Source organism: Dermacentor silvarum, chromosome 3, assembly GCF_013339745.2.
Source record: "Dermacentor silvarum isolate Dsil-2018 chromosome 3, BIME_Dsil_1.4, whole genome shotgun sequence".
NCBI classification, from domain to species: Eukaryota; Metazoa; Arthropoda; class Arachnida; order Ixodida; family Ixodidae; genus Dermacentor; species Dermacentor silvarum.
Window position 1 is genome coordinate 98,683,721 of NC_051156.1, and position 72,089 is coordinate 98,755,809.

Below are 72,089 nucleotides of genomic sequence, written 5' to 3' on the forward strand. Positions count from 1 at the left end.
CAGTGACAGCACATTAGGAAGGAACAAAGACAGGACAGGCGCTACTTGCAACTGTTTAATGTGGTCAAAGGTGGTTGAATATATAGCCATGGGGAGAGGGGGGACGAAAAAGGCGGAACACTGATTGTATGGATGCGCACGCGTGAGAACACTGAAGATATGCATGAAGGAAATGGCGAATCTAAAACTTATCTAAAAACACACTTCATTTGTGTATATATTCAGAGACGGGGAGCTGACACATGTTTCCCCTCTCTTCCTAATCTGGTTGGCCTCCAACAATTCACGTGCCACAGAGTCTTTACTTTTAAACAAGATTGTAGTATCTTGAAGCCTTGCTTCACATGCTTGTTTATTTTCATTGCCGCAGGCCTTGAAATGAAGAGGCAGGTTTGAGCCATAACCATATTTCAATGAAAGCTTATGCTCCCGCAGGCGATCATTAATACATCGGCCAGTTTGGCAGACGTACTCTTTCCCACACTTCAGTGGTATACGGTATACAACTCCTTCCTCACACTTCACAAAAGGATTCGTATGTTTAATGGAACACCCTGCTTTCTTAGAGTTATCAGAACCAATCAGGCGGCACAAAGTAGCAAGTTTTTGGGGTGCAGAAAAAACCACAGGAATTTTGTATTTCACGGCGACGTGTGTAAGATTGTGCGCCACTTTGTGAGAATACGGAATCACCACTGGTTTGGCTTTCTTTCGAATGTTTGACCTTCTTCAGTGCTTCTTTTTCTTTCTTTTTTCACCTTTTTCAATAACGCCTCCGAAACTGCGCTTAAAACCGGACAAGGGAAGCCAGCCTTCCTCAATTTCAAAATCTGTTCGTCAAAGCTTCCTTGTGCCTTATGACAGCACAATTTTTAAGGGCGGATTCGAGGCACATAGTGGCAATCGCACGTTTAACAGTCTTGGAGTGTGTAGACTCATACGGCACCAATTCCTTGTGGGCACGGGGTCGATACATCCAGCAGGAACCTTCGTCAGTAGGGGTTATGTCAAGATCTAAAAACTGCAAGCTGTTATCCTTGGCTAGTTCAAAAGTAAAATCTAAACAGCACGGCAAAGGCTTAAACAGCACGGCAAAGGCTTAGAATTACACAATAAGATGAACACAGACATGGAAGTGCAATTTGAAGTCATAGAAAGCCATACACAAATGTCTTAGTTAGTTAGTTAGTTAGATTGGGTTTATTGGCGCAAAAGCGACTTAGGCTTTGCTGCGCCAGTCACAGGGTGTTAGTGATAGTCAGTGATAGAAAAGAGTAAAACATGCGTTATTTAAAGTCTGTTCAAAGAGCCTACTTCGTCCAAAAAATTCGCTACATCTGTAAAAGGGACAAGGGGATCGTCTCCCAGAATGAGAATGGGGTGTAGTGGTATATGTGAATCGTATAGATCGTGGAAATGTTTTTGTCTTTGTCTTTCAGTATGTGGGCATGTAATTAGAATGTGTAGTACCGTAAGTGGTTCTTGACATTTATCACATACCGGTTGTGCTTCATTGTGAGTAGATAATTGTGCGTGAGGTGTGTGTGCCCTATTCGGAGTCTGGTTAAATTACCTCCATGAAGCGTTCTTGGTGATAGCAGGTTTTCCATTCACCTAGCACTGGTTTGATAATGTGTAATTTGTTATTAGTGTTCATGTTCCAATGACATTGCCATTTGTTATTTAGTGCTCTGCAAATAGCTTGAAGCCCGTCCTTCAAAGGTAGCTTTATTTTAGATACAGCTTTGTGTTTCGCATTGGCAGCACATATATCCGCCTTTTCATTCCCGGAATCCCAATGTGACTTGGGACCCAGCAGAGACGAATTGAGTGGTTTTGATTTATGCGTGACAGTGTGTGTAATATGTCGCCGATGAGCGGTTCTTGATCTGATTTTGAGTTGAGGGCTTTAAGACTACTTAGGGAATCGGTGTAGATGACTGCTTTCTTGTGTTTTCTATTTACAACTTCTTGCACTGCCATCCACAAGGCATAACATTCGGCTGTAAAAATAGAAACGAATAGCGGCAGTCGAACAGTCTGTTCCCATGTTCCCGATATGGCACTGCTTCCTACATAATCATGTGTCTTTGAACCGTCTGTGTAAAACTCGTTGTAAGTACTGTATGTTTCTTGTATTGTGCGGAACTCTTGTATTATGTGCTCCTGTGGGGTATCCCGCTTCTTAAGGTGTGTTAGTGAAAAATCTAGAAATCGTGTAAAGTCGCACCAGGGGGGTAATCTCGATGGCTTATCTGGAACACGAAGTGCCTCTTTGGGATGTCACACTCCTGACATTTTTCTTCAAATCGAAGTATCAGAGGTTTGATGGTATGTGGTTTATTAGTATAGTGTATTCTTGTGGTACAGTATGTGACAATATCATAGCATATATGCTGTGGTGATGATCGAACTCTGAGAACGTAGGTTAGCATGAGTTGTGTTCTTCTTTGTTCGAGCGATGGCTCGTTAGTTTCTGCATATAGACTAGGAACAGGGGAAGTTCTATAGGCACCAGTTGCTAAGCGTAGTCCTAGATTATGTACTGTATCTAGTCGCCTGAGGTAGGACGGTCTGGCTGACCCATAGACTACACAACCGTAGTCTATTTTGCTGCGTACCAAAGATCTGTATATATGGAGGAGGCATTTCCGGTCAGAGCCCCAGCGTTTGCGTGATAAGACTTTAAGTATGTTCAGTGCATTGTTGGCTTTTATTTTCAAACTGTTTATGTGCGCTATAAAGTTTAGCTTCTTATCAAACATAACGCCTAGAAATTTGTGTTCCTTTTTAACTGGTAGCACAGATTGTTGCATTTTCAGGACAGGGTCTGGATATAAGCCCCTTTTTTGGGAAAAGACCACAGCGACAGTTTTTTCAGTGGAGAAACGGAAGCCGTTCTCGGTTGCCCATTGTGTTAGTTTATTTAGTGTGATTTGAATTTGTCGTTCGCAGGTTACCATGTTTGATCCTCGGCACGCAATTTGAAGATCATCGACGTATAATGAATGCATGAGAGAAGATGGAATTATTCTATTTACGGAGTTCATTTTCACCACGAACAGAGTTGTGCTTAGTATACATCCCTGCGGCACACCATTTTCCTGGAGGAATATTCGTGACAACGCTGTTCCTAGACGGACTTGAAATGTTCGGTCAGACAGAAAGTCCGCTAGACACTGGAGCATTTTCCGTGGATCCCTAGATCCGCCAGATCTCTTAATATGCCAAATCTCCAAGTGGTGTCGTATGCTTTTTCCAGGTCAAAGAAAACTGTAAGGCAGTGCTGTTTATGTAGAAAAGCATTCCGTATTTCTTGTTCTAGTCGGACAAGGTGATCGGTTGTTGAGCAGTTCTTTTTATAACCGCACTGGTGAATGTCTAGTATATTTTGTGTTTCAAGAATGAATGTCAGCCTTGTGTTTACGATGCTTTCGTAGGATTTTGCTAAGCAGCTTGTGAGAGCAATGGGTCGGTAGCTGCTGGGAGATGTAGGCGGTTTTCCGGCTTTCAGGAAAGGTACTATGATTGCGTTTTTCCACGATTTTGGTATTCTGCCTGTATCCCAAATTTTGTTGAAAAATTCTAGTAGAGCTTTTACGGATGCAAGTGAAAGGTGGGAAAGCATTGAATAATGAATGCGGTCGTGGCCAACTGCTGTTTTCTTGCCAGCAGAAAGTACCCTGTTCAATTCTTGAAGTGTTAGGGGATCATTGTAGGGTTCATTTGATGTCCGTGTAATAGGCAATCTCTGTTTCTCTGCAGACTGTTTGTGTTTTAGAAATGTGTCGGAGTAGTTCGCTGAGCTCGAAACATTATAAAAGTGTTCCCCTAGTATGTCAGCTTGTTCGTGTAGTGTCGTCTGTATGCCTGGGGTTGTGAGTAGAGGTACTGTATACGACGAATAGTCTCCCCTGAATTTCCTGAGCTGATCCCACAACTTTTTCGATGTGATTGAACTATTAATTGAGGTGACATATGCTTGCCATGATGACTTTTCCGCTAGCCTCCGGACATATCGCGCTTTTGCTTTAGCCTGTCTGAAGTTTATAAGGTTGCTATAGGTGGGGTACCTTCTCAGGATACCCCAAGCCTTATTTTGCTGTTTCTTTGCTTGTGTGCACTCTGGTGTCCACCAGGGGTTTAGTTTATTTCGCACAATGTTTGATGATTGAGGTATTGCCTTTTCTGCCGCTGCTATTAGGAGTGCTGTGAGATTTTCATTCATTTCATCGATGCTAAGTTCTGGTGAAAGGACTTCTTCTAGTTTTGCGTTCTCCATAAATAATGGCCAGTCTGCATGCTGTAACTTCCAGCGACGTGGCTTAGAGTTTATGATGGGTAATCTGGATGATAGTTTGATGACTGCCGGCAAATGATCACTTCCATATGAAGAGTCCAGGACTTCCCACTTAAAATCACTAAAACCACATGGTGAGCAGAAGGCTAAATCGAGACAACTAAAGTTCCGTGAGGTAGGCGAGAAATAGGTTGGTGCACCTGAGTTTAAAAGACAAATGTTATTTGATAAAATGAAATCTTCAATAAGTTGTCCTCTTTGGTCAGTTTTAGCGCTGCCCCAAAGGGTACAGTGGGCATTAAAATCACCTACTAAAACAAAAGGCTCTGGCAACTGGTCTGTTAAATTTTCCAGGTCTCGAGTTGTGAAATGGGTGTGTGGTGGAATGTAGAGGGAACAGATGGTGACAGTTTTATAGGATAGAACCGTGACGGCTACAGCCTCGAAAGAGGTATTTAATTGAACGTTTCGGGTAGGAGTGCCACCTTGCACGACTATAGCAACTCCTCCTGACAAACGGCTAGCCTGTTCGCGGTCTCTTCGGACGACAGTAAAACCTTTGAGCAATTGACTATTTTTAGGCCCTAAATTTGTTTCCTGTAGGCAAAATGCGACTGGCGAGAACTTATTTGTTATGTCTTTAATGTCACCTAAGTTGTGAATCAGTCCTCTACAATTCCAGTGCACGATAAAAGCCATAGTGGCGATATTTAGGATGTTAATTTATGCATATGAACTTAAAAGTTGTAGGTGACATGTGTTGAAGGGACTGTACTAATGCAAGAGCGGTAACCGTTCAGGTTACCGGTCCCTTTTTTGGTGCAGTTACTAAGAGCTTGTCTTTCTTAGCACGCTCCAGAGAGCGCTGATCTTTTGGCGTCAATGACGCTGGAGTTTTTGTGTCGATCTCCATAGCCTTTTTGGAAGCGCTGGATGACCGAGAACCAGGCGCTGAGACGCGCGTGTCAGGCCTTGGAGTTCGATTTAGCCTAGGGCCCTGCGAAACCGTGTTCTGCAGGCCCGTCTTTGATGATGATGGAGCAGCACTGGCTGCTGCTACCAAGGGGGCGGGTGGAGTTACTACTGGGTCACTGACTGTGATCCCTGTAGAACCCTGAGACCACTGTGGCGCTGCCCCCTGCCGCGCCGCACTGGCATAGGTTGTTTGAGGTAAGTGCGATAGCTTTTTTCTTGCTTCGTAGAAGGAAATCTTCTCTTTCACTGTGAGCGCAATTATCTCCTTTTCTTTCTTCCAGCATGGGCACGATCGTGAATACGCTGGATGATCTCCCTTGCAGTTTGTACAGTGTGGAGGAGCATTGCAGTTGTCTGACTGGTGATCATTGGCACTACACTTTGCACATGTCGATTTACCTCTGCATGATTGTGAAGCATGTCCGAACCTCTGACACTTGAAACAACGCCTCGGGTTTGGGATATACGGTCTCACGTTGATTTTCACATACCCTGCCTCGAGTGAACTAGGCACAATACTGGTACCAAAGGTAAGTATTACATGCTTGGTGGGGATTGGTTCGTCGTTTCTTCGGAGGGTTATTCTTTGAACCTTGATTACATTCTGTTCTTGGAACCCTTCAAGGAGTTCTTCATCACTGAGATTTATGAAATCGTCTTCTGATATCACGCCCCTGCTTGTGTTTAGAGAGCGGTGTGCTGAGATTGTCACTTTGACATCACCGATATTGGTGAGATCAGTTAGCTTTTCCACTTGGTCTTTGGTTTTGAGTTCGAGGAGGAGGTCCCCACTTGACATCTTTGAGGCTTTGTATTGTTTTCCAATTTTTTCAACGAGGCATTTCGCCACGAAGAATGGTGATAGTTTTCTTACTGAGGTGGTTCCTTCACTGTGCATTACGTGGTAACGTGGGAATGTTTCTGAGTTGCTTCGGAAAGTGAAATCAAAAGTTACTTCGGTGCGCCCTCTTTTGTTAGGGCGATCTGTAAGGGGGGGGAATGCATTTGCCATGACATTCTTGGAATATTCGGCGGCGATGTTAGCCACCCACCACCGAGCCCAACAAGGGGACGCTACGAGGTTAGAAAAATACCTGTAGACGCCAGCTATGCAACGCCGCTATAACCTAATATACATACCCAAGATTGGGTAGATACACACGGTTAACCCTTGCTGCCTGGAAAAACGAGAAGTAAATGAAGTGAGTAGAAGACAGGATAGATTGAAAGTGAGAGAAAAAGACGAAGATTGAAGAGGAGGATAGGAAAAGGCAACTACCGATTCCCCCCGGGTGGGTCAGTCCGGGGGTGCCGTCTACGTGAAGCCGAGGCCAAAGAGGTGTGTTGCCTCCGCCAGGGGGCCATAAAGGTCCAAACACCCGGCTTCGGCTCAACCTCCAGGATCCCCTTTTCCCCGGACACGGCTAAGCCGCGCACGGTTAGACGCGGGAGGGGCCAACCCTCGTGTGCTCGGGTCCGTGGTGTCGCAACACACCAAACGCCTGCTGACGCAGACGCCCCTGCGGGGACAAATGTCTTCATGCACAAATATGCACTACATTGTGTCCACTGCAGAGCTCACTTCTTTTGCAAAAAGATGCAATGCTCTTGTAAGGCCTTCAACAAGCCTTAAGTATAAACCGCATGCACGCGATCTTGCACGCGACAGCGACAAGTGACGTGACGGAGATGGCTGTCGCATTCGCTCGTCGCCTACAAGTCGTACCACACGCGAGCGATGACTTTGAGCGCTGTTTCCCCGGTGTTACTGGTATGAGGGCAGCAAATACGCGCCGTAACTGGTGTGACGCATGCTCTATTAGTTTAACTTGATATGTTTTACTGTAAAGAGCACCATAAATATTTCTTAAGGTCTTGCACTAGGTTCTTATCTTTGTGCGTATCAAAATTGAGTCATTCGCTTGTTCCGTGCGACAATCGGTTGTACTTGACTGATGTACATCCTGTTCTGGCTTCGCGCTATTGGCTAGTCGCTCATAGAAAGTCGTTCCGGCGACGAGTTGTAGATTACCAGAACCAAGCGATCAAGCGACAAGAACGAGTGATCAGTTTGCGCGACGGCTTGTTCCGTCGCTCGTCGCGCACAAAATCGCTCGCATGCGGTTTGGGCTTGGGTAAAAAATACTAGCATGTAGCGCCATTTTTTTATATAAAGCACAGCCACATGACACAAATCAGTAACAACATATAAATCTAAAATCTTGTCAACTTTCAGTTGCCATACCTTTGGTGCTCTTGCCCTTTTCTAAGGACAGATTTCTGAGCATTTTCGACGTGTGCAGCACCATTTCTTCAGTTTCTGCATTGCATTTAACAAGGCATTACAAAGCTGACACTGCCGACAGGCAGCAATGTTAGGTGATAAACATTCAAGTGTCATAATAACAAATCAGGCCAGAATATCAGTTCCTCTGGTCTCCCCCTGGCATTACTCTCGTTTCATCCTTTCATGAATGCAAAGCATTTGCAAGCGTGGCTCCCACGTCCACTACACGAAGATACCCGTTCATGCAGTAGACAGGTTCTCATGTGGCATATGTTTTTCCATCAGACTAAATATGAAGCCGCTTAACATTTGCGCCCAAAATTATGTGTCCAAAACCAAAATTCTGCTGCTAACTGCCAAAAGCACACATTTGCGCCGATGGCCCCTCCTGCGAAGCAGTGTCTACCTTGAGCGTCCGCGGCAGTGCGTGCTGCACCCCCTCCCCATTTCATAAAGCCGACCCTTCCAGACATATCGCAGACTGCCCGAGACTCTAATCAAAGGAGAGATACGTCTCGAGCAGCCAGGCCTAAACCCCAATGTCACGCTACGAGATTGCGCCGGACATTTACTTACTGCACAATGAGCGGGACAAAGCACATGCCGGTGAAGATTAAATCGTTCGAAATGTTAGTCGTATAAACATTTAAGGTGTGCTTATTAACGAATGAGTAGAACTTACCAGCCATGTGCAGCACTCTGTCGCATCGCCGTTCCACCACACGTCGTAGAGGACAATTGGATCGAAATCCACGACATTCTCTGGGTTAAAGTTTTGCACTGCGGTGTGCCTGACAACCGCAGTGGTCATGTCCACTTCATATTCAACGAATACAAGCATCTCGAGCTTAACACAGTGCAACGCAGTCGTTCTCGCTTAGATAACAGCTGTGGCTATGGCCGTGGATTCTATGGATGCGGATTGGCATGCGACTTCGACCCCCCCCCCCCCCCCCCACTGCATCACCCAAACCAAACCAAAACAGAAAAGAAAAATACTACTAAAGCAATGCCGTACAACAGTAGTGGGTGGAAGCATGGAGGAAGATAAAAACACTTTTTTTTGTTCAAGTTGTTTCCTTCCTCCATGGGTGGAAGGTACAAAGTTATACAGTTGTACAGATAAGAAATGTTGAGAACTGCATCAGGCTTAAGCATTCTTAAAATGACATCCCAACTCATGAGAGTAATTATGAATTCGACATCGATCGTTTGTGTGTTTTGTATACGTGGTCAATGAACACGATTGTTGGCGTTCATTCATTTTGCCCACCGCGTCATGTAGAGTGGCATGATCAGATTTCTCTGAGCGCAATAAAAAAATTTTCAGCGCACGCAAACTCGCACAACACAGACACAGATGCACATGCGCGCGGGCCGCGATTTTGTAGTGATTCCGTCTCCGATGATATTCCTTTTTGCACTTTTCGCGCTTTGTCAAGGGTCAGAGCGACGCCCCGCCCGCGTTATCAAAGCGATCAGGGCCGCGATTTTGTATCAAGGCATTATGACTTATTCTACTCTATTCTTATCATCCACCGCTCACGGCCGGCTGATCCCGTTGATAATGCGAGCGGACCGTCGCTCCGACCACTGAAAAATGTGGTTGATCCCTCTTATATAGGAATCGGTATAGAACACGAAAGTGAAACGTGTCTTCACAGAAGTAGTGTAATGTTTATTGCACATTGATATATAATGTCTATTGGTGTTTTGTGGCTAAAGCGCCCTTAGGCGTTGATGCACCCACGCTGACGCCTGGTGGCACGTCTCCTCCATCACGACTACCAACGTCGATGACCATGAGCAACCGTCGTGCATATGGAAGCTGCACTACGCTGCACACGCTAGCACAACGCGAAAGACGAAGCACGTAACTGACACACTAATACAACGCGCAAGACAAAGCACGTAACTGAATCGTCACCGAGTCAAATCAGCGCGTACAGCGCGTCGTAATTGCAGCCTCCGCGATCAACTTCAGAAACATTTTCAGAGCTAATTGCGGAGGCCACGCTCCGCTGTGCTGAGTACGGTGAACGCCACTACCAACGCCACCTAGCAACGCCACCTAGGTGGCGTTGGTAGTGCTTCTTGATGCCAGCGTCCCTTCGAATGCTGGCATCGAGGCGTCGTAGTGGTGAGACCACCGAAGCGTTCACTGTCGGTGCGCGTTAGTGTCATAATGCAGTACTTCTCTTTTCTGCTCGTAGGCGGCGGCACCGCCCCGAACAAGAGCGCGGGTACACGGAGGAGTGTTAGATATATAAGGCGCGTCTGTGTAGCTCTCTGCAAATGCGTTTGTGGCGCAATGGGTTAAACGCTCGGCGATCTATCGTCGCGGACCGAGAGGTCGTGGGTTCGATTCCCAAATTTTGCATGTTTGTGGAACTTTTTCTTCTGGTTTCTTTCTTTGTATTATGTTCTATGACGTATTTCCGTGACGGAAATACGTCAGTGAAGTCTTGGTGGACCCCGGCATAAAACACTTTCGTGTTAAAAAGCACGATAAGCGCGTAAAGACATTATTACATTAAAGGCATCGCTACCAAATACCGGCCTAGCCGGCCATGAGCGGTGGATGATAAGAGGGGCATATGATCGAGCGGAAGGCATCGCTACAAAATCGTGGCCCAGCAGTAATCAAAGAGAGTTTTGGAAGTGAGCGTTTGCGTTGTAACTTCTCTGCCTGGGCATGCACGTTAGGTTCATCGCTCTGTCATGCATTGTCAAGCAGCTGACCGCGTCTATTAGCCTGGATAATATATATATATATATATATATATATATATATACGAAGGCCAAGAGCGCGCGGCCAATGCGGCTTACAGAAAAAAAACATGCTTTTCATGCCACAGCAATGCAGCACACGCATAGTTAACGTAGGAGCTGATCAATTACATATATGCACATGGATATTATTATGCAAAATGACACCGCCGAAACAAGGAACCCTTAAACAGCTTGTTTCTGTTTAGAAACGGTGATCATGCATACAAACTAATTAACAAAAGACTGCACATTTCTGCCCAAGCAATAAATGAAGAGGAATTACAAGCTTAATTGTAATTGCACCGAAGCTGCATGTGACACATTGGGCGCTGAAATACAGATCATAAGCACAAGGTTTCTCAACAACCAGAATCACAACCGAAGCAGAGCATTATAGCGGGGATTAAGTGGCCGCGGTGGGGCAGAACTCAGCATAGCAAGTTAGTGGTGGCTGGATATTTCTTTAATAGTTTTTTATTTACTAGTTGTAACAATTAACGTACCATTATTTCTTATTATATTGGAGTGCAGTTGCCGCGACACCACACGCATCAAGAACACGGAAGCGGCAATGGGGACACCAAAACCACAATCCAGACTGGTCCATGGGTTGGGGCTCGCCGAGGCCCCTACTCATGGACCTACTTGCTTCCAACTTTGATCCCCCCGCTGCCCCTTGGGTGCCCTAGAGATGCTGTGCTGCCTGCTTTATATAATGTCAAGTGTTCTCCTAAGGCCTCTATTTGCCATTTACATATATGCCCTCTTAGAGCAGTACTTGTAAAAAAATCCAGTCTATTGTTGCGACGAAAAGAGCACCCCGCAACGAAAAAAGCTGCCCACGACTTCTGCAACGCCACTCAGATCCTTGCCGAGTAAATATAGCATAGGTACGACATGGTTTACTTAACGTGTAGATTGTGCGTGCCACTTCTAGGAATGTGCGCCACACGAAATTATGGTAGCATTGCCACTAAATATGCAATGACATCGATCATGGTTGACTCTATGGTAGGATCAGTTCACATGGCACAAAAATTCATGTAGCCATTTTCTTGTCTGGCATGTGTGTGTGCTTCTTAATTAATGAGCAGGCATGAGTAAAATTAAGATATAGTATCTTTCTCTATTGCAATATCCGAAAACCATCTTCTCCGCTGTTGTGTTTCTCTAGCTTGTTTATATCGCATCTTGTGCTAGCAAAATAAAACTTGCGAAGAAACAGAAACACAAAGCACATTTTCCCTTTCGCCATCCCATAAGCAAAAACATTTAATCAATCAATAAATCAATCAATGGTATATGCATGCATTCCTTGTTTCTTGATATGTATGCCTCTGCACTCCATGTCAGTTTTCTAAATCCTTTATTTATAAGGTTATTTAAAATGAACAACTTATCAGTTCGTCATTTTTCTGAATGCTTTCACGGCTTTCCGCAACTTTACAAGCTTTCACGGCAACCGATGTACAATAACATCCTTGCTTATGAGGCATTTGGCTGTAATCACGCCAAACAAATAAATTAGAACATTTTTTTCGCATTTTTAGTGACATAATAACCTTTATAATCTAACCCGTTATAATTTGACATTGGCCTAGCATTGTGTGATGTCGTCAGTAATACCGTGATTCTGATCACTAACGTGAGGCGAAGCGAAGCTTACTAAAGCTTACTAAAAGCTTGCAGTTGACGTGATCGTGACTAGGTATTGCTTACACCTTTATATTAATATAGTCCGTATAGTCACATTGGACTGCCCCGCAGTGTTCGCCCCAGTGAAAAATTTTGGCTTCGAACGTCGCAATGTCCAAAATCAGAGGAAGCATTATAGGCAGTACCTGCAGCCGGACTCGAACGTTCAAGTGCCACAGCAAACTCGAGAGTACATGCTGAAAAGACCAAGGTCATCCACTGCTGCAAGTCAGGTACGTGTCATTATTGTAAGTTTCAGTATTTCATACTGCGAATAACAAAAAGCAGCTACAAGTCTTACTGCGTGAGGTGCAAACTATGACGTGTCCAAGCCGCCAGTGTGCTTCCTGAGCCAAGAAACGCATAGTCTTGAGTGCTGCCTCGCGCATCGATGTGTCACGACGCGGAGAAAGCGGGAATTGTTTCGTGCTAGCACTCGATCGTGACGCGCACGTTTCTTCGGAGTGCAGTTACAACCAACGTTGCTTGCAACCAAGGATCACGAGGGTTGCAATGTGGGCTTTTTGGTAACGCATCTTGGAGGGTTTATGGTAGCGCGATTTATTTTGGAAGGACGTGCCATAAAATTAATTGAATCATTCACGTGTAACAGCAACGATCTTAGCCTGGAACAATGCAACGTACAGGATCTACCATTGTAAGAGGGAACAATCGAGCACGTGACCAATGCTCCATGAGGTGCCATCTGCTGGTGCCTGGCACCTGCTTGGTGCAGAAAGCCACTGGCGCTCTGTGCTCCGTGTGTCGTCTGCTACTACCAAGCACTGGGCGATGTAATTGCAGACAATGCATGGAGCGTACTGCCTCAGCCGCACTCTGTGCCTGTGCCGAGCGGGTGCCAGCAGATGGCACTTTACAGAACAACAGCCACACGCGTGCATGTTCCCTCTAATAGTGTTACCTAAGCTGACCTACGTCCTTGTGTCAACGCTGCTTCTATGTACAAGGCAGGGTATTTGCAAAAGGACACAGCCGGAGGTGGCTAATGGCAGAATAATAGCAGACTCCCTAGGGAGTGCATTTTATCAGGGTCCTGTTCATTACCCGAGATAGAGTTGGTAAACCTGCACCTTCCTGCACCATTATGAAGTTAGCATGTGGCACATACACTGTCGCACCCATAATTCAATTCAATATATATAGAGCAACACAGTCCTTTTTTGCGCTACATATTAATCAGTGAACTGGCTTTACGCAAGAGTGGTAATCTCACCGTTGCCTTCCTATGCCCTATGTATGTTTCTTGTGAATGTGACACTTGTTTTGTAGTTGGTATCCCTAGAAGATAAAATTTCTTATTGGTTTGCTCTTTCAGATGAACCTGGAAAACCTGAACAGCCCTTGAACGAATGTCAGTAGTGTTTAATCGAGCGAGAATGAAGCTGATAATCTTAGGCACATCAACTCCAATTTTGCTTCAGAAATGTATGCTTGTGCAAGCACGAGTGCACATGTCAGCGACGTAGAAGACACTAACCAAGCTGCAAGTGAAATAGGCACTGCGTATGAATGTACAGTGAACTTCAGTTGCGATGAATTCAGTTCTTTCTTTGAGTTGAGTGATGATGGTTCGGAAGTGGATGGATGAAGGGCACAAGGGTGATGCAGACAGTGAACCAGAGAATGGTGCTGAAGAAAGTGAGCATGCAGTACATGTACTTCACAAAGCTCTCGGAGGAGTACCTTCCAAACCAGAAAACAACAAGGGCACAGGCTATGCTGCTCATACTGGCATATGTTGTTATTTCAGGTCTTACATGGGCACAACTACAAGGACTTCTCATTTTAATAAATGCTCTGTTTGGGGAGAAAGTTGTGCCATGCACTACATATGATATGAGGAGGCTGTGGAAAAACAGAAAAGCACTGAGGATCCATCTATACTGCCAGCCCTGTCATCAATATCTGGGAAGATACAATGATGCCAAAGACGAAGACACCATCAATTGTGCTTCTTGCAGCAGTGAGAAGCTGCAACATTTAATTATTACTGCAAGTTTTTTTCTGATATTCAATATTAAGCAGCAGCTTCTGGTACTGCTAAAACAGGTTGGCAGTACCTTGCTTTCTAATTTGCAGAAGATTGCATCTGCTCCTCATGTGTCAAGTGTTTTTGCTGACATCACGAATGGCATTCTCTACCGCAGTGTTAGAAAGCAGAGGAACATAACATGGAGCGACATCACTTTGACCATGAACACAGATGGAGCACCTGTGTTTGATACGAGCAAAAACTCCATATGGCCAATTCAAGTGATGATTAATGAACTTCCAGTTTTAACTCTGTGGCAAAATGTGCTAGCTTCAGGTGTGTTGTATTCAAATGCTCTCCCTGAAGCAATTTGTCGAAGAGATCAACAGCGTTGGAAAGCTAGTGTGGTCACACACTGGAAGAACTGTTCAGTCAGCAGTGCACGTTGTTGTCTGTTGTGTTGACTCCCCAGCAAGAGCAGCTATCCTAAACAGGAAGCAGTATAATGGGTACTTTGGATGCAGCTGGTGCTTGGAGCAAGGTATGCTTATAGATGGTAAGTGAGCTCAGTTAAAGAGCATTTTGCCATTAATTGTAATGGCTATTGTCAAGTCTATGAGAGAAGGAATGTGGGCTCTTTGCTTATGCATCCTGGTATTATTTGAATGTGATGTGCACACACTAAAGCACAGGCTGTCAAAAAAGCTTTATGTCTCATGTTTCTCTGATTCGTGTTTTAGTGTATGTGCTGCAGATTTGAAGAATACCAAATAACTTGTCAAACCTATTCACTGGATTTTACATACACAGGAAAGTTTGTAGTCATTAACAATTAAAGCTATCCACTTACTGCTTTTTGTTTTAATTGTTTGGTGCATCAGAAGTTTTGGTTGACCATGCCTGATGTATTTTTATGTTGACTGCATACTTTCCACACTATTTCATGATGCAATTATGTCATCACTTTCAGTGGCCTGCCATTTAATTGTTTTAACATTTGTTGCAAATCTGACAAAACATGTAATACCTTAATGATATCGTGTTTGGCATTGGCAGACAGCAGCCTATGATCATAGTTAAGTGGTCTGCCTGGATGTAACGACACAGATTTGTGCAGAAAGTGCCCCTAGCTAGCAGCTGATACTGTATAAGCAGCGCAGAATTAGCTTTTGCACTTTCCAGTTTGGCCAACTGCTGTATTTCCGAATCTAGGAAACAGCAATACAAAGCTGAAAACCAGGAAAACTATTTGAAGCACTATTAATTATGGCAGTTTAGCTCACGCGCATCACTTTTTAGTGCAATTTTTTCTATCGCTGAAAAACTTGCAAGAAAAGTTTCTGCTGTACGGTGGGAAGGGAAAAAATGGAAACAGTGATTTTAGTGTCGCCATGAGGTGAGTGATGTTGATAAAGACATGTGAATTAAGGATACAGTACACACAGCTGCATTGCACTAACTTGTTTTTCATTCTTCTTGGAATTTGACAGTTTGCATTTCTTTTACCATTCAGATGTGTCGTTTCTAAGTAGCATTTGGCCCAAGGCACAGAAGCTGACCTCTTAGTTGCTCGTGTAACAGAAACTGCATGGCAATGCCGCTATAGACCTTGCGTGCACCATATTGGCTCATATGTGTCGGCATGTGCCGACACATATGAACAACCAAAAGAACGTTGTTCTTTTGGTCTGGTTCCGATAAAGACGTTGACTTCTGGCTGTCTCTGTTGTCTCGCCCGCAATCAATATTATAGGACTGTACCCGTCACAAAGCTGAAATAACCTGACTAGGACTGTCCAAGACGTGCGGTATTCGTGAGCCATGCGAAATAGCCTTAACAACACCACTTGCACTGGAGTGATTGTGTTTGTTGAAAATTGAAATTATTTTAATCAATGCTCACGAGCCACTCGAAACATTACAGTGCACTGATGTTGACATTGTAATTCGCACCTCAGTTAAGTGTAGTTCAGGATGTCGTGCAACTGTAAGTTTCAAAGAAACTTGTCAGAATCACAAATGGAAAAAAATAGCAAGCGTTCACTTCCTTGCATAAAAATGCATAATGTAGTTAAATCAATCATATTTTACTTCAACAGTAGCTATACTTCTAGAAAATCTGGCAAAATAGGCTGTGATAAAATGCTGCTCATGTTGGTTGTTTTGTGGCATATATGCGCAAGAAAAAAATGTGTCCTTCGTTTCTAGCTGGTATCTGAAATTTCTCTTTCGCTGCCCTTTTTGTCGCGGTAAAAGATGAACCCTAGGAATGTTAGGAATATTTTGCATTGCTCATGCAAACTGCAGGTCTTGGACAGTCCTAGGCAGGTTCTTTCTCTTTGCAGTGGGTGCAGTCTTGCAACATGGTGCCTTTTCCCCACTTGTGCTGTGCTGTCGAGAGATGCCATCAATTTTGCATGAGGGCCATTTGTGAAATGTTTGACTACTGGAAGTGTTTTAAAACCTTGCATATTTTCACTGCAGTGTCCATCTGAACATTCTAAATGCAGATATCATCCTGATGTTTAGTACAATTGATGCTTTGGCTGCAGACACAATGAAGTACCCTTTCAACAGCCAGAATGCACCTGACAGGACACACAGTGGTGGGCTCAAAGGAATGGTTCAAACAGCTCAGCTTAAGGAACCTGTTTGTGGCATCAAGGGACCATCAACTCTTATCAAGTTGCAAGGCCTTGATCTTGTTTGAGGGCTGCCACCTGACTATATGCATTGTGTTTGGGAAGGCATGACAAAGAAAGTGATTGAATTGTGGCTATCATGTACTGGTTCTTCGTGGTACATAGGCAGGCACTTGAAGTTTAATTGTGGATGTAAGATTACGTTCAGTAAGGCCACCCATAATTTTGTCAAGGTGGGGACGGCCCTTGTCAGATCGGTCATATTGGAAGGCTGCTGAATGGCGCTCTCGGCTTTTATTGTAGTATTGTCTGTCATGATGCATACTTCCTCGAGCATACGTGGCGCATTTTGTGCTACTTACACAAGCAGTCTTTTTTTGTTGAAAGATATTGTCACAGAATCTCAAATCTGTGCCGCTGAAAACTTGCTCTTAGCATTTGTTCAGCAGACTGCAAAGCTGTACGGAGAAAGTGCAATGACATTTAACATGCATTAGTTGTTGCATCTTTCAAAGTGCGCACAGATGTTTTATCCCTCTTTGTGGTACCTCAACATTTCCATTTGAAGATGGCATTGGTAAGGCACTCCAGCTTGAAACAACTTCCAAGCATGTGCCTGTTCAAATTGCTGAACGGTGCATCATGCACCAGGCCCACCGGACTGCTTCAGCACAAGTGGAACTTTCGCCTTGTCTGTTGTCTGCAAAGAAAGAGCTGGAGCACACGTTTAAGAGGTGCTTTCAAACATGTGCTCTTGGACAAGCACGACCAATTCATGATATTCCACAAAATGTGAAAAGGCTTTTCGTATCATGATTTGGTACCCTCCCACAAATGTGCAAGTATTTGAGGTGCCAGGTTGGCCCGATTGTCTTCACAGTTCTGAGTACTCTGTTCCAAGAAAAACGTGCTCTTCCTATGTAAAAATGTCCGATGGCATGTACTGTTATATCTCAGCCATTTATGTTGTTTCGGGTACTATGTATTTCACTGCCAGGAGCTGCTCACTGCACCCGGTGCATTTGATGTGCCGCCGTCATCCGCCTCCTATCTGAGAACCACTTCTTGTATTGTGTTGGCGATATAACATTGCAGTGTGTTTTCTTAAATGTTGGCAACGTATCATATTTGTGTGAGTTACTTAATAAGGTGGAAAAGAACTAATCGGAATTTGAATGTTTATTTCATATTTCAAGATTGCAGGTACAATTGACTCTGGAAAGTGAGTTATAGAGTCAATATTAAGGTAGAGTAGTTGTATTTATGAATTCTGAATTGTGTCATCCGTCAAACTGTAGCAGGCTGCTATAATTTAACCGTATGTACTTTCTTCAAAATATAGGCTTGTAACTGAAAAATTATGATCCATCTTTCTGGGGCAACTGCTTTATGTCTAAGCGAAGTGCATGGCTATCACCAAAAGTGTTGCGGTGGACTGAAGCTCAAATTAATTCATCCAGTCATAAAGACTAATGCATCAGTTGATCTAATTCTGTTGGTGAGCGCATGAGAGGTGCTCAAGTCAAGCTTGGACTTTTTATTTTTTAGGATTATGAAACATGTTTACATGCATGGAAGTGATCTCATTTTTCGAGGTAATCCCTTTTCATTTTGGCAGTACAAGGATGCCAGCAGCGTAGAAAAATTTCTTTTATGTTGCAGCCATGCATGGACAGCCTACTGTATTTCATTATCCTAGTGGCCCAAAGAAATGAGTCTTGGAGTGAAGTTGGGCTTTTATAGCAGATGCGGCAGCACCTCTCATCCAAGATTATTTGTAAAGTGCCCATTGTGTGGTGCACTGTATGTGCACACATATTTTCCTGGATGAAGAGAACCCCCATGGTATTTAAGCAGGGCCATTTCTTCCTAAGTGCATTGTCTACACGTTGGATAACCTCACAGCTGTACTTGCTCACTACTCGTGTACTTGCTCAGCTAGTCTCACTACTAGGGAGGAAATCAAAATGATGTTACATCTATCCACTCAAAAACCCATGACCATGAGTTCACCTGCCGATCGAGTTGCTCTAAACTTCTTGTGTTGGGAAGCTTCCATATGTGTTCATTGTTTAGGCAAGTGTAACTTTTATAAATGATTCACCCACATCTTGTCATAGGTGATGACCTGGCAAATAAACCTGTCACAAAACCTTTCCTGTCACAACATTCTTCAAGCTTTAGGCTAGCTTGCAGTCTACTGTGCCAATCGAAGACTGCCAGTTGTCTTGAAATCCAGTATTCACTGACATTTCGGAACATCAGGTGTTTGTGAATGATAGTATTCAGTGTCCCTTAAGAGAGATACATCTGTTCCACAGTTGAAGCATCAGTTGGTGGTTTTCAAGGATTTGACACTTCACAGATCCTCACGGGATTCTTGGAACTTGACTCGGGCTGGGGTCGCTTCCCGTTTCTGCTGCACTGGTGAAGCTTCCTCCAACTGAGGAGCGGTGGTGCATTGCTTGTACACACTTCCCTCCCTTCTCGGATGGAGTCGCCGTAGTGATTTCGAGGGCGTCATTTTCCCACTGTGGTCATGACGCTGCAGTCGTGTTCCGCTCTGTATCCACAATTGCAGGGTAAGGGACAGTACCGATGTCTAGCTCAGTCACTGGTGTTCCAGCTTCCTGAGAGGCTCCAGTGTGCCTGAGCGGCTTCCAATGACGTGGGGTTATCTGCTCGTATCCAAAATGTACATGGGAGTGGCACGCTGCTCATGGTTAGCGTACAGCTGTTATCCTATATCGCTCAATCTTCTATGTTGTGTCTCAAAGTGCTGGGCTTGATGTGATCGCAATGTTGTCGTACTAACCTGTTAGGACCTTTAATGAGCCGCAATCTGTGCCCTAGCTTTCTCAAAACTGTTCCCTCTGTCCAGATAGGGTTCTCTCCGAAGTTTCAAAAGAAAACTGCTTGTCCGACGGTGAGTGCTCTCTACACTGTGTCCCTGTGGCAGTTTGTATAGGTTTTGTTCTTGCTTTGGGGTGAATGTGCAGCTGGCGTTTGACCGCAGTGTGAAAGGAACGGTGTGAAAGGGTTAAGTGGCCTTAGCTCTTGCATTGTGTCTACTGGTTGTTCTACTCATTGGTTGCTAACTACGTGCCACTTGTGCTCTCAGCCTTGGCAAAGACAGCATAGCTTTGTTGCATTGGTGGACAAAAGCAGCTGCTTGACAGAAAATTCAAGATGCCTTTTGTCAGTTTTGTTGCTGTTGTTGTATGAAAGGTTAATAGGTCATGACTGGATGCTGTGTAAATGAGAGTGAGGGAGATTAAAAAATAAATATTAAGAAAATAGTACTGCTTCATTTTTGTAACATGCATTTGTGAGCATCGACTTGCTTAGAACATACATGGCAGAAAACCAAGAGGGTTGACTCCTATTAGAAGCGTTTGTAGTGTTAGAAAGGGGACTGTAGCAGCGATCCAAATTCACTTCTGTTAGTCAGTTATTTTAATGTTCGCTTCCTGTATACTACACATTTTTTTTGGTTTGTTTTTTCATGGTGCCGTCAACCGTATCTTGCACACTAGCACAAAGGGAACTTTTATTGCAAGTATGTATGGTTGTAATACTAAGTCATGCAAGTCTTAGCACTGTGATTCACTTGGTGGCTATTGTGCACAGTGCTAGGAAGTGACATTGTCATTTTACAAGCACTTTTTTCCTATGCATTTGCTTTTGTGCAATGTGGTCAAACTTTTTCATGTCTGTAATGAACGAGGAACATGCATGGCATAAATCTATGCTGTTCCAGCAGCAAACATTTGGGCAGTGTTGTGTGAGGCTTTCTACAGCTGCTTCTACGTGTTGCAGTCTTGTACATTGAGACCCTGGTGTAATTAACCTATGATACAACAATAAAGTGATTGATTTATTATATGATAAAAAATGAAATTAAATTTGTATTCATTCTTACAAGACTGAAATATCCATACACAAAAAAGATATGTGTAAAATAGCTTGAATGCGCTGCCACCGTACACGCAGACTGGGCACGAGAGCTACGCACGAAGTCAAAATTAAGCATAATACAATCTCCCTGCGGTGATCGACTTGCACCGAACGAAACATTGATACGCTTCCGATAACATCGAGCGCGCATACGATCAGCTGTTTTAGCTGAGCGCTTGCTGTCCGCCCCGCTCAGACCGGCATATGCTAGCAAATGCCACACAACCGCTTAGCGGGGACAAATAATGCCGGAGCCATGCAGAAGAGAGGGCTTCCTTGGCAACTCATCGCGACGTCTTTCCTACTTCATTGATGGCTCACCATACCAATCTACTTGCATCGATCTTTCATGAAGATACACTTTATCGAATACCTGTGGTTTGGTGTCGCCTCGTGCCTTCATAAATGCGTGCATTAGCTAACATGCGTCGACGCCGCGACGCATTTCGCAGTGCCCATATAATCGCGGGCGCCATATTGGGGCTCCGTCGTTAGTGTCGATCTGCTAGTCAATCGTGCACACAGCATTGCTGTCGGTGTTGTAAGGCAGCAAACAGGCTTGCTGTCGTTGCAAACAGCATTGCTGTCGATGTCGGAAGGCAGCAAACAGGAATGCTGTCCTTGCAAACAGCATTGCTGCCGGTGTCGGAAGGCAGCAAACAGGCATGCTGTCGTTGCAAACAGCATTGCTGTCGGTGTCGGAAGTCAGCAAACAGGCATGCTGTCGTTGCAAACAGCATTGCTGTCGGTGTCGGAAGGCTGCAAACAGACATGCTGTCGTTGCAAACAGCATTGCTGTCGGTGTCGGAAGGCAGCAAACAGGAATTCTGTCGTTGCAAACAAGAATCTTGTCGTTGCCGACAAGAATGCTGTCGTTCCGACAAGAACGCTTTGACGGATTTTTTGACTGGGTTTGTATGGCTCAATTGCGCATGTGTGGTAAACTCCTCATATGAACGCCTCTGACGGAAAGAAACGTTTATTTAAAGTTTGCGCTTGTCCGTGTCGATACCCTCTCGTACTTGCCTGTCTTTTGTGCATAATGTTTCTTTCGCTTTGCTTTTCTGCGTACTTTTTTTTTAATTGCGATAAAGACTTGCCGTTTAGGCATAATTCTTGATGTGTATATGTGTATTATATGTGTGCTGTGAGGCCTGTGTTGTGTATGAATTGAAGCAGTGTTTTGTGGAATCTGTTATCATGTATCCAGCGGTCATAGCTGGTTGTCACACTGTAGCGGAGGCCGGCTTGCAGTAGGAGACGCGAGCGTTCCGATTGTAAACCAGTACATGTCCATATTAGATGGTATGCATCTGCTTCCATCACAGGGACGGAGCAGTATGGACACGTAGCACCAAGTGGTAAATGCGACCAGTTCCACCTTGAGATCACAGCCGGTGTAAGGGCCACCCCGGCCCGAAGCCTCCTAAGCACAACTTCCTCCGCCCTAGTAAGGTGAAGGGGGAGGGAGCAGACACACGGGGGGATAAGAGCGCGTGTGTCCTGCCGGAGAAAATTTTTACGGGCTCGGAGCGAGTTAAGGGGTTGAGGTGGGAGGGGAATAGATGGAAGATCTGGATTAGGAGGGCAGTGTGCCTGCTGGTCAGCAGCAATGTTGTGAGGGTTCGCTGCATGGCCTTGAATCCAGTGTACCTTGACGGAGGTAGCTGTTTTTCTATTCATCGTGTGTATTGTCTCGCAGATTTCCATCGCCTTGTCAACTTTCTTCAGTTCCTGAATAGCCGCTAAAGAATCAGTGAAGATATCTAGTTGTTTGATGGTAGGCAGCTTAGATGTCGCATCTTGCACAGCGTCGTGGATGGCTTGAAGTTCCATTACTAGAGCGCTGGCTTCCGTAGATAAATAGCGCTGGTGGCCGCTGATGAAATTATGCGTTGTACTGAGGAATGATGTCCTCCCGCCGTCTGGGAGAATAGCAGCATCCGTATAGACTTTGCAGGTGTCAGCGCATGATGCATCGATGATATTGTGGTCGTCAATAATACCTGTTGTATCGCTGCGTCGTAACTTCGTTGGCTTATTAGTTGTGATGCTGGTGAATTCCCAGGGAGGCATTGGATAGGGCTGATTGTCAATACGAGAGCCGCGTTGAAAATGAGCATGTAACGCAGCGACAGCCGGAACAAGTTGCTTTTTTATTTCACGTGCTTTTTCACGTTGCGAAATTAGCTCTGCAATTGTGTTGAGCTGGGCATGTTCCTGTAACGTTGGTATCGGAGTGATGCGTGGTAGTGCTGTTATTGTGCGCATAGCATCGCGATTAATCGTTTCTAACTGTGCCAACTGTGCCAAAGTTAGCCGTTGAAATTGTGCCTGATATAAAATTCGTGGCTGCAAGACTGCACGTACCAGCCGTCGAGCTACGTCAGTACGAGCTCCAGCTGCTTTTGCTGCAATGCGACGAATAAGGTGAAGTGTTTTTGTCGAAGTCTGTCTGATTTTACGGAGCCAGTGTGCACCACCGCCGGAATGGTGAATATCGGGACCCAGTATGCGGACCTCCGAAGCCTCAGGGATTGTCACTGCGCCGAGTTTAAATGTAAAGGGGCGCTGCGTGATTCTTGTGCGTCCTTTCTTGTTGGCCACCACAACATAGCTTGATTTTTGGGCGGAAATGTCCAACCCTGCTTTCCGAGCGTAGTTGTGCAGAACATCAAGGGCTTCTTGAAGCTGTTGAGTTTGTCGAGATACATCTTCATGTGCGGACCACAAAGTGACGTCATCCGCATAGATTAAAAACTTCACGTCTGGAATCTGGTGTAGTTGCCAGGCTAGAGGTATTAGAGCAATGTTGAAGAGAAGAGGAGCTAAAACCGAACCTTGTGGGACTCCTCTGTTCGATGTGAAGTATCCTTCTTGTCTCCCATCTACTCTAATCGCAAATGTGCGATTCTGAAGAAATGAGTAGATAAATCTTAGGACCCGCGGTGGAAGTCCCAGGTCGATGAGGTTGGCAATAATGATTTCATGGTCTATATTGTCATAAGCTTTCGTTATGTCAGTTGCTACTACCGTGCGCACAGCGTGGCTGTGCGGTGAAATCTGTAAAACATCGTCTGATAAGATAGAAAGACCGTCTTCAGTTCCCAAGTAAGAACGGAAGCCAATTTGAGCAGGATGATATTTATCATGGCGTTCAAGCCACCAGGAAACACGTGTGGCCAGCATCTTTTCAGCGAGCTTGCAGACAGTTGAGGTTAGCGAAATTGGGCGTAAAGACTGCAGGTTATTTGGAGACTTTCCTGGTTTCGGGATCGGGACAACAATTGAATGCTTCCAGTCAGGTGGAACGTTTCCAGTCTCCCAGACTTTATTAATAGCCTGAAGAAGTGCGTCGAGAGCTGCTCCTTCCATGTTCTTGAAAACCTCATAAGGAATACCATCGGGTCCAGGTGTTGTGCGTTTCTTCGAAGATTCAATCGCCGCTATTAGTTCGGCCATGCTGAAAGGGCTGGATATTTCGGATTCATCAGACTCATCAATTTCAGGGCAGTTTACAGGTGACGCGTGATCGTACTTCGGGAAAAACGCTCTAGCAGCGTGTTCTGCAAATTCATGTGGCGAACTTTGCATCGCTAACCTAACGCTCGCTGCAGGGTCAGGTTGCTTATGACCGCGTTCCATTGACCGGAACGTACGCCAAAGTGCTCTGTTTCCAATGCCTGATCCAAGATTCTCGCACCACTCATACCATCGTCGTCGAGAAAGTTGCTTTTCGTGCCGACGCGCCTTCGCCGCTATATGGTTAGCACGTGCACGGCTACCTGGTACATCGGGATTCCTCGACGCATACACTTCTGCCTGACGTCGCTTTGCCCAAAGTTGCAAAAGAGCGAGGTCCGGATGAGGTTGTTCTTCGTCAACTGTGGTTACAGTGGTGTTACTTCGGAGCAGTTCTTGCAAAGCGGGAAGAATTTCTGAGGGCTCTGAGGGTACTTTATCAATCGATGATTCCCGAAACTTATCCCAATGCGTGACGGTTACAAGCCGTCGAATTTTCTTTATGCACGTTCTACGCAAACCAATCATTATTGGCATATGATCACTGCCCCAGGTATCTGGTTCCACCCGCCACTGCGGCATTCCAGGGCCCAACCACCACGTGAGGTCTGGAGCGTGTGTTCTAGATACTGCGGGTACAGCACAGGTAGCCACAGCGTGAAGATTCAACAGAGTAAAAGTGGCATCGCTCATGACGTTTTTAACTTGACATCCTCTTCGGGAGTTGTACTTGTACCCCCATTCTGTATGTGGAGCATTAAAGTCTCCACCCACGAGAATAGGAATTCCCGGGTACGTAGACCGTAGATGGGCTATCCATCCCAAGTTCAAGCGTGTGCGCTGTGGTCTGGCGTAGAATGACACTAGAATGACAGGAGTCTTCACTGGTCGTGCCAGGACCCCGACAACTTCTTGATTAACACTACACCATGGCTCCAGATCAATCACTATGTGAGCAATATGCGATGATACATACACTGCAGCTTTTCCGGGAGCTGAAGCCATTGTAGTAGCACGTCTATCTTTAATAGATGGGTTATGATACCCATTAAAATTGGAAAGTGAGCATAGCTTATTATGCTCTTGAATAAGCAGTGCCCATACATGTAGCTTATTATATTGAAGCTTGGTTTTAATTTCTCCTAACTTGGAGCTTAGGCCGCGACAATTCCACTGTAGAATTCCATCCTGTGACAGTTGATGCAGAGAATTAGCCATGATGCAGGCAATCCTGAATGAGCAACGTTAGTTGAGCAAGTTGATCTAAAACTGCTGTCCAAACAGCTTGGTTGACCTGTTGTGCCGGACGGGATCCAGGCTTAACAGTGGCATTCGTACTGGTTGATGCTGCCCAAACAGCTTGGTTGACCTGTTGTGCCGGACGGGATCCAGGCGTAACTGTGGCATTCGCACTGGTTGATGTGTTACGTGTTGGTCCTGTTTTCTGACGCCGCAGAATTACCAATTCTTTATGTTTGCGTAGTCGCTCAATCTCTCTGGCCAGTGCGTCTATCCGAGCGTCAATGTCATCATGGTCATCATCCGACTGATACAGAGGTTCCGGTAATTTCTGTTTCTTTGTCTGCGACTGCTTGCCACGTTTAAGAGCAGAAGAATACAGTTGTGTTTCTGGGGCTTCTGCTTCTTCTGCCATGAGCATCTCTGGCTCTTCTTCAAGAACCTCATAACGATTGTGAGTTGTTACTATACTCGTTTTTGGTACAGCCCTTCGTATCCGTGCTGTGGCCTTCTGTTTAGTCGGACAATTTGTGCTTGTCATATCGTGCTCATCAGATTTGCATAAGCCACATCGATATCGTGGTTGGCCTTCTGGTGTGAGCTTTTCTGGGTCAATAGTACGTTGTGGGCAAAAAGCCTGCATGTGTCCACGTTGAAAGCAGCGGTAGCAGAATATCGCCCGAGGGAGGTAGGGTTTAGGTCGCAATATACAACCATAATAGTAAAACCGTTCTGGAATACATGGGGGGCCCTGTACCGTCACTAAGCAAGTACGGCTTTTGCCCATGAACCTAGCTGCGAGCACCCTGTGTGTCGTGGACGTCAATTCACGACATATTATCTCAGGGGTGTCTTCCGGGTCAATGCCATAGACGACACACCTCTGTATATTAGGGCCCGATGCAAAGTAGCACTGCACAGGTAGGTGCTGATCTTCTGACAGTGGAATAGATGTTAAAGTGCACATTTTCTGCACATCACTGAGAGATGCCAAGTGCACAGTGATCGAGTTGGTAGATTTATATGCGGCGAACCCTTTGTATCCAGTGGTTTCAAGATATTGGTCGATGACCCTTTGGACATATTTCGTGGCTACTGAAGTTATGTCGTAGCATGAAAGGGGACGTATATGAACTCGATAGGATTCAGAAGGGGTGGGCGTAGGGTAAGACTGAGAGGGACCGGGCGTAGGGGATGGCGTGGAGGAATTGTCTGGGGTGGCCCTTACCTTTTTTGCCGGTTGCTCCGATGCGATGACGTCTTGTTGAAGCACGTTGACTGGGGGACCTCGCTTGGCTGCATTCGTCGAACCGCCAGAGGGTGCACGTCCATAGGGTCACCAGTGTCCGTCGGCACGATTGCGGATAGGTTCACATTCACATCACGAAGTGGACTGTCCTTCGATGTTGCATCTTGTGTCTTCGAGCTATCGGTTGTACACTGCTGCTGCATAGTTGGCATAGATGTTGTCACGCGCAGCAGTCCAGTGGAAGGTACAGATGAGGAGCTCACATCTGGCACAAACACTTCTTCGTCGGGCGAGCGCGGCGGCGCGGCCGCACTAGGCCTAAGCGCCAGCCGTGCGTGTTTTGAGTCTATTAGACCAGCACGATCAGTAGGACAAGGCAAAGGAGAGTCCTCACCAGAGTCCGCAGATCCCCATAGGCTTCCGAGAAGCTTTGTATCCGGATAAGGGCGAGATTTTCGTTGCTGTCGAGCAATTTCCAAGGAACCCAAGCAAACCACGTCTGCGTTGAAACGTCGTCGTCTTTCTCCAGCTTCTGCGTACTTCTCCGTCCTTCAACCTTGCCACCCCCCTCTCCCTCCCTCACACACCCCCGTAAGCCTGGTAAGCGCTGTGAATGAAGCACTCAGACATGTTGCTAAGTAGAATGGGCTGCGCGTGCAGGCAGGGCGGAATGTTTAGGTGTGTGGGGCGGGGGGGGGGGGGGGTGTAGTCACTATTGTCCCTCTCGTCTCCCTCCGTCGCTCTCGCCTGAAGATCGCTGTGAGCCTAAGTCCAGCGGGGGAGAGTGTGACGTTTACGCCGTTTTCTTCATTCACCCTTTCCTCGTACCCTTTCCTTCTATGCATAGCTAGCATACCGACGTGTGGCCCGACTGCTTGTAGTCTTGCCCGTTCTTGTCAGCACACTGCTATCGTGAAAAAATGTTCGCTTGCGGTTGCCATTCCTACTGCAAAGCCTACATCATAAAATACCCAGCAAATTTGCCACGGAGTTTTGTGAGTGTTAGAACTAATTAAAGGCAACAAGTGAAAAAAAAAGTCGGCGCTCGCGGCAACCGTCTTCGATTTGGGATGAACTCGGAAACACAGGAACGTGGACCTTACAACGGCAGTGCATTTGTTTTGCGCATGTTGAAAATATTTTAATGTGCTAGATGGAGCCAATTAGAAAACGACGCATTGAGTTGTGTGCTTTACAAGCAAGATTGTTTCAATAAAGTAAATTTCAGGATACTACATGTTGCCTTAAATTTTATGTCCAGCTACTCAAACGCTTTTTCTTGCCGCTTTAATTCCACGATTAGTGTGCATATTACTGTTGAAGTTTTAACATTTAATATAGCTTTGTCGCTTCCTTAACCTTGCAATTTTTTCCATTCATGTTGACCTGCACTGCATTGATTTGTCGATTTGGGACGGCCTGGAGCACGGTGTGTCGTGGCGATCGCAATGTTATGCTGCGTTTGCCTGCTATAATCTTGGGGCAGTGATGTGCAGATTATAAATTTAGGTTGACTAAAAATTTGAAATAGCTATGTATGTGCAGGGATTACATTTCAAATATGATAATATATATTTTCCAATGCCATTTATTTACACGAATACATTTTCATAGAAGTGCTAGATCATTGTCGAGTTCCCCGTAGTGGGGGAACGCAACGATTTCAGAAAAAAACTGGCAATTGAAAGTAAAATGGTGGTCTTCACTGCTGCAAAATGATGCTGTCGCAGTAAGTGAGCGCAGAGCCGAAAGAATCAATGAAATCTGCTATCTTATTTGATTTATTTCTTGCCCGCGTGAATTTAGGTTCTGATACATTTATGGTGTATATCCATCAAGTTTCCTGCACAGAAACGCTGTGAGCTGAAGTGAAAATTCTTTTATACTGTATTAGGATGAATGCTATAAACTGCTGCCAACCCAAGCATTATCACGCGATATATATTCTACTGAAGCAGCCCTGACTAAAGTAGAGTGCCTGTAATTGCCTAACTTCTTTTATTAACAGCCTTTGAATAGTGCCCAGCGTAGAACACGTGTGAATAATCCCTGTTTGTGAATTTTACCCAAATTATAGAACTTTGATTTTATCGTGCCATGGGTGCTGCCTGATCCTTCTAGTCATTCCGAGGAAGCGGGCTTTTTCGCACTCTTCTTAGGTCAAGCATCACTTGTCGCGAGCGCACACGGCAGTATTTTTTTTTCTTTACGTGTAATAAATGCCTATATTTGCTAGTGCTTCCTGACGCAACTTCTCGAATTTCACATGTGACATTTTGCACGAAGGTCGCATTGTATCTACACTATTTGAAACTAGACATTTTATCCTGTAATTAGTTTTGTTGCACTTTTATATTTCTGAAGTGCTACGTTGGGTAGGTGGGGTGTAAAGAAGACAGACGGATCCTGCGCATTTTGTTTGTTGTCAATCTTTTCTTTTAAACCTTCTACGAAAGATGCCATATATGTTGAAAAATTAAACAATGTTGCCTCACAAATTTCTTGCCGCAAAATTTATCGATTAACCCCTTCGAACTCTCTGCTGAAATGTCAATCCCCCCTCCCCCCCCCCCCCCTGTCAACGGCAGTTCCGTTGGTCAAGCGCCCCCAGCATCAATCATCCCCGCCGACCGGCAACACCGCCGCCACCCCACCCTTTCGCCTTTTCCGTCTGTCAAGAAAACGATGCCCTGTCAAGTGTCTCACCGCCTTCCGCTCTCTCTTCCGCTCCTTTTTTTACGAAGGACATTTTTAAAAGCTGCCCACCGCCACATCCAAGGCATACCCCCTGAAGAAGGACCTGAATGGGTTCCGAAACGTCGGGCTAATAAGTTCTCTTATTCGGTTGGAGTCACTATCAAACTCCTAATTATTTTCCCAACCAGACAGGTAATTCTGTCGAAATGTCTCGCTTCAATTCTATTCTTGCAATATGGTGATTTGTCAACATGAAAACATTGCCAAATACGTTTGTCAGTCCGTCATCTCTGATAATATTTTTATTTTCCAGCGCAAGCATCTCCTCCAAATAAGGGGGTAGTCGCTGTGGGCGGTGGCAGCACATGCAATGAAACCACCGCGTTATCGCGGTCCTCAGCGCCTGACCAGCCAGCCGTCATCCGAGCGCTGACCAACCAGCCTACCCACGTCAGCTCCCTGCCCTGAAAGCTCTGGCAAGCTCACCGTCCTCGGCACCTTGCCTAATTCCTATCCTCAAGGCCCTGCCTAATCCACCTTCACCCACCTAGCTTAACGAGAAATAGCTCTTTGGCACTTGTTTGCAACTAAACTGTTTTTACACAACCCAGCGTCACCCATTTAGGTCGACGGAAAATGACTGTTCTTGTTTATTTGTAAATAAACTATTATAAAATTGTCTCTGAGTATTCTGTTATTATTATTTGCATGTGTAGATGACTTCGGATTATTCACCTAACATATTTATATCGCGTTTTCTTAGCGACAATCGATATAGCCAGTATGGAGTAGCCAGTATGCTATCAAAAATGCTACTAGCAAAAGTTCCGCGGTAATAATGGCTGCAATGGCTAGAGCCAGCATATTTACAATATTCGTCATGCAAGGGGGATTGGCCGAAAGCTGGCAATAATAATGGCAATGACATGGCTCATCGCTAGTACTACGCTAGCAAAACAATGACTGTAGCATTGGCATAATATTCGGCCTATCTTGCTGTCAACTCTGGACCAGCATTGGATTGGGATGCTCTTTGCCAATATGCCAACATTGGTTAAGAACTGGTACCAATTTCTGCCAGAATTGGGCCATGCTTGGACCATTGCTGGTGAGCTGCCTGGGTAATTATTAGTGCGCATATGGCAATACACAAATTGAAGCCAAGAATTTCGCAAGGCACATACACTTAAAACGAATTTTGAAACTAGCACCAATATTGAGATAAGCTCAGTCAAGCTTGCCCCTAAACATGCACTGTTCCACGTAAATTACTAAAACGAGCATTTTTACGCATTTAATCTCAAAAGTTATTAAAGCATGTGTGCATTTTGTCACACACTCAAAACTGTAAAAAATATTTCGAAACTGGTATCGTTCTCAGAGTTAGTGTCAAGTGGATGTGACTTTAAAAGTAACCGGTTGCTATTCATGATTTGAATTTTGTTGCATTATTCAATTAGAATCAAAGTTTTATAAAATCACATTAACTAGTCCAATATTCGCTTAAATTTTTGTGTACAAGTAATGTCTCACTTGGAGAGTAATCTAAATCAAAAAGAAAAATGTTGATAGATGTCGCGGGTGATTTTTAAAGTTTGTGTTAATAAAATAAGATACCCCGTATATATACATATATATATATATATATATATATATGTATTCTTGCCCTATTCAGTGCTTCATTGCCTAATGAACTTACGTATGCGACTCTATTACAAGAAAACCCCACGGTGCCAATTTCACTCATCAGCGCCCTGTAGGATCACAGAACGACTCAGCTTGAACAAAGCTTGTGGCTTCTGGAGATCACTCCGCTTGCTGTTTGCAATAAGATGATCGACCTACGCCTGCAAGCCCATGCACCGGTGCACCAAAGAGCAGGATCGGCGGAAGGCCTTCGTGAAGTATACTGTGCCTCTAATGGTCAAGCGGCCGGTTTGATTCCGTATATGCTTCACATGTCGTTATATTCCCGGTATCTTGTAAGCTTGCCACGAGGCACGAAGTCGAGTCAGTGCCATGCAGGAGCCGCGTGGTGCACGGGTGGTATTCTCGATCGAATAATTCTGGAGACACTATAGTCTTGCATGACGTAGCGTCTAGGGTGTGGCATCACTGGGGTGACGAACATTCTCTCAAAGGGATTGTGAGACTCTTCTCGTCGGTCGGCGTGCAAACTACTGCTCATCGCTGGGCACGGTTCGAGCTGTAGGGCGTGCGCCGGGAACTTCCTAAATATTACAGCTCGCCTTGGTTCACCAGAAAAAGATTAAACCTCGGCCATTTCTGGTGTCGGTGGCTTTCTTGAGAACCACAGCCGAGTCTGCGAACACGTCTCCACAGATTCCAGAGCCCGATTGCACTAAGCTGAGATGCACGCCACTTCTTTCTTCATACCCATTGACGCTAGAGCACTGCACGGGCCGATTTTTGCGGCCCGGGCGGCCCGCCCGAGCCCGATCAAAACATTTATGGCGAGACCCGGGCCCGGCCCGGGCCCGGAAATATTCTACGTTACCCGCCCGGCCGGGCCCGCCACCCCTTTACCTTAAGCCCGAGCCCGGCCCGAGCCCGACTCGAAACCGGCCCGAACCCGGCCCGAGACCAAAAAATACATGTTTTTCAGAGTTGAGAAGCCCGAGAATAACTCGCAGAAAGCCCGAGCCCGGCCCGGGCCCGCGTCAAAAAACCCGAGCCCGGCCCGGGCCCGGGTCAAAAAGCACACGCCGTGCCCGAGCCCGGCCCGAGCCCGTGAAAAAACTCCTCTACCCGGCCCGGCCCGGCCCACGGGCCGGGCCGGGCCCGGGCTTTCGGGTAAGCCCGAGCCCGTGCAGTGCTCTAATTGACGCTCGCACAGCCAATGAGTAGCTCACTCTAAACGATAGTGCCTAAAATAAGCGATGAACGATTCGGTCGCGGCTTGCACGGTACAATAAGCCGGCTGTCTAGCGCGTGTGCGTTTCTGGCCGTCGTAACAACGTTGTACCGAACCTAACAGTGGCTGCTGCTGCTGCTGCTGCTGCTCGGTGTTGCTTGTCAAATGCAGAGCCGGCCGCGCTGCCTCAACGCTCATCTCCACAAAGTTTAGCAAAGCATTATGGAAAAATTACATAAGGACAAAAATTCATCATATGGTAAATAAACGGTTAGACTGAATTGCGTTGTAAAAAAAGCAGAGCAATCGAAAGTATTGACCATCTGTAAGCGTACTCCAGTACTCGAAAAGCTACCTTCGATTTTTACGTGTGAACGCTTTAGCCTCCCTGAATAGGCTGCAAGTGGAAGTTAATAACCATTGAGGTTACAAAAGAAGATCAAGCTGATATCTGTCGGAATGAAGTAAGGCGTGATTGGTCATTCAACAACAGTTGGTTGGGAGTTCATCGCCGCGTTACTTGTAGCACGTAAGTTCTGATATACAAGCAGTGCGTTGGCCTACATGCAGTGCAAGCTTGTAATGCAATTCTACTCACAGTCCTGATGGAGTGACGCAAGCAGAGCGTGTTGTTCTCGTAGCGCTTAGCTGCTTTCAGGTGAGAACCAACCTCTTCGCTGACCATTCTCGTCATACTCGGATCCATTGACGTCGTAGGCATGCATCAGCTCGTGACCGACAATCTGGCCCAAAACGAGAAAAAATGAGCACGTGGTGAAAAGGGGGACAGTTTTGAACTGTGAATGGGTGCCGCTCGCTAACGGTATAGAGAACAGCAGGTGGCTGTCAGGCTGAATTTCTCGCCAACCAATGAGCCGATAAAGGTTTCAGTGGCATTGCCCGCCCGCTGGTTTGCCAGATGTCAGCGTCGTAAATGCGGTGCCAAAAGATCCCGGATGCTAATATTGTCTGGCTCTTGTAGTTAAGGAGCATTTAGAGCACTGTCGCTCAGACGCCGGTATGGCTCTAATGTCACAAAAGGAGTGAAATACGTTTTTGCTTCAAATTTTCGTCGGCCCCAAAGAGCGACGAGCCCTGACACTCCTTCCGGTGATGCGTGGACAACAACACCTCTGCTATCTTTCCCACAAGATCTTCTAGTATGGTAGCATCAAATATCGGAAAGATAGATGCCTCTTTGAAGTTAACGATTAGTTTAAAATATCCAGACACCGTTAGCTCCATTCTCCAATTTTGGTTTGTTTCGTTTAGTGTTTGTTCAAAAGAACTAGCATCATTTATTTCGCCTGCTGTATTTCAACATGGAGAAATCCGCAAGGAAATTGCTGAGACTACACAAACACTGCTGCCTTCGCAAACGTTAAAGTATTGCACTGGGCATTAGACAAGGTATGCAAGAACAAATTCTATTTCTTCGCAGAGCTCTTTATGTAACAAGCGTGGCTCACCGTGCCGAAACTGCCGTAGTTGAACGCAGGGGGCCTTCAGTGAAAAATATATTCTGAAGCAGAGTCGGCGCCGGGATGGAGATCTCGTTATCTGTAGGGTAGTAGAAGCCGTTCACCTCACTCTCCATATCCATTTCAATGTCATCGTAGGGTCGGCCCACGCTTGGTGAATGGCGGCTGCTGCAGCCTCCCGCCAGGCGTTGAAGAACCGATCGGTAGAAACATCCGGAAAGCTCGCTGTGTTAAGAGGTTGATAACTGGTAAGACAGTAAAGGCATCACCTTCAGCATCAGCCTATTTGTGCCTCCACTGCAGGATGAAACGCATCTCCCGGGGTTCTCCAACTGCTCCTGTATTAGGGTACCTGATGCAAAGTTGTGCCTGCAGATTTCCTAACTTCACACCGCTTACTTCTCGGCTGTCCTCAACTGCGCGTCCCTTCGCTTTGCACCCTTGCTGTAACTTCATTAGATCACCGGTTATCTGCCGTATAGGGAGAAGTTATGCAATAAATAAAAGTGTGCAATCATGGCATTCTGCCGGTGTCAATATATGGAGCAGAAACTTGGATGCTACCAAGACGCTCGAGAACAACCCACGGATCGCACAAAGAGCAACGAAACGCAAAATGGTATGCGTAGCTTTAGGAGACAGGAAGGAAGCGGCGTGGATCAGAGAAAAAACTGATATTAGCGTCGTGCGCGACCGAGAGCGGCGCTGCGAATTTGCGCTCCGGGCTTTTACGCTCCGCTGATGTCTGGCGGGGGACTCACCTTTGTCGTCTGCTACGCTCTTGCTAGAATAGCTTAAATTTTCACGCATTTGCTCGAGCTCTGACTGCGAGCTCACTTAGCACGGCGCTCTCCTATTAATATCTGCATTTTTGATAATGTTAGATTTATAAATACCGGCATTAAGAGGACAACAAACAATATATTGCTACACGCTTGTTGTATTTTTTCTTATTCTTTCTGGGGTTTTACGTGCCAAAACCAGTTCTGATTATGACGCATGCCGTAGTGGAGGGCTCCGGATTAATTTTGACCACCTGGAGTTCGAGCACTACAACGCAAGCACACTGGCGTTTTTGCATTTCGCCTCTATATAAATGCGGCCGCCGCAGTCGCGATTCGATACCGCTACCTTGTGCTCAGCAGCGCAACGCCTTAGCTGACTGAGCCACCCCGGCAGGTGCCTGTTGTATTTGGTTGTTTGAACGAGGTGCGCGGGCGCCATCACTCGATTTTCTTCGCAGCGGTGTCACCAATTTCTTCTACGCGACGTGATTTTACTACACGGAGCTCAACGACAACTTCTCACAGACCGTGGCCGGACATTCCTATCAAGTTATCACAGACATCCTCCAGTCCTGTGCAACGAGGCACAAGCTATCCACGTCATACCATCCGGAAACAAAGAGCCTTACGTCTCAATCGCACTCTCACACACATGCTCGCGAAATATGTGTCTTCAAATCACACGCGTGTAGCAATATATTTAACCCTTCAATAACGATACATATAAACACCCTGAAAATGTTTATTTTCTATCAAATGTCCAAAACACATAAAGAATAAGCCCAATAAAAAAGTTTTTGCGGAGGATTTTTTTCAGAAATAGGGGGTAGCAAATTGGAACTGGGCTTCACCCCAGGCAATCTAGGGCTTGATTTTCAATTTGTATAGACAGCGCTCAGCATATATGAACCACAGGGGTAAATTTCATTTGGTTTACATCAGGTGTGTGACACCCCTGCTGCTGAATATCATGTCTCCTCTGACCATGCTTTTAAAGGACAGTGGGTAGCAGCCAAACTTCTTCCTCTTCCAGTTTTCATGCTATAAACTAACCAATGATGGTTACTGCATGCCATTCAGTGTTGGCCCATGACATTTAGCCTGAAACTTCGTACGGAATACTGAAACTCGACAAGAAAAAAAATTTCTGGTATGTTGCCGGTAGGCGACTATGATGTAGCATTTTCGGTTTCGAAACCCACATAATCCGCACCCAGGGGGCGCTGTTTGAATCTAAGCCTTGTTTGAAATAGTCACCTAGCAGGCTAAGTGACTATTTGTCGCCGCCCCGTTTCAAAGGGGATGCCAATAAATCATCATCATCATCACCCGCCTATATAAAGAGCTGTCTCCGTTATAAGAGTTCCTCGCCTCGGTACCTGTCTGCGTCTGCGTCAGTTGATCGGCCGCCGTCCCGGCGTGGCCCTGCGTTTCCTACGTGCCCGGCGTGGCATCCGTGGCCGCCACGCCACAACATTGGCGACGAGGACAATCCTAATGCATCGCAGCCAAATGTATATCGGCGACTGTGATATTGCTTCCGCGGCCAACGAGGTTGAAAAAAAGGTTTTTTTTACCTCCTTGTCTTCGGCAAGCCCTTTCACCTTACTTTTGCCTGCCCCTACTATTTTCCCGCTCCTCCTCCGTCTTCTTCTGGAACCCTGCTTGGGTCAAGACTTCTCCGGCGTCTTGCCTCCGCCTCATCTCCTGCCTTTCCATCCTGACCCACAATGAACGCCGCCATACCTCCACCTCCTTTCCTTCAGTGCCTCGGCATGCCGGCAATTTCCTGGCGTGATTGGCGTCGCGGGAACCAGCGACGCCGAGGCAGCAGATTTATTCGAAGAGGCGCTGGCGGTACTCGGCAGGTGTTTTGCGCCAGAAGAGGACAAACTCGTTACACTACTGCAGTTCAAGCGGAGGATACAGGGTTCAGAGGAATCTACTACGGCATTTCTTAAAGAACTCCCCAGGCTTGCAAATGCGTGCGGGTTTGGGACAGCAACGCACGCTATCTTGAGATATCAAATTATCGACAGACTGCTGTCAAACCCATTACGGCGAAGATTTATACAGATGGGCAACGAGTTCATATTTTAAAAGGTCATGGACGTTGCAAAGGACAAAGAGCGTACTGACAAATTAATGCAAGAACTCAGCGTTCTCCAGGTAAACGCTCTGTTGCATCGGCAAGGCCCGCAACATGCCCGATGCGATGAGCATAGAGTTTCTCACTATAACACCTAGAGGGTAAACTGGCGCCACCGTCTATGCGAGTTTCTTAAAGGGCGCCGTGCCCTCATGGGATAGACGGGATATGTGTCTGCGAGGCTTGTGTTGGCTGGTGTTGAATGAGGCTTCGTCTAAAATGTGGATATGGCTACACAAATTATGCGTTCTTAAAGTAAAATCTACATAAAAGGCTTTCATTTACCCATATTACATCTCTCAATAAAGTTTACTCACCTACAATGCAGAATCAAGCGAAGAAAAGCAAGAACAGACGACAAGTTCTTCCAAAGCGAGCGATAATCTGGTCGTCTGCCATCCAACTTTAGCGGCCAGCTGATACTGTTTATGTTTCATATAATTGTGCATCTAATAGTAAGTCCTCAAAATTAAAGAAAACATGTGTTTGTGTAATTATAAAGCTAAAGCAGCTTTTTACGTGCTGTTTTAGCAGGAAATGAATCACTGTGACAGACGGAACGGCGCTAGCCAGGCGCGTCTTCAAGGCTTTTTTGGCTCTCCGAGAACGATGCCAATCCGAAGTCACAATATACCGGCATTCCCATGGATACCACAGCGCAGCAGCGCCAGTTTTCCCTCTAGGTAACATAGTGAGAAACTGTATGGCGATGAGCGTCGCCTGCGACTAGAGTGTGCTAGAATATGGTCGAGTGGGACGAGCGGCTGGGGCAGCGCATGCTTTGCAGTGAGGCGCCCGACGTGTGAAAAATACTGGGGCGGCGCTGCGGTCGAAGTGGATTGGGCCGCATCAAGGTCGCGCCGTTGGAAACTGCTGGCGATACTGCTCGGCAGGGTCATTTGTACTACTTCGCGCGCTGGTATTTGCGTTCAGACCCATCAAATGGGGTTCATAATTGCATATGACATGCATTTATGCCTTAAGAATAAATTCCTTTCCTTTCTCTTCTTTATTAATTTTTTATTTTCTAATGCCGCTCGGTGATTGCGCGTACATTGCGGCCGCAGTGTCGGCTTCCATTCTACTCTGTTATTGTACGGTTCCCTTTGGAGAAAAAATATTTTTCTCGTTCTTCAAGCAGCATGTATCTCTCGTGTGTATTGTTGCGCATATAGTTTTCTATCAGTAGGTCTTGCGAAACGCAGACGAAGCAACATATGTAAGCTTCCTGCTTGCCGCTTCAATCAAGTAAAGCATATCTGCCCCATCCGGCGCCTTGTACTTAGATTTACGGGAAGCATTGGCATAGATAAAAAAAAGAGTAAACTGCAGTGCAACATTCCATTCAAGTTTCCACCTTTCTCGCGTAACAGAATGCGGAGTAATTGGTACGGGTCATTTATTACAGTTGGACCTCGAGCGCCGCAAACGGTTTTAGTTAGCCATTCTATATGCTAATGTTTGGCCGTAAGCCGTACATGGAATTTTTTTTCCAGTCGATGCTTCAAAAAAGAAAAAAAAAACGAAAGAAAGCCTGCGCGGTAGCCTAATTAGTGCCTATATTGTGGATACAGTGTTGCGCTGCTAATTCTGGAGCTCGCGGGTTCAATCCAGGTCGCGGAATTCGATGGGAACGAAATGGAAAAAGACTCGTGTACTTCTATTTCGGTGCGCGTTAAAGAACCCCAGGTGGCAAAAACTCAACCGGGTGCCTCATAATCATATCGTGGTTTTGCCACGTAAAACCCAACAATTCGCATATATAGAAAAAATGTCACAGTTTCGCCCTAAGGGCGAAGCAATGAATGCGATAGCAACACAGCAATGTCATACGAAGTAAGGTGAGGGGCTTTGGTAGCAATATGAATTGTAGTAAACATGAGCTGATTAAGTAAGCAGGTGTGCTGCGGCGTAAGTAGACCGACATGAAGAGAGACGCGACGACCACGAGAAGGCGCGTGTGAAACGGTGGTGTTGATGAGAAGCGCTTCACGTGGGCAGCGCGTGCGAAGGGACACACCTGTAGCGCTGCACTGCCGATCCGGGCAGCATTGCGTGTGTAGCGTGCGTTGGAAAATGTGGCCCGACTATTACGAACGGAATGAACAAGCGTGGTGTGAGCGCGCACAAACACGAAGAGATCACACTGAATGACAGCAGACAACGACTGTCAAAACGCTGGCAGCAAGCATACGCCGCAGCGGGCGAAGGTACGTGCGGTCTATCGCTTCAACGGAAACTGAGCGGCTAATGCCGTGTGGAGATAAGAGACGGTGCGAGCGAGCGACGAGCGCGGTTGTTGGCAGAGAAGTGCGCCCCCCCCCCCCCCCCCCTTGCTCCCTCCGGTGCTGGCTTCCTGCTTCCTTGCTTGCGCGTGGGAGATTGAGTGCGTTCGCTCTCCGTGATAGCGCGCGTCCCCGCACGCTTCCTCTCGGGCATACGGCGCGCGGCGAAGATTTTATCTATAGGGAACCTCACGGCGACGGCGACGACGACGCCGACGGCAGAAATCCGGTTCAAGTGTCCATATAATTGCTATCGCAATAAAAAAGAAAAAGAAAGAAAGCAGGTGGCTGCGTTCTTCGGCTTATTTCTGGGGATGTAAACAATAAATTATTCTCGAGTCTGATTTCCGAGAAAAACGTGTTACGCTTAATCTATATTTCATGCGTAAATGTAATGCCGTTCCCAAATGTATGACCACTCAACTCTGCAGCTTGTGTATTATAAACGGCTGCGTTCAGTTATCCGGTGCACTATCATAACGACCATAATGAAACAATTAAAGGAACGGCATATCTCACATACACGTAGAGGTATGTGAGATCTGTTGCGTTCGTTGAAGATAAGTGCGGTACCCCATGGGGCACCCACTTTTAATGGGTGGCAAACATGGTGAGACTGTCAAAAATTCTTGTCTGAATCAAGTTAGCAGATTTACAGGCTGCTACAAAATGGGTCGTTTATATTGAATGAGAGCTAGGAGCTTGTTAAACAGGACTTATTAACACCCGTCCGTTAACTCTCCGGCAGCAACATCATTCGGAATAACAGTCCTCACTTGCATGCAGTCGCTCACCTTTGAGATTTCAATAGTGCTGTTATGCGTTACATTCGAACGGAAATGACTATTCGGCGTCGTACAGTATAATGATAACACACACACACGCACGCATATATATATATATATATATATATATATTGTTACAGGTAACTCTCCGTGAAAAGAGGGTTTATTCGGACGCAACCGACGGTCTTGGGCGCCAGCCGAGGTTCTGCTATCGCTAGGAGAACGTCTTCTTCTTCTGCCCCCCCTCGTACTCCGTGTCCCACTACTGCTTGCGGCACATACCCAAATCATACAAGGCTTTCGCGCTTGTAACAATATATATATATATATATATATATATATATATATATATCAGATGGTTTTGCCTGCTATGAATATTATTTCTGCGAATGAGAGTTTTATTTCCAGTATTCACTAATAAGTGTGTTTGTCACTGCATACACGTGCGCTTATTCCGGTCGGGAGTTCTCACTTTTTCAATTATTGCATTTAGAATATTTGTTATTGTTTCCCTTACATATATATACATATATATCTCGTAAATATATATGTCTATGTACCGTTTGATTTAATTACCTAGAAATACATTCGTCATTGTTCGCGCCACGCAGTTAATAAACCTGGTTTATTTCACTCTATTATTATTTTCTTCGATCATTGTCCCTGATCAATATCCACCAACAAGAAGCGCGTGTAAAATGACACGATATCAATAATAAAATTTTCTTACGTAGCCTTCATGGTGCGGAGATACCAGTTACTTTTAGAGGACAGTGGTAAGAACAGCAGTTCACCTGGCTAAACTACATTTGGCACCGGCCGTCAAGAGTCATGGACGCACCGAAGCAACTAAACCATTAAAAAATGTGCTGCACAGAGGTTCTGCGAGAAAAACAGGGCGCGGCCAGCGTCTGCGTAGCGAACGCGCGCTCGCTAGCAGACGACGCGCTTGACAACGACAGCAAATTTGAAGACGTCGCGTTGCATAATCTATGCTTCAAATATATATGCTTGGCAAAATGGTGTAAACACAAAGCTGCAGTTGAAATAAAGCGCTATTTTAAGAGCGTACTATGCGCAATCGGCCTCGGCGCCCGCAGCAAAAGTACGTTGAATATGCCGCGGAGCGCGTCTCCGCCTCTATCCAGTTCGCTCGCAGCGCCCTCGCACTAATGTTCCACACGCGGCGCCTCAGCGGCAGAGCGCCGTTCGGTCCACTCGACCATTGTCTAGTACACTCTACGTGCAACGCGACAGGCAAGATGGCGGCCTTCCTCCCCAGCCGGGTTACAGCGTACTAGAATAGGTCAGTGGAGCAACCGCGTCCTTGGGTAGGGTGGCTAGAATTGGGAGGTGTGAAAAGCGGCCGCGGAAACCGGTCCCCAAAGCGCGCCGGTGCCGCAAGGGGCGCTGTACGCGGGATCTATGGAAAACAGATGCAGACGAAATCAGCACTGGGAACATACAGAACTTTGAAGCACGAAATTGCCAAAGAAAATATCTACGATAATTCTAGGGGAAGCTCTTTGTTGTTTGAAGCCAGGACGGGAGTATTGTTGTTGTTGAAGCCAGGACGGGAGTAGAGTGGAGCAGACGGCGTACTGCGTAGCGCTGCTCGCGCCCGACGAATCTCGCTCGTGCTACTTTGTGCGCACCAGTTCTGAGTATTAAGTGTTTTTTTTTCTGAGCTTCTGCACTAACATATGGCACACTCCAATCGCGCAGCTTGTTCTTCTCGGATGCCCGTGGAAGCATGCCCGTCGAGAGGGGACGGAGTGAGACGTGGCGCGCATCAACGAGAAACTGGATTTGATGACGCGGTTCGACACGGCACAAGAGCACCTGATTTAGAAGCGAAAGTGTATCAGAGAGCTACACATTCATTCGGATCGTGTTAGGCTCCTCCTTTCAGGTGCAGAAATGTCATGACACGGATCTTTCTTTGCATTCCGCAATGTAAACATTTAGCCAAGGGTTGAAATGCACCACCTTTTTTTTTTTCTTTGCGGAAACATGTTCCGCTGAAAAAACGTCAATAGTGCAAATGAAAGAATATATTAGCTTATGCATTATAGTTACAGCTATAGAGAAATTAACCAAACATTTATGTCAGGAAAAAGCTTTATTCCAGACTCTCTATTCAGAACTTTTCCAGATAGCAACTTAGCATTAATTTTAATTCCAATGTACTTTAGTGTCATGCCGTTTTCCCCATTACAATTATGAATCGCTTCAACTAATTCAAACCATGTTTTTAATGCTTAGTCCCATTGTTAAATGCTTGCCTGCGCCTTTGCAGAAACATGTATTTAGACCCGTTACATGCCACTGGTCTCAAAATTGTGTGTACATTTTCTCTGCACACAGGAAAATTGAAATAAAAGAAATCCAGAGCCCTTCCACTATTGTGAAGATGGAAGCCAGCGAATCTGTGACTATGGTGGGTCTGCTGTAGTGAATATTGCTATAGTGAATTTATATATTATCTTTATTGATTATCTTTATTGTTACGGGGGAAAAGACGTAAGCAATATATTTACAGGATATTTACTATAACTGTAGCGGCTGACAAGATGGTAGTTGTTGGTGTCGCCTAGCTCGCGAAATTAAGCGCATCGTCTTCTTTGGAGTAATCGTACACGTCTTCTTCATCAGCCAGTCACAATATTGAGCGTCTTCGGCATGTTAGTCAAAGAGCAAGGACACCGGTGTCTTGTTTTCGCCCGGCGCGATGCCCAAATAGTGCGTTTGCTGCGTCAAGTCCGCCCGCGACGCCGACGAGATCTCTCCCGCTCCTCTTCGCGGTGGCTCATGCCCACATATCCAGCAGCGCGGGTATGAGCCACACGTGATTTCTTTCTTAGCTTCCTCCTTTCTTTCGTGCTCTCTTTCTTTATTGTCCCTGGCTCATACCCGCGCATATCCAGTGCGGGTATGCACCACACGTGATTTTATTATCGTTAATCGTGACGTAACTGACGAGCATATGATGTTATTGATCTCATGACCTATCAGGCATGTTACTCATCTGTTTGACACCTGTGAGAGCAGCATTCCGGGCAAGTTAGTAATCCATTACTCAAGTATTACTTGAGTAATGGATGTAATGTAACGAAGTAATGGAATACAAGTATTACTTGTGTCCATTACTCAATAATACTTGAGTAATTTGACACCCGTAGTAAGGCACAACTGCGGGGAAACCGCCACGCACATGGAGCCGAAATGCTGATGATGCTGGTTTTCTTTTTCTTTTTTTTGTACACGCGGACACGATCCTGGAGGATCGTGTCCGCGATAGCTTTGCTGTAGAACACATGCACGCAGGAACAAGTTTATTTGAACTTTGCAGAACTTTCCGAGAGAAGTTACTTTCTTCTCTTGGAGTTGCCTGTCAGATCTCGGTATTGCGCGAGCCCACTTTTGAAACACGTCTTTGCACGCTGGTATAACGCCGGTGCTCGGAAGAGAAAGAGAGAATAACTTTATTGAGAATGCCTGCAGAGTCGATTAGGCTCCCTCCACGCAGGGAGGACGAGCTTTCATCGCGACGCGGCCACTACGTCAGTCTCGTGCGTTATGCTCCTCGAGGTCTTGCTCCCTCGCTACTTCCGCGGGTCCGAGAGAGCCGCCGCCCCCTTCCGGGGGGTGCCGCCTCCCATATCCTCGGTTTCGCTAGGTTGCTGCCTTCCTAGAGCTGCCGAGACCTGCTGGACGGCCTTGAGTTGTGTCTCTTGATAGTAGATCCTCGTTGCAGCCTCTAGCTGCGGCGGGATCGTCGTCTTCTCACTGGCTTCTCTCGGATTTATACCACAGTCCCAAAGGATGTGAGCCGCGGTAGCTCTCTCCTTCGCACACAGTCTACACACGTCACTCGTGTACACACTCGGACACACGTGCTTAGCTAGCACCGGGGTGAGCAGGGACCCTGTCTGTAATTGTCTGTATAACACTGCCTCCTTCCGGGTAAGCCCCGGGTGAGGTGGGGGCATAGTCTGACTGTTCAGTCTGTACCATTTGACTATTTCGTTGAAGGTGGTCATCTTGTCCTTGGCACTGTACCGCGACAAACACTCCGAGTCAGCCATGTTTGCAGCCGCGCGGTTGGTTAGTCCTCGCGCGGCCGCGTTGGCCGTCTCGTTGTGGTTCGCGTTCCCGCGTTCCGACACGTCACTGCCCATGTGGACCGGAAATCACTTGATCACAGCAGCACTTTTGCGCCCGATGTCTTCGACCTTGCGCAGTATGCGCGTGGCCTCACTACATACCATACCCTTGGCATAGTTCTTCACTGCCGTTCTAGAGTCACACAGCACTGTAGTGCATCCGGGGTCGGAGACGGCCAAGGCGATAGCCACCTCCTCCGCTTGGTGCGCTTCTCGAGTCCGGACGCTCGCTGCGGTCTTCGTTGCACCCGTCGATGCTCCGACGACCACAGCCGCGTATGCGTCGCTGCTGCCTCGATACTCCGCCGCGTCCACGTAGACGGCGCCTTCTTCTCTGGCGTGGAGGTCCACGAGAGCCCTGGCCCTCGCCAACCTCCGCTCCTTGTTGTGCTCGGGGTTGACGTTCTTCGGGATCGGGCAGACCCTGAGCTTTCTATTGATGCTATCCGGTATAGGTACGTTGTTCTGCTGCTTGCCTTCGCTCGGCTCGAGGCCAAGGTCCCGCAGTATCTGTCTTCCGGTTCTCGTTTCAGAGAGACGTTCGAGTTGCGCTGTACTATGTGCCTGTTCAAGGTGTTAGACTGGGAAGGCTTAGGAGTGAGGATCAACGGCGAATATCTCAGCAACCTTCGGTTTGCAGATGACATTGTCCTATTCAGCAACAATGGAGACGAATTACAACAAATGATTGAGGACCTTAATCGAGAAAGTGTAAGAATTGGGTTGAAGATGAATATGCAGAAGACAAAGATAATGTTCAATAGCCTGGCAAGGGAACAAGAATTCAGGATCGCCAGTCAGCCTCTAGAGTCTGTAAAGGAGTACGTTTATCTAGGTCAACTACTCACAGGGAACCCTGATCACGAGAAAGAAATTTACAGAAGAATAGAATTGGGTTGGAGTGCGTACGGCAGGCATTACCAAATCCTGACTGGGAGCTTACCACTGTCGTTGAAAAGAAAAGTGTACAATCATTGCATTCTACCGGTGCTAACATATGGGGCAGAAACTTGGAGGTTAACAATGAAGCTCGAGAACAAGTTAAGGACCGCACAAAGAGCGATGGAACGAAAAATCTTAGGACTAACGTTAAGAGACAGGAAGAGAGCGGTGTGGATCAGAGAACAAACGGGGATAGCCGATATTCTAGTTGACGTTAAGCGGAAGAAATGGAGCTGGGCAGGCCATGTAATGCGTAGGATGGATAACCGGTGGACCATTAGGGTTACAGAATGGATACCAAGAGAAGGGAAGCGCAGTCGAGGTGGGCAGAAAACCAGATGGGATGATGAAGTTAGGAAATTTGCAGGCGCAAGTTAGAATGCGCTAGCGCAAGACAGGGGTAATTGGAGATCGCAGGGAGAGGCCTTCGTCCTGCAGTGGACATAAAATATAGGCTAATGATGATGATGATGATGATGATGATGATGATGATGTGCCTCGGCTATTTCGTCCAGCGTGTTGTGGACTCCCAGCGCCATGAATTTTTCGGTGCTCGTGCTCCCGAGGAGACCGAGTGCCGCCTTATACGCCTTGCGAATGGTGGCGTCTATCTTGTTACGTTCACTCGGCCTCCAGTTGTGGAAGGCGGCGACGTACGTTATGTGGCTAACTGCAAAGGATTGAACGAGCCTAGTCAGGCTCTCCTCCTTCATCCCCGCTCTTCTGTTGGACACCTTCTTGATGAGTCTCATTGCCGCGGCCGCTTTGCCCGCGAGCTTGTTCACCGTTTACTCGATTTCGCTCGATGAGCAGCCCGAGCACTCGAATCTTCTTGACTTCCCGTATTACTTGTCCTCCCGCCGTCTTGATCGTGATCTTGGGATGCTCGTACTTGAATTCCATATTCTTTCTTTTCCTGCCCGCTCCTTTCGGTGGAATCACCAGCAGCTCTGACTTGGCCGGAGTGCAGACGAGTCCAGACCCGTCCAGCTGCTCCTCGATGGCGTTGACCGCTTCCTGCAGCGTTGTCTCGATGTGTCCGCCGCTTCCTCCCGGTACCCATAGCGTAACGTCGTCGGCGTAGATGGTGTGCCGGACTCCCGTTACTCTTTCTAGCCGGTTGCCCACGCCGATCATCACGAGGTTGAAGAGTAACGGAGAGATCACCGAGCCCTGCGGGGTTCCGACGCTGCCCAGCTTCTGCTCTTCGAGCTGCAGGTCTCCCGCGCAGATTTCGGTTGTCCGTTCCGTCAGGAAGTCTTTGATGTACTCGTATGTCTTTCTGCCCATGTTTAGCCTGGATACTTGGGCCAGGATAGCCGAGTGCCTCACTTTATCGAAGGCGCTCTGCAGGTCCAGCCCAAGTATGGCTCTGTTGTCCTTGGTGGCCGTCATATCGTCGATGATCTCGTTCTTCAGTAAGATCATGGCGTCTTGCGTCCCGAGCTTGTTCCGAAACCCTATGATGGAATTCGGGTAGAGCTCCGATTCTTCCAGATAACGCTGCCACCTGTTCATGAGAACGTGCTCGAGGACCTTTCCCACGCACGAAGTCAGCGAGATCGGCCTGAGGTTCTCTATGTTTGGTGGTCTGCCAGGCTTGGGGATGAGGATCGTCTTGGCTGCTTTCCATTGCTTGGGTAGCCTTCCATCTTGCCAGCACTTGTTGTAGAATTTCGTGAGCGTTTCGATGGCCGCTTCGTTGAGATTCTTGAGCGCTCTGTTGGTCACTCGGTCGGGACCCGCGGCGGACCTGCCATTGAGATCCTGCAGAGCAGCTCTGACTTCCCATGTCTCGATGTCTCGATCTAGCGTCTCGTTCTCGTTGCCTTGGTAATCCGGGTGTCTTTCTGTGGGGGTGGTCGGTAGGTACTTGGCGTCCAAGTTCCGCTTGATCTTGTCCTCTCCGTGTTCGCAGATTGCCTTGTGTAGGATCCTGGCCAGGTTGTTGTGTTGGTGGCCCTTGGTCTTTGTTTCGTCGAGGAGGTGCCGCAGCATGTTCCACGTCTTGCCCTTGTGTAACTGTCCGTCGGCTTCATTGCAGGCCTCGTTCCATTGTTGGGTGCATAGCACCTTGCAGTGAGCCTCGATCTGCCTGTTGAGCTCGGCGATCTTCTTCCTTAGACTTCGGTTCGTTCGTTGCTTCTGCCACCTCGCCTTTATGGACTGCTTGGCTTCTATCAAGTGGGCGAGCCGACTGTCCATCTTGTCTATTCGTTCGTCCGTTTCCAGCTCTTTGGTGGCTCTTTCCGTCGTCTCAACGACGTTAGCCGCCCATTTTTCGATGTCCATATTGTCCAGTTGCGCCGCGGGTAGTGCCGTTCGAAAGGCGTCCCAATCCGTAATGCGATGCTTCCTTATGCCGGTGTTGCCTTGGCCTTCGAGCGGTACGACGACCTCCACGATGTAGTGATCGCTGCCCAGCTTTTGTCTTCTCCCGTGTTTCTCCATTCCGCTTGTCTCGTTCTTCCTTCGGTTTTGATGAAGGTAAGGTCCGGAGTGGTGTCTCTCGTAACCGATGTACCGATTCTAGTGGGAAAGACCGGATCCGTGATTAGGTTCAGTCCCACGTCGGTGGCATCTTGCATCAGCTCTCTTCCCTTGACCGTCGTTCTTTGGTAGCCCCAGCCTTGGTTCGGAGCGTTAAAGTCTCCGCACACTAGGAGCGTATTGCTCCCCGCGACTCTACTCGCCTTGTGAAGTAGTGCCTTGAACTTCTGTTGTCCGTGAGACGGATTGCTGTAGACGTTCACCAGGAAAGTGCTCTCCTTCCTCTTCTTGCCCGTAATTACTTCCACCGTGCAGTGTTCGATGGCGCTTCTGCCGATCAGTTCGTGTTCCATGAAGGTGATCCCTTTCCTAACGAAGGTGCAGACCCCTCTGCCCTTCCCTTGGACGTGTCCCTTTCGCTCGGCGGGCTGTCGTGCGACCGGTAGCCCGGGAGTCTTGGTGTCTCTTCGCTGTGTGTTTCTTGTATCATTATTACGTCTGGTTTCCTCGTTTGTTGCTGCAAGTGTTGCAGCAGCACCGCTCTCTTGCCGGTAAAGCCGTTGCAATTCCAGTGCCAGACCAAGAGGTCTCTCACTGGCGGTGTGGTTACTGCTATGCGTGCTGTCCCGGCCATGATTGCTGCAGTTTGGCGATGATCTGTGCTTCCATACTTTGCATTTGTGCCTGTATGTGCGCCTGCAGCTGTGTTTGCATCTGCGCTATCATGTTCTGGATCGTGCTCTGAATGTTGGCTGTCATCTGCTGAACCGTTTGCTCGAGCGCGGTGAGGCGTTCGTTGGTTACCTTGCTGGTCGCCTCAAGATGGTCGAGTCTGTCGCCCTGTTTTTCGATTCTCTCCGTTATCTTTCGTTCTTTGGCGCCCTCTATGGCTCTCCTCTTGGGAGCCGGTCCTGCCGCTATCGTGGCTCTCGGGTCTACCTCGACCTCTGGTTCGTCCTCGGTCATCTCTTGTTTCCTCTGTTGCGCGGGCGTCGGCTGCTGTTGCTGCTGCTGCATCGCAATTAATGTCGTTACCTTCTCGTTGATTTCCTTGATGGTTGCGTCCTGTTCGGCGATTCTCCGCTTTAGCTTCTCGTTCTCGTCTCTCAAGGATTTCTCCACCCCGTTCGCTTCTTGGATCTTCTTCGCGGCGTTTTGCGCCGGTGGTTGTCTCTTCTCTGCCATGTTTGCCTTGACTGCGTCGGCCCAGGAGCCTCTCTCCCTCGACTGCGACGGTCTGCGGCGACTGGCGCTCCTGCCTATTTTGCTGTCATCCCTTTGGCGGCTGCTGTCGCGCTGCTTTGATTCCCCGCGGGGTCTCTCGGCAGGCGACGCTCGTCGCGGCGGAGAGCTTTCCGGGTCCGGTTGTTGTTGCATGGCTTCCATCTTGCGTTCCCATTGCCGCTTCTTGACCACGTACGGCATCTTGTACTTGTTTTTGCATTCCCTCTCGCCCGTTGTGTGCTGTCCCCCGCATAGCTTGCACTTGGGCTTGCATTCGCGTTCGTGACCCTCTCTGGGGTTCGCGATTCCGCAGCCGAAGCACACTTTGGCGTTGGTATTCGGGCATACGTCTCTTCTATGGCCGACCCTGCCGCATTGCTTGCACACGTAAAAGTGCTTGCGGTAAAGCCCACACTTGACCAATATCGAGCCATACTTGAAGTAGTTCGGTACTTTCTGTCCAGCGAAAAGTACTATCACCGTGGTTGTATTGCCGATTCTGTGCGCCTCCACCGCTAGGGGGATTAGCGGTTCACGATGTTTTCGGCTATCTCCTCCGGGGTATCGTCTACGGCTATACCTCGGATGACTCCCTTGACCGTGCCGTTTGGCGCCGTTCGGTAGGCGTTGATTTCGTATGTCTTACTTCCTATGTTAAGGGCTTTGACCTTAGAGTACAGCGTGGCGCGCCTCTCGTCCGGGGCGCTGACCACGATGATGTTTTGCTGCGCGTTTGTGCAGATGGTGTCTGCTTTGGCTTCTTCCTTCGTTACTCGAGCCGCCGTCCTGACGACCGACATGATAATTGAAGCCTCCGTTTTCGCTACGTTGAGACCGCCACGTGGTCTCATGACTACCTTGGTGTCTTCTTTCGGCATATCTATCGGCATCCTCACCGCTTTCGTTACCGAAGCTGCAACTCTCTTAGCAAAGCTGGCCCTGGTCTTGGGTCTAGACTGGCGAGTAATGGTGGCGGACTCACCGTTTTCCTTGCCGGCCATGATCTGCTTGATGCGCTTGCCGGAGGCCGACCAGCCTTCGACTTCTTCCGGTGTAATGTCCTCTCCGTGAACTTCGATGCACGTGCGCCCGCCGAAACTGCCGATGCTCAGCGTTGACGCCGTGTTGTCTTCCATCGACGTGACCACTTCCATTTCGGACGCCATCTTGGAAGTACTCATCGCCGGGTTAGGCCTAGCGGCCGGGCCCGTCACGACCGGTGTGCGTACTCGTGGTAGGCCTACGTTAGGCTTAGTAAAAAGTCCGCACCGCACCAGAGAAGAGTCCTCGTAAATCGAGAAAATCACGTACCGCTTGGTCAAAACTGGTACCGGTCGATGCCCCGCACCTTCGCGCACACTTTGGTACCAATTATATCGCGGTAACTGTAAATTAACGCTGCGTTGATTGGCATAATAGCAGGAGTCGATGTGAAGCGCGTCCGCTCCCGTCGACAACCGCGCGTTCCTGGTGCTCGGAACAAATACTTTTTCGGCGGACGACCGGTACCCAGAATTGCACTCAGGAACGAAACACCAGCGTTCAGTTTTCTTCTTCGTTTTAGAGTGCATCTTTACTACAGCTCACAAATGCATGACCCACGTAAATAAAAATCACGTAACCGATTAAAAAAAACGACGCAACAGCAACCCCGTGATGCTGTCCTACAGGGAATCTGCGACAGCGGTGGCGGCACGGCCCCGCGCCCCCTGCAGCAGCGCCCCTAGCGGCAGCGGCGCACCGAGGGACCCTGTCTGGCAAGGGAAACGCGCCGCGCTTTTCACACCTCCCAATTATAGCCACCCTACCTTGGGCGACTATCGCGGCGGCGAAAGTAGCGGCGGCGCTGTGATCGGCGACTACGGGGACGCGGGCATCGAAGCCTACGCGGCATGTGGACTCTAAAGGCAACTGCTTTCATTCAGTCGCACCCAGGACGCGCCCGTTAAGTGAAATGAAATTTTCTAGCGTTTGAAATTTACTCTTTCTCTATTTTAGCCAAAACCGCGATGCAAAGATGCTTTCTTGCACCGATTGGAAATGACGGTACATGCCGTGCGCAGTGTTTACTGGTATGAATAGATGAGACGAAATAAATAAAAAAAAACTGCAACAGAAAATGATTACCTTCAATGTTTTATTCCACACTGCCGTGGTATGATAATGCCAAGAATTCGCATACTATTAGAATGCACAACACAAATATACAAAATGTTCCAGGTGAAGAAAATGCAGAAGTTATTAACATACACAAATGTACAATGATTTAGAAACACATGAAAAGGTTTTCCATGGTATGACAAAATTGATAACCTAATACAGAAATGCACAATAGAAAACATGTTTAGCAATGCCATGGTTAAATAACGCAAAAATGTCTTCACACAAAAAGCACCAGAGCTATCCTCTGTGCAAAATACGTCGCTTTCGACTCTCACTTCACCTGTGACGGCGTCAAAGGTGCACGAAGTGAAACAAATTCCTTCCGCGTCTTGCATCTCATGCAGAACCCAGCGCTTATTAGGCGAGGTTACATTCTTAAGCGCGGCGACAGTCACGACAGAATTTACATCACCACTTTCGTGCTCGTACACACAAAGTGTCTCACAAACATCAGTAGGCTCACTTACAGTCTGACGCTCTTCAGCACTCGAGAAAAGTACCTTTTTAGCTGGTCGGTTGATCTCTTCAGCCTTTCGTTTCCTCGCGTTCCTTCTCGGCACCGCGCGCTTGCTTAAGTACGCCCCGGGCCGGGGTGTTCGGTAAGATTGTTGGCACGGCGTCTGACGAAAGCGTAGGCTTTCCTCGCGGTGATGATGATGTGTGGTGTTTTACGGCGCAAGGGCCATTTATGGCCAAAGAGCGCCATGCCAGGGTTTGTGAGTGTGCGGTCGAGCAATGAATTCGGAGTAGATGAAACGTGGCTGTAAAGGGGCCTAAAATAATCGCTTTAAAGTGCGTAAAATATACATGTACTAAAATCATGGCAATGACTAATGATGTGTACTATGGAATCAGGAATGCATTGAGAAAGAAGAATAATATATTTAAAATATTTAGGATACAGTAATTGACAAGAAGCACTACTACCTAAACAAAGCCTTTGAACCACAAGGGCCTGGAGGCATGTGCTATAAAAAAACTATCACAGCAACATCCTCTGGAGAGAGGATGCGCTACGAACTTATTGGGCTAATAACATGTAGCACAACATCATTCAAAAAATCGAGGACTGCTTTGGCATTAAAAAGCGTTCTTCACCAATAAACATCATGGGATGCTGAGGGATATTGTAGCGGTATGCTACAGGAAAATGTTTCCTTCTCACGGCTTCCCGGCACTCCACGATGACATGGAGGACGGTCAGCCTCTCACCACATCTACCACAGGTTGGTGGTTCATCACCAATAAGCAAAAAATTGTGGGTGCCATATGTATGTCCTATTCTTAGACGACAGAACAGGACATCAGTTCGTCGTGTTTTCGTTATGGGGGGCAGTAACCTAACTGTGGCTTAATCAAATGAAGCTTATTACTTGTTTCTGTGTCCCACAAGCGTTGCCAGTGGCTTCGCAGTTTCTTTCGTAAGAAAGATTTCAAATCTGTTGCAGAAACAGCAGCTGTAGAGTTAATAGCGTGTGATGTCACTGATGTGGCCATTTGGTCGGCAAGAACATTGCCCTCGGAGCCTCTATGCCCAGGCACCCAGCATATAATGACATGCTGGTTAGTTGCGTATGCTCTACAAAGAACAGAATAGAGCTCAATAAGAAGAGGGTTTTTCTGTTTACAGGGTGACTTCAAGGCTTTTACGACGCTTTAGGTGTCTGTAAAAATAATAGTTTTTTTTAAGTTTTGATTTCTTTAAATGCTTTACAGTTGACAATATTGCGTAGGCCTCAGCCGTAAAGATGCTTGTTTCGGGGTGGAGTACGCCGGATTCCGAGAAGGACGGACCGACGGCTGCATAAGATACTCCGACATGCGATTTAGAAGCGTCTGTGTAAAATTCTGTGCACGAGTACTTGGACTGTAATTCTAGGAAATGTATTCGGATTTCGACCTCTGAAGCTTGCTTTGTAACCTCTACAAATGATATATCACATGCTACTACCTGCCACTCCCAAGGTGGTAACAGCTTGGCTGAAGGCATTAGGCGATGTTCGAGGAGTGGGATATCCATTTCTTCGCTAAGCTCCCTGACATGCAGTGAGAAAGGCTGTCTTACAGAGGGACGATTACGAAAAAGTGTAACACGTCCTATCGTTAACGGTATTAAAACACGGATGCTGATGATTAGAGTGGACTTTAAGGAAATATGTGAGGCTGGTGTATATTCTCTGCAGATGGAGTGACCACTCCTTTGATTCGACGTATAAACTTTCAATGGGGCTTGTTCTGAAAGCGCCGGTGGCCAGGCGGATACCTAAATGGTGAACGGTATCTAGCATCTTTAGCGCGCTTGGGACAGCAGAGCGATATTGTCACGTACGAGTTTGTACCGCTGGGGACAAAATGACGTTGGTTGGGGAAGAAGAGGCTGAAGTGTCTCGGAGCTCGGTAGATGGTGTCACCCTGGCCACAGAGCTAGAACCCTCTGTATATATTGTAAATACACATATTTTCTCCCCGTAACATTTTGGTGGAAGTGCGGGGTAATCTCGCCACAAGCCGGCCCTGGATCTTCGCAGCGGGCGTCACATCGGTTCAGCTGTTATGGTTACTGACGCTGCCTCCGACGCTGACGCTGCCTCCGCCGCTCAGACACCGGTGGAAGTGGTACTAACCCAGCTACGTCACCCGGGAATCTTCACTGGCACTGGCAAGGTCGACGTCGAAGACTGGCTGACGTCGTATGAGCGCGTCGGTAAGCACAACAAGTGGAATGCCACACATTTGCTGGCCAACCTGATCTTTTACTTGGGCCCAAGGTACCGCGAAGGTATGATTCGAGACGCATGAAACCGAAATTACAAGCTTGGACTCCTGCAAGGAAAAGCTACGCGATCTTTTCGGAAGATCTGTGGGACGTCAAATGGAGGGCAAGCAAGAGCTAGCGTCTCGTGTCCAGACACCAACCGAATCGTACGTCGCGTATACTCAAGACGTTCTTGCTCTCTGCCGTAAAGCGGACGCGGACATGCTAGAGGCCGATAGGGTTGGACTCATCTTGAAGGGCATCGCAAACGATGCGTTCAACCTCCTGCTTTGCAGGAACTGCTCAACGGTTGAATCCATCATAAAGCAATGCCGGAATTTTGAGCAAGCGAAGAGCAAACGCATCGTACAACGCTTCGACCGACTTTCCAATACGGCTGCCACTTCCTCCTGCAACGACCCGCCATCATCACATCCACCTGCCACGCCAAGCTTGACGCAGGTCATCCGCCGCGAACTTGAGGCTATGGCTCCAAGTTCTCACTGTCCCCATACGCACAACATGACCATCTCGCTCATTCAAGCTGTTGCCCGCCAATAAAATGCCAACATGGACATCCAGTCTGCCGTCCGCCCACGTCCCACCCCTACCACTCCTGTCATTGCCTCTGCTGCACCTAGCCAGTCGTTCCCGAGTCGATATCGGAACCCATCTGAGTGGCGGACACCGGATGACAGGCCGATTTGCTTTGCTTGCTCCGGGGTCGGTCACATCTCCCGCCACTGCCGTAGTAGCCGCTGGTACTCCTCGCCTCGACCATACGCTCATCGCCGCTTCGACCGAGACCCTCGGTCTCTGTCGCCCCTTTCTGAACCATACTGTGCCAGCCTTCCCTCTCGGGGATACACCAGTAGCCGCTCACCCTCGCCGCAACGCCGTCAGTCCCGCTCGCCTACACCTCGACGTCCCTCGTCCCCGTCCTACGCGGGCCGCTTCTCGGGAAACTAAGCAATGCAGCCCCCGGAGGTGAGGCTGCGTTGACGACTCGGACTGCAAAACCTCTGCTGACCCCTGCTGCTCGACCGAACCTTGTTGAAATTTTTGTTGATGATGTACCCGTTCAAGCCCTCATCGATACTGGCGCTCAGGTGTGGATTATGCGATCAAATCTTCGTAGCCGTCTCCGTAAAGTCCTGACACCTGCCGAGTCGCCTGCCGTCCGAGTGGCAGTACAACAGCCGTGATAGGAATGTGCGCCGCCCGTGTTACCATTGCCGGTCGTCCTGTGTTAGTCCTGTTCACTGTACTGGCAGAGTGTCCCCACGAAGTGATTCTTGGAATCGACTTCCTGACTGCTCATTCAGCACTTATTGACTGTGCAACCGGCACCCTTCGCCTTGAACTGCCCCATTACTTTGCCGACCCGACCGAAGACCTCAAGTCCCGACTTCGTTCTGCTGAATTTGTTCGCCTGCAACCTGATGCTGCGACCTACGTCCTCATGTCGCCTTCTCCTCCACTTCGAGATGGTCCTTACGTGGTGTCCCCACTTTGCGACGTTCTCCTGGCACGCCAAATCGCACTACCCAACTCCATTGTCACTCTTGTTAACAATCGAGCGTGGTTTCCCCTTCTGAACTTTGGTTCGTGTCTGCAAGTGCTTTCTGAGGGTGTATCTCTCGCTTTGCTGTCCCCTTTGGAAGAGTGTGGAGTAGCTGCTCTTACGCCCGAACCACGATTCGACAATGCTGCAGCTTCCGACCGTCCTACTTCAAGCAACGACAAGTTTACGTCCATGATAGCTCCTGACCTACAGCCTGCTTACGCCGACGCCCTTCGCCGTATTCTGATGTCCTATGAAGACATCTCTGATTTTGGAAATCGCCCGCTAGGTCGCACCCGTGTCGTCACCCATCCCATCCTCACTGGTGACGCTCCTCCTATACACCGGAGGCCCTACCGTGTGTCAGCGGCTGAACGCCAGGTGATCCAAACGGAGGTGGACAAAATGCTCTCCAAAGATATTATCGAGCCTTCCTGCAGTCCGTGGGCGTCACCTGTCGTTTTGGTTAAAAAGAAGGACAATACCTGGAGATTTTGTATCGATTACCGTCACCTGAATAAGATTACGAAAAAGGACGTGTATCCGCTTCCGCGTATTGACGACGCGCTGGACTGCTTACACGGTGCCAGTTATTTTTCATCGATTGATTTGCGCTCTGGCTACTGGCAAATCGCAGTGGATGAACGAGATCGCGAAAAGACCGCTTTCGTCACCCCAGATGGTCTCTACCAATTTAAAGTGATGCCTTTCGGACTGTGTAATGCCCCTGCTACCTTCGAGCTCATGATGGACTCTCTTCGGCGCAGATTCAAATGGACCACATGCCTCTGCTACCTGATGACGTCATAGTTTTTTCACCGACGTTTGAGAGCCACCTTCACCGACTTTCAGCTATCCTTGATGTTTTTCGACGTGCCGGCCTACAACTCAATCCTGCAAAATTCCATTTCGGCCGCCGCCAAATACGAGTACTTGGTCACTTGGTTGACGCTTTTGGCGTCCAGCCTGATCCTGACAAAGTTCGTGCCGTTGGGGAGTTTCCTCTTCCGCGTTCTCCTACCGATGTCCGCAGTTTTCTAGGGCTGTGTTCCTATTTTCGGCGATTTATCCAGAACTTTGCCGAAATCGCTCGTCCTCTCAGAGACCTTCTGAAAAAGGACACTACTTTTCGTTGGGGACCCGACCAGGCTGAAGCATTTTCAACGCTTATCAGTCGCCTTACCAATCCACTCGTGTTGGGTTGTTTTGATCCGCATGCGTACACAGAAGTTCGCACTGATGCAAGCGGCCATGGCATTGGCGCTATCTTGTCCCAACGACAGCGGGACAGCAATCGCGTGATCGCGTATGCTAGCCGTCTTCTTTCTGCACCAGAGCGAAACTACTCGATAGCAGAACGTGAATTCTTGGCCCTTGTTTGGTCCATTGCCAAGTTCCGCCCTTACCTGTTCGGTCGACATTTCACCGTCGTGACAGATCATCATGCCTTATGTTGGCTATCCTCACTCAGAGACCCGACAGGCCGTCTTGGCCGCTGGGCTTTACGCCTGCAAGAGTACACGTTTTCCTTGTCCTACAAATCTGGGCGGTTACATAAGGACGCCGACTGCCTCTCCCGCTACCCTGTCGACCCACCCGATGGCACCGAAACCGATACAGATACCTGCATTTTGTCGATCTCCGACTTCTCACGCATCGCGGACGAGCAGCGTCGTGACCCATATTCGCGATCCATCATCGAACGCATTACCTCGGAGCAACAGGAATGCTTCTCTCCGTATGTTTGTTCTCCAGGACGGAACCTTATATCGACGCAATATGAATCCACATGGTGCTGAACTGCTCCTCGTCGTTCCCCAGCATCTGCGCTCGACAATTCTCTCGCAGTTACACGATGCGCCTACCACTGGTCATTTGGGTGTCTCCCGTACATACGACCGTGTGCGCAGACGATTTTTCTGGCCTGGGCTATATCGCTCTGTTCGAAGCTACGTCGCTGCCTGCGAACTTTGCCAACGCCGCAAGAAGCCTCCATTGTCTCCCGCTGGCCACCTTCAGCCTATAGATATCCCCAGTGAGCCATTTTTCCGCGTCGGCCTGGACCTCATTGGCCCATTTCCTACCTCATCCTCGGGCAACAAGTGGGTGACTGTTGCGACGGACTATACCACGCGTTATGCCATAACGCGGGCCCTCCCTACAAGCTGCGCAACTGATGTGGCTGATTTTCTCCTCCATGAAGTGATCCTACATCATGGTGCCCCACGTCAGCTACTCACCGATAGAGGCCCCTGTTTTCTTTCTAAGGTTGTCGACGACCTTCTTCGCTCTTGCTCAACGTCCCACAAGTTCACGACGGCTTACCACCCACAGACAAACGGACTTACCGAGCGTCTCAACCGTAAACTGACGGACATGCTCTCCATGTACGTGTGTGATGATCACACACGGACATTCTCTCCATGTACGTGTGTGATGATCACCGGGATTGGGACTGCACGTTACCTTTCGTGACGTTTGCATACAATTCGTCGCGTCACGATATTACTGCTTATTCCCCGTTCTATCTACTATATGGCCGTCACCCTCTCCTGCCTCTTGACTCACTGCTCCCTTCTGACGCCACCACTACCACGTTCTATGCTCACGACGCCATTGTTCGCGCTGCCGCATCACGTCGTATTGCCCGTAACCGTCTTCTGGCGTCTCAGACTATCCAGAAGCACCGTTACGACAGTCGTCGTCGGAACGCTCATTTCAGCCCTGGGTCCCTTGTTCTGCTTTGGGTACCCTCCCGTCGCGTCGGCCTTTGCGAAAAACTGCTGCCACGATACATCGGGCCATACCGAGTTCTTCGCCAAGTCACCAGCCTGACATATGAGATCTCACCTGTGAATTCGAAGTCTTCTACAACCCCAGGAATTGATATCGTGCACGTTTCGCGACTAAAGCCCTATAACTCGCACGCGGATTTGACACCCTAAGAAGCATCGAGACGATGCTTCTGCCAGTCGGGGGGTTCATGTCACGTACGAGTCTGTGCCGCTGTGGACAAAATGACGTTGGTTGGGGAAGAAGAGGCTGAAGTGTCTCGGAGCTCGGTAGATGGTGTCACCCTGGCAACAGAGCTACAACCTTCTGTATATATTGTAAATACATATATTTTCTCCCCGTAACAATATACTACAGCGCCATAATCCAGTCGCGATCTAATGAGGCTCTTGTAAAGATTCATTAAACATTTCCTGTCACTGCCCCATGTTGTGTGAGATAGAATCTTCATTAGGTTCATTGTTTTTAGGCATTTTCCTTTGAGATATTTTATGTGGGGAATGAAAGTTAGCCTAAAGTCAAGTATGATGCCTAAAACTTGTGTTCTTTGTTCACAGGTATTTGCTGTCCATGCAGTTCTACACAGGGATCTGGGATCAGGCCTCTATTTCTTGTGAAAAGAACACAAGAACGTTTGTGGGGGTTAACTTTAAACCCGTTTTCGTCTGCCCATTTGAACACTTTGTTCAAGCCCTGCTGTACCTGTCTCTCGCACACTGCGACGTTACATGACTTGAAGCCTATTTGTAAGTCGTCTACGTAGACGGAATAAAAAATAGCCGGTGGTAATGAGGCACGGAGTGTGTTCATCTTAACGATAAAGAGTGTGCAGCTGAGCACACCTCCTTGGGGTACACCAGTTTCTTGTATAAATGGACGTGGCAATACATTGCCGTATCTGACACGGAAGGTATGATTAGACAAATAGCTTTCTATTAGGCTTAGCATATTGCCATGGATGCCCATTCGCGACAGGTCTCTCAGGATTCCGTAACGCCATGTTGTGTCGTACGCCTTCTCCATATCGAGGAATACCGATAAGAAAAAACTGTTTATGCACAAATGCGTCCCGGATATTTCCTTCAATGCGCGCAAGGTGATCAGTTGTGGATAGCCCTTGTCTAAAGCCACACTGATAGGGATCAAGCATTTTGTTGAGTTCAAGGAAATGTATGAGTCGTCGATTAACCATTTTTTTAAATAGCTTACATACGCAAATTGTGAGCGCTTTGGGACGGTAACTTGCCGCCGAGGAAGGATCTTTACCTTGCTTCAATACAGGGACCACAATCGCTTCTTTCCATGCAGACGGAAGGTATCCGGCAGCCCAAATAGTGTTGAAAAGTGCGAGTAGTGTCAGTTGTGTATCAGGGTGTACGTTCTTAATCATGTCATACATGACTCTGTCGGGTCCCGGTGCAGAGCTCTTACATGCGATCAAGGCAGCTCTCAACTCGGTAATACTGAAAGGAAGGTTATGCGGTTCATTCTGTCGACATTTGCGTACGAATGGCTTACATTCTTCTCTCTGTTTATATTTAAGAAAGGGTTGCGAATAGCGGATTGAGCTTGAAACACGCTCAAAGTGCTCCCCAAGACAGTCTGCCTGGTCCTGCAAGGTATTCCCTTGGTCATTCACCAGAGGCAACGGATGAATTTGGTGACCCTTTAGCTTTCTTAAGCCATTCCACACTTTTGCCTCCTGTGTGTATGAATTTATACGCGATAGGATCCTCACCCAGCTTTCTCTCTTTGCCTGACGTCGTGCCCGCCTTCCCTGTGACATAGCCTCCTATATACTTTCTGTGCCCGCGCAATCACTCCTGGAGCGCCGTTCAACCTCCTCTCCTGACCTCCTCGCAGGTCGCCCGCTAGGGGCGCTGCTACCCCAGAATAGTTCGCTAGCCGCCGTGCATGGTTAAAGGCGGGAAAAATTGCGTGTGCGCGTTTCCATTAGTGTCAAATCGAGACAATATTAATTTGCCTCGCCTGCCGACGGTTCGCTGGTTTGCTGGGAGACCACCTTTCTGCAGCAGTCCACGGCTGGGAAAAAAACTTGCATTCTGCCTTGGATTGCCGCGGTGAGCTGCAGCAGGGTACCCTATTGAAGGACTGTGGCAGTGGTGACACTGTCGATTCCGTATTGAGGACATCTAGCAGCAGCGAAAATGAGAGCCTTCTGGCCGAAAAGAAGACATTGTGGTCACGAGTGAGTTGTGCACTTGAAGTGGTTTGATAGGGCGCTTTGCGAGTTGATTTTTTTTCTTTCCTTTTTTCCCCTTTTTGCACTTATTTTTTCTCTCTCTCTCCTGTCGAATCCCTTTACCCCTCCCCCGATACAGGGTAGCCAACCGGAGATAATGTCTGGTTAACCTCCCTGTCTTTCCTTTACCTTTTTTCTCTCTCTTGCGAGTTGATACCCAGTAGTATGGCGTATTAATGTGGACCTGGATGCACCTCGTACAGTAAGAGAAGGGTCCCGGGCATCTCATTTCATGAAATTCCGAGCGATGAAGAACTTCCAGAGAAGTGGCTCCAAGTTTGAATGTGTCAAACGTGGAATGCGTCAGATACTTGCTGAGAGAGATGCACTTTCGATTTGTTCTGACTAGAAAGCTTTCGTCTGACGCCAATGAATCTTTTTTTGGGTGGTTGAGGAGGTCAGCTGGCAGCAACGATCAGGCAGACTCACGGGCAGTTTTGTGCGGAACAGAAAAGTCTCTGAAGACAGGCATTGCGTCAACATCGACAAACAGCAACGTGATGGACACGGAAGATAGCACATGCTCGTCGCTACGCCGGCAACTGAGCGTAAGCACTACGCCAGAACCATCAAAAAAATTTCCCTAAGAGGCGACAGCAGCGCTGTTCAACCACATTACCGGGCGCAAGGAAACGTTTCGTTCGCCAGAATGTGCAGCACTAGCGATGGTTGGCGGATACCTATCGAGAGCTGTTAAGCTGTTAATGAGCGGGTGTCTTGCAAAGAATGCCTCAGTTTATTGACAAAGCCCAAGCCCTCGGCGCCATCAGATTCTCCGATTAGGCTTCAAGACAGAAGCCGTCTGCTGTATCGGTCAGACGAACTCGTAGTTGTGCTGAACTCTATGCACAAGTAGGTTGAAGTAGTGCTCGCTAAGCTAAGAAATTTTACGCAGCCGCTGAGGGAGACTACCGTGAATGCTGCTCAAGTGCTGCGAGAGCGTGAACTATGTAATTGTTCAGTGCCTGAGCATCACGAGAAGGTGTTTGAGATCATGGTGACAAAGTTCTTCCGCCCTCTATTCACTAATTTTGCGCTGAAGATAACGGGCAAGAACGAAATCGCAAAAGTTTTTTCACAGAAGCCCCTGTCACGAAAGCTCCACAAACTTTAAATCCAAATGATGGCAATAAAAGCTTTTGTTGTGCAGTTATTAGAGCCGACATTATTTTTTTCGACACTGACATACAAAACATATGTAATAATAAGCAGAAGGAAAATGAAGCTTCATACTAGTACAGATAAGAGCTGCATGTGGTTTTCCTTTTATCGTTCTTTTCTTTTGGAAGAAGCAATGCGCGGCGGCCTGTATGCTTCTGTGTCGGCGTTAAACGCCCGGAGATGTTGTAAAACAGTAGAATCGGCACCGGTAAAAAATTGCGTGATATATAGTTATGCTACAGCGCACGCCGCCGTAGAGCGTCCTGTACTTCTATTCTGGGGTAGCACCGCCAACTGGTGGCGAGTGGCGGCGCTAGGCGCGACGACCGGTTCCCTGCGTTCTCGGCGCCGATGGGCAGGCATGAAGTATATAGGAGGCTATGCCTGTGATTTAGTGCGTTTAAATTCAATTAGATTTTCTGCAGTCTTCGTTGCACCAGGGGACACGTCTTTTAAGTGAACCACCATTCCTTTGTGGGATACACTTTTCAGCAGCATTGATAATAAAAGCAGTAAAATATGCAACAGCATCGTCGATACTAAAATTGGTTATAAAATCTCGTGGTAAATAAGTTAAATCTTTAAAATGCTCCCAGTCAGCCGATGCTAATTTCCATCGAGGAATATTGGGAGGGTTATCGTGCTGCGTTATTAAGTTTAACATTACAGGGAGGTGGTCACTTCCAAAAGGATTGTTAATGACATTCCATTCAAGGTCAGGCATAAGAGAAGCAGATCCAATTACTAGATCGATTGATGAGCACGAATCGTGTTGGGCGTTATAGTAGGTCGGCTTCTTATTAAAAAGGCAGGAACCAGAGGTGAGAAGAAAATTTTCGATTAGTCGACCTCTCACGTCGCATCGCGAGTCTCCCCACAACGTGTTGTGAGCGTTAAAATCTCCCACGAGAATGTAAGGTTCGGGAAGCTGGTCAATGAGGTTATGAAATTCAGTTTTTCCGAGAATATAATTTGGGGGTATGTATATAAAACATAGAGTGACCAATTTATTGAAAAGAATTGCCCGAATTGACACTGCCTCAAGGGCCGTCTGAAGGGGTACATGTTGACAAGCTACAGACTTGTCTACAACAATTGGTACACCACCGGACGACGGAACAGCGTCGTCTCGGTCTTTCCGGAAAATGGCGTATTGCCGGAGAAAGTGGGATTGTGTAGATTTGAGGTGCTTGTCTTGAACACACATCACCTTAGGATTAAACCTTTGTAGGATTTCTTTGACGTCATCGAGGTTGTGTAGGAGTCCTTTGACGTTCCATTGTATTATTTGTGTATTCATGTTGAAAGTGTTTTTGTGCTGTGTGTGTTAAAGAGACTAACTTAACTTGCAGAGCCCTTGTCGGGCCCTGTGATGCGGGCTTTTTCTTTTTTGGAGCGATCGCGAGACTATCGCCGCTCCTTAGGCGCTGACGGCGCCGTCTGGCCGGTTGCTGTGTCCATCGCCTCTTGCGAGGCGCTGGACACGCGCTCTTGCAAGCGGTTGGTTTGAAGGGAAGGCCTCGTCTCGAGGGACGAGGCCCTGGTGGCCACCTGTCCGGAGGTCGATGAGTTGGCGGAGCAGCTCTGGCTGCAGCCGCCGAGGGGGCGGATGGCGTCACTGGCGGCTCACTGCGTGCGGGCCGGACAGCCGCCGGAAACCGTTGTGTCGCTACCCCCTGACGCGCCACATCGGCAAAGGTGTTCTTGGGCAGGGATAATACCCGCCTTCGTACCTCCTTGAATGAGATGTTTTCTTTTACTTTGATTGCGACAATTTCTTTTTCTTTTTCCATGACGGGCACGACCGCGAGTACGCGGCGTGGTCCCCGTCACAGTTCACACAGTGGAGCGAGTTTTCACATGATTCAGAGAGGTGTTCCTTGGCACTACATTTCGCACATGTTTGTCGGCCTCGGCAGTTCTGTGAACTGTGGCCGAATCGCTGGAACTTAAAACATCGCAGAGGGTTCGGGACATATGGTCTTACCCGGAGCTAAACGTACCCTGTCTCAATACTTTCAGGAAGCACACTTGAACCAAATGTAAGTATTAAATGCTTTGTTCTCATCTCTTTTCCATCGCGCTTTAGCATAATTCTCTTCACATTGATTACGTTTTGTTCACTCCAGCCTTCTAATAGTTCACTTTCTTCCAGTTGCATCAGGTCGTCATCGGAGACAACACCACGGGTGGTGTTCATCGTGCGGTGCGGGGTAATTGTCACTGGGATGTCCCCAAATGAGGCTAGGTTATGGAGCTTGTCATGTTGCTTCTTATCGCGGAGTTCCAATAGGAGATCACCGCTAGCCATCTTTGATGCTTTGTAGCCTGCGCCAAATGTTTCTGTTAGACATTTTGAAACTAGAAAAGGTGAGATCATTCTCACCGTCTTTTCGGGTTTTTCACAATGGATTATGTGGAATTGAGGAAAGTTTTCAGTTTACCGGCCAAAAAATTTGAAGACGTCTTCGGTGCGCCCTCGCTTGAGGGGGCGATCGGGTAACGCGAGGAAAGAAAAAGCCATGAAAAATAAAGATCTTTCGGCAGGAACGCCAGCCACCCACCATGTAGCCCAACAAGGGGACGCTGTAGGACCTGTTAAACACAAGCCCCCCAAACGCCAGCTGTACGTTCCTGCTATAACCAAATACGTATAACCAAGGGCGGTTATGACACAGAAGGTTAACCCTTGCTGCCAGGAATGTTGGAAGTAAATGGAAGGGAGAAGAAGACAGGAAAGATTGAAAGTCGAGAGGGAAAGACTAAGATTGGAGAGGGAGACAGGAAAAGGCAACTACCGATTTCCCCTGGGTGGGTCAGTCCGGGGGTGCCGTCTACGTGAAGCAAAGGCCAAAGAAGTGCATTGCCTCCGCCGGGGGGCCATAAAGGTTAAACTCCCAGCATCGGCTCAACCCGTAGGATCCCCCTTTCCCCGGACACGGCTAAGCCACGCACGGTTAAGCGTGGGAGGGTCCTACCCTCGTGTGCTCGGGTCCGTGGTGTGGCAACACACCAAACGCCTGCTGACGCAGACGCCCCTGCGGGGCTTTCCTCGCTGGTAGACGATCTTCTTCGCTGCTGATTACGTGCACATAGTCCCTCACAACACAGTGCGGCTCAAAGTGTAGTTCGCAAACTGCACAATCCTCCGTAAGTGGTTTATTCGCTCTGTGCAAGTTCCGCTGCCATATGCTCCGTCGTTCAGGGTCCGCAGGTGCCTTGAAAAGCGAGGGCTTCTTGTAGCGTCCCCTCGAGTGTATCTAGTGCTACATCCAGGGGCGTAGCAATGGTTCAAGCATTGCTTACCCATTGCTGAAGCAAGGAGTCACCGTTCATACACGAACTGTGTCGAAAAACACGCACTAAATCAAGGAGCACGTAGCCGAAACAGCGTGCCTACGCCAAACCTCGCGCACGCGTTATCAACGGGAACAGCGTAGTCGACGACTGCAGCGCCGCCGCTACGTTTGCCACCTACCGTGACAGCTCTGTCAAGGCGCAGCCCCCGACGGTCGCTTCACTGCCCTATTCTAGTAGGCTGTAGCCGGGTCAAGGGCGGCAACTGGACCAACCTCCCCTCCCAGCTGTGTCAAGATGGCGGCCAGCGCTGCGAGCTTCCCCCTGACTAGAGTGTACCAGAGAGTGGCCGAGTGGGTCGAACGGCGCTCTCCCGCTGAGGCGCCGAGTGGAAGAATTGTGCGAGGGCGCTGCCAGCGAACTGGACTGGGGCGGAGGCGCGCTCCGCGGCATATCCAATATTCTTTCGCTGCGAGTGCCGAGGCCGATTGCGCATAGTACGCTGTTAAAATACAGCTTTATTTCAATCGCGAATTTATGTTTACACCGTTTTGCCACAGATTTGATGTATGGATTACACAACACGACGTCTTCAATTTTGCTGTCGTTGTCAAGCGCATCCTCTGCTAGCGACCGCGCATTCGCGATGCGGACGCTGGCGGACGCTTAGTTTTTCACGCACAACGTCTGTGCAGTACATTTTTTAAATGTTTTAGTTAGACAGCCTACATGAAAGCGCTGCGCTTGCATGTAGGCTCCCTAGATATAGTTGCTTTGGTGCGCCCATGACTCATGTCGGCCGGTACCAAATGTAGTTTTAGCCAGGCGAACTACTGAAAAACATTGTCTTCTAAAAGTAACTGGTATATCTGTAACATGACGCTACGTAAGAAAATTTTATTGATATCGTGTCATTTTCCGCACGCTTCTTCTTGGTGGAATATTGATCAGGGACAGTGATAGAAAAAAAAAACATTAGAGTGAAATAAACCAGGTTTATTACCTTCGTGGCGCGAAGAATGATCATTGCATTTCTATGTAAATAAATGAAAGGGTACATAGACATATATATTCACGATATATATCTAAGGAAAAAAATATCAAATATTCGAAATGCACTAATTCAAATAGTGAGCACTCCCGACCGGAATGAGCGCATGTGTTTGCAGTAATAAACACACTTATTAGTGAATACTGCACATAACACTCTCAATCGCAGAAATAATATTCATAGCAGCCAAAAACACCTCATATATATATATATATATATATATATATATATATTGTGTGACACGAATGCCCGGGACGAAGGCAGAGTTCTATTGACCCACAGCGCGAGACAGCCCACGAACACACACCCGACAGTGATGATGATTATGAGGATGGGTATATACACATGAAGACGATGATGAACTGCACAGTTAGCGCTCACACTAACTTCCCCCCCTCACGAAAGCGGGCGGTAAGGCAGCGAGTCAGAAACGGTCGGAACGCCGAAGATACGGCTTCAGGCGAGAGACGTGAACAATTTCAGTGCTGCGGCAACGGCGGTCAGTAACCGAGGTAACAGGAGCTACGCGATACTTCACGGCAGATGTTCTTTCAAGCACGGTATATGGGCCGCGATACCTGTGAAGAAATTTTTCACAGAGCCCTGGCACTCGAACAGGTGTCCACAGGAGTAGAGCACTGCACGGGCTCGGGCTTACCCGAAAGCCCGGCCCCGGCCCGGCCCACGGGCCGGGCCGGGTAGAGCAGTTTTTTCACGGGCTCGGGCCGGGCTCGGGCACGGCGGGTGCTTTTTGGCCCGGGCCGGGCTCGGGTTTTTTGACGCGGGCCCGGGCCGGGCTCGGGCTTTCTGCGAGTTATTGTCGGGCTTCTCAACTCTGAAAAACATGTATTTTTTGGTCTCGGGCCGGGTTCGCGTCGGTTTCGAGCCGGGCTCGGGCCGGGCTCGGGCTTAAGGTAAAGGGGTGGCGGGCCGGGCCGGGCGGGTAACGTAGATTATTTCCGGGCCCGGGCCGGGCTCGGGTCTCGCCATAAAAGTTTTGATCGGGCTCGGGTGGGCCGTCCAATGTAAGAACGGGCCCGGGCCGTGCCCGGGCCGCAAAAATCGGCCCGTGCATTGCTTGCTCTACACTGGAGCACTTCGTCGCCTGGTCGGAACGAAATGACACGACGGGTCGCATCACAACGGACTTTCCTCTTGTCCTGAATGGTCGCGGTGTGGGCGCGCGCAATTTCGCGGCAGTGGGCGACGCGGGCGGCGAACCCCTCTGGTAGAGATGTGGATGGAACAGAAGGCGTAGAAAGAAAGGTGGTGTCCAAAACAAAAGACGGTGCACGGCCGTACACGAGGAAAAAGGGGCTGTAGTTTGTTGTGCATTGAACGGCTGTATTATATGCAAACGTGACGAAAGGAAGTATAATGTCCCAGTTTGTGTGATCGGGTTTCACATACATGGAGATCATGTCGGACAGAGTTCGATGGAAACGCTCGGTAAGACCATTGGTCTGGGGGTGGTACACAGAGGTGGTCTTATGAATGGTGTTTGAGGCTTGCAGAACATGGGAAAGAAAAGCCTTGCCACAGTCACTTAGAAGAACACGAGGTGCACCATGGCGCAAGATAATGGCTTGCAGGACAAACCCGGCGACCTCAGAGGCCGCACCAGAAGGAAGAGCTGCCGTCTCAGCGTAGAGGGTGAGATGGTCCACAGCGGTGACAATCCAGCGGTGACCCGTGGGTGTAAGTAGAAGAGGCCCGTATAAGTCGATGGCCACGAATTCAAAGGGAATGGACGGGCACGGCAATGGTTGTAAAGGGCCGGCGGGAAGATAGGTCGAACGTTTTCGATGTTGGCAGGACGCACACGAACTGACGTACTTGGCAACACTAGTAGACAGGCCAGGCCAGAAACAGCGAGTCTTAATGCGGTCGTAGGTTTTATGAAATTCTAAATGACCAGTCGTTGCGTCGTCGTGAAAAGCGTGCAAAATTTGCAGTCGAAGTGAGCGAGGGACGACTGGGACCCATCGGTGACCGGTAGGGTGGTAAACTTGCCGCAATAATGAGTCATCATGAAGTTTAAACCGTGCCCGTTGTCGTCTTAAGCAGCTGTTTGGAGGACGGGATAAGCCAGTGAGCCGGTCGATAATTGTGCGGCAGTACGTATCTGCACGTTGGAAGGAGGCGAGATCTTCTGAGGACAGAATGTCGACCGAGGTCAGGAACCGTACCGGGGTCATGGTTGTGGTCGGTTGGCTGGGCGGTGCCGAACGAAGGGAAGGTGAGACGGGGGCATTTGGCGACAGCGGGCAACGAGACAGAGCGTCAGCATCTTGATGTTGCCTGCCAGACCTATATGTGACAGTGTAGTCGTACTCCTGTAAACGCAGAACCCAACGGCCTAGGCGTCCGGACAAATTCTTCAGGGAGGACAACAAACACAGAGCATGGTGGTCAGTCGCAATTGTGAATTGGCGGCCGTATAAATTGGGGCGAAACTTTTGTATGGACCATACGATGGCGAGGCATTCTTGTTCGGTGATAGTATAGTTTCGCTCAGCAGGAGAAAGAGTACGACTCGCGTAGGCCACGACTTGCTCTTCAGACGAGTGGTTCCGCTGCAGCAGGACATCGCCTATTCCATGCCCACTTGCGTCAGTGTGGAGGATAGTAGAGGCTGTGGGATCAAAGTGACGAAGCACTGGTCCTGATGTAAGGCATCGCTTGAGGGTCTGAAAGGCGGCTTCACATTCATCCGTCCAGGTAAAGGGTATGGTCGTGGTCAGGAGTTTATGAAGAGGAGCTGCGATAGTTGCGAAGCCACGGACAAAGCGGCGGAAGTACGACGCTAATCCGAGAAAGCTGCGAAGGTCTTTAGGTGTGGTTGGTGTTGGGAAATGCTGTACATCAGCGACCTTGTCGGGATCTGGCTCAATGCCGTGCTTGCTGACCACGTGACCTAATACTTTAATGCTGCGGCTCGCGAATCGACACTTCTTAGTATTCAGCTGGAGACCGGCCTTGGCTAGACACGTGAGAACGTCGTCTAAACGTTCTAGATGCTGGGAGAAGCTGGACGAAAAGATGACAATGTCGTCCAGGTAACATAGGCAGGTTTTCCATTTGAGGCCGCGTAGTACGGTGTCGATCATTCGTTCAAATGTGGCAGGCGCATTGCACAGACCAAAAGGCATTACGTTGAATTCGAAAAGGCCATCAGGTGTTGCAAACGCCGTCTTCTCTTTGTCGGGCTCATGCATCGGGATCTGCCAATATCTAGAACGCAAGTCGAGGCTCCAAAAGTATTCGGCACCTTGTAAGGTATCCAAAGCATCGTCAATACGGGGCATAGGATATACGTCCTTACGGGTAATTTTGTTTAGTGCCCTATAATCGACGCAAAAGCGTACCGAACCGTCCTTTTTTTAACTAGGACAACAGGAGACGACCAAGGGCTTGCTGAAGGCCTTATAACTTTCCGTTCAGCAGACGATACACGGTAAGGGCGGCAACGAATGACGCGGGATCCGTCGGTTTCGATGTGATGAGCGGCCACGGATGTTTTACCCAAACCATCCGAACACACGTCAAAGCAAGGTTGGTGTTTCCTTAAGATGGTCAGCAAGGCATTAGTCTGAGTTGGGCTCAGATCTGAACTCACAGTGGCCCTGAGAGCACTGGGTGAACAGTCCGTGGGCGTACACTCGACACATACTGGTGCTGCGTCGATAAGCATGGCAACAGTGGACCCCTCCGGCAGCAGAAGTGGCTCTGACGTCGTGTTGTAGGAGGTCAGACTGGCGCAGCCGCGTGACAAGAAGTGTTGCCAAGACTAGACAAGAAGTGATGGCGATTCCCCGAAAAATGCAGCGCTGAGAAGGGGAAACCACTGCGTCGCCGTCGATATTTTCGCTAGATCTAATGGTGAGAATGCGGGCTTGGCCGGGGGGAAGAACAAAATCGGCCGCTGTGACAAGGTGGGGCGGCGAGGAATCGGCAGCGTCACGGAGCTCGGTGTCTCTAATATGTACAAGTGGTTGTCCGCACGAAATGACAGCAGATGCAGCTGACAAGAAATCCCAGCCTAAGATGATCGGATAAGCGCACGACGGAAGCACAGCAAACTGTATATGATGGCGAATTCCGTCGATGCCGACAGGAGCAGTACCCTGTCCGGTAGGGTAAATCGGACTGTCATTGGCGCCACATAAGACCGGACCAACATACGGAGTTTGCACTTTTCGTAGACGGTAGCAAAATGCGCGATGAATAACAGAAATGGCGGCGCCAGTGTCAATAAGAGCGTCGACGGAAACACCTTCCACACAAACAGCGAGTAAATTAGTCGGGCGAGCAGGAGGAATTGGGACAGTTCGCAAACAAGCAGTTTCTCCTCCAAAAACAGCAGCGTCTGTCTAGTTTTCCGGATGGTTGTCGAAAGAAGTGGAGGCAGGACGCAGGGGCGATGAAGTACGGCGGAACGGAGACGGGGAATGACGACGGGGTGAGCGAGAAGACCGGGACATGTTTTGGGAAAACGGAGGTGAGGGCGAGCGACGTGACGAGGATATATAGGGTCCTGGAACCGATCTGGGCACAGTCTCTCTCATAGGCGGATAGGCACGTCGTTCATCATGCTGGCGCCGGCGGCAGAAACGAGAGATATGACCACGTATGCCACAGTAGAAACATACTGGGCGGGAAGGGTGCCAAGTAGAGTCGTATGGTTGCATTGGGGCCTTCGCTGCCATCGAGGCCAGGTGGTCGCAGACAACGGTGGCAGGTGCAGATGGAACTAGGACCGCAGGCCGCGAAGCAATCTGGGCCTAAGTAGGTGCACAAACAGGCGCAGGGGACTGGGCATGTGTGAAACTTGGCATGGATGCCAGTTCTTCTTTGATGATCTCACGCAAATTGGGCGGAGGAGCCCGCAGGGACGCAATGGCGGTGTTGGCTGGGCTATGGCCGTGAAGATCCTCTCGCACAATGATGCGGATGAGCGCTCGCAACTCGTCGTTGTCGGTAAGGTGAGCGTCGCAGGAGGCGCGTGGAAGACGAAACGCACAGATCGTAGCAAGGCGTTGGCATGTCGTGATGATGTCAGTAACCGAAGTGGGGCGCTGGACGACCAGAGCGTTAGAGGCAACGGAGTTGATGCCCTTCAGGATATGGCGGATACGTTCCCCTTCGAGCATGTCACTCTGAGCGCGACGGCAGAGAGCGAGAACGTCTTCAATGTAAGAGGTATAGGACTCCTCGGCTCCCTGGATGCGGGTAGCGAGCTTCTGTTTCGCTACTTCGGAGCGCCCAGCAGATGTGCCAAGTATCTGTCGCAGCTGCGCAGTAAATGCTTGCCAATCAGGGAAGTCGCGCTCATGGTTGAAAAACCTAGTTTGGGTGACCTGCCTGAGGTAGAAGGCAACGTTGAGGAGCTTGTTTGACTCGTCCCAATGGTTGCAAGCGCTCATCCTCTCGTACTGGTCCAGCCAGTCTTCCACGTCCTCGCCGCGAAGGCCAGAAAAAACCTGAGGGTCGCGTTGCGGTGCAGTGACAGACCAAATAGGCCCAGCTGGCGGAGCTGAGGCGGTAGCAGCAGTGGATGCGGTGGTTTGTGCCATGACTGGTGTTGGCGAGCACAACCGTCGACCAGAGCGGAGCTCCAGGGGTGACCGGTAGAGCAAGAGGACGGGGATATCAACGCACGCTCCACCACTTGTGAGACGACGCCTGGGACGAAGGCAGAGCTCTTCTATTGACACACAGCGCGAGACAGCCCACGAACACCAACCCGACAAAGTTATGATGACTATGAGGATGGGTATATACACATGAAGACGATGATGAACTGCACAGTTAGCGCTCACAATATCATATGAAGCCAACAAGCAATGACACCGAGGACAACATAGGGGAAATTACTTGTGAATAACTAAACGAATTAAAGAAATAATAAATTAATGGAAATGAAAATGGATGAAAAAACAACATGCGCAGGTGGGGCGGTCCCACGTCTTCGCCTTACGTGCGATTCCATGGCGTCTTGCCTCCGCCTCATCTCCTGCCTTTCCGTCCTGCCCCACAATGAACGCCGCCATACCTCCACCAAGGTTAATATACCTGGTAGCGAAGCTTCTGTAGACGCCCATACGTTCAAAACATGGCGGTTCATCTGCAGTTCATGGGGCTTAGCGCCATCTGTGTGAGGAGGGAACACTTCGGGCGGAAGGAAAAATAATTTGACGTCATATCCGTTAAAAACAGAAGTGACATCATTTTGTTCTCAAAGGCGCGAAATTTGTTTTCGAAGGCTGGCCATTAAAGCTGTATATTCAAATGCCCCACCATTCGACTTGATGGGCGTTTCGAGCTTTCAGCAAGGTAGATATACCTTGAATCGACCTTGCTTTTAGCGCGGAAAGCGATGCAGGAAAAGTTCAGCCGCAGGGGTGTGGAAATCGCATCGCTGCACGTAACATACTTTCTTTGGAGGCCGACGAACGCTTTGGGCGTAGAGTGCTCGCCCTTTCGTCGGGCGCCAAGCCCGTCGGCCAGCGCTTTCCCACGAAAACAACTA

The 72,089-nt window shown here is 48.2% G+C and overlaps 2 protein-coding genes across 2 annotated transcripts; both read right to left on the bottom strand.

Annotated features, from left to right (window-relative positions):
• Positions 1 to 43,293: 43,293 nt before the first annotated feature.
• LOC119444592 (uncharacterized) lies at positions 43,294 to 47,001 on the bottom strand. Its single transcript, XM_049663450.1, is given in 3 exon segments — positions 43,294 to 44,418; positions 45,294 to 45,579; positions 45,581 to 47,001. Coding segments are annotated over 3 exon segments (2,832 nt in total).
• A 693-nt stretch (positions 47,002 to 47,694) lies between these two features.
• On the bottom strand, positions 47,695 to 49,676 carry LOC119444594 (uncharacterized). The gene is given in 2 exon segments (XM_049663452.1): positions 47,695 to 49,043; positions 49,046 to 49,676. Coding segments are annotated over 2 exon segments (1,776 nt in total). The 3' UTR covers positions 47,695 to 47,898.
• Positions 49,677 to 72,089: the final 22,413 nt, after the last annotated feature.